Source organism: Primulina eburnea, chromosome 14 (genome assembly GCF_022965805.1).
Source record: "Primulina eburnea isolate SZY01 chromosome 14, ASM2296580v1, whole genome shotgun sequence".
NCBI classification, from domain to species: Eukaryota; Viridiplantae; Streptophyta; class Magnoliopsida; order Lamiales; family Gesneriaceae; genus Primulina; species Primulina eburnea.
The window spans coordinates 10,768,543-10,840,631 of NC_133114.1; the positions used below are offsets into that span (position 1 = coordinate 10,768,543).

Below are 72,089 nucleotides of genomic sequence, written 5' to 3' on the forward strand. Positions count from 1 at the left end.
TCTTCCTACTGAGTCACCTACTCGCATCGCTCACATTGCGCATCTAGATGAAATATCTAAATGCGTGCTTGCTAAAACTCCATCATCAGATGAAGAAATCTTTGATCTTGAATTTGAGATTGATTTGATAAAACGGAACATTGAAAGAATCTCAGAGATCATCAAACAGATGTCTTTTGACCATGCTGGTGAGGTCGACGCCACCAAATTCTTCCGAGATCGCATAACGAATAATGTCGTTAAAACAGAAGAATCGTTAGCTAAGCTTGAAGTTGAATCTGAAATCTTCAGGAAGAATGTCTTGGCCAGTCACGCCAACATAGTTCTTGGAAAATGCAATGTTCTACGAACAGTTGCTGATCATGAGTCATCTCTACATTCTATTTCGATTAAAATGGAGGCTACTGATTTGAAACTGGAATCCATTGACACCAAGATTGAGTCCCAATCTCAATCTATTCAGATCATGAATGATCGTGTTTCGAATCAAGTCTCTTTCTTGGAAATGATGAATGATAGTATTATCAGTCTGTCGGGCCGAATGGATTAAATGCTAACTCGCCTTGATGCCAAAAAGGGGGAAGCAGTAAGTTGAACAAAAGTAAGAACAAAGAAAGGTAGATTGGCAGGATATCATCAAGCAGAATCATCCCTTAGAAGCCAGGAACCTCAGGATGACGATGATGCACTTTTGAAAGATATTGAAACTATTGATTAATCTTTGAGATTTTTCTCCAAACTCAGATTTACTGTTTACTTACCTTTCAGTTTATAATTGCTATGTTTTATGATTTAACTGTTTTCTTCTTCATACTAACCTCTAGGTTTTGGCATCACCACAATTGGGGAAATTGATAGACTTAATTTAATTGCGGTGATGATAGTGAAAACAAGTAGATCTCGTTAAGTAAAAACAGAACACCGTATAAAAACAGAGTTCTCTTGTCGCCTCAACTAAGCAGTACTCTTCGAGTACTTATCAGTTTAGAAAAACAGAAGCAGAACTTGACTCACTGCTAGAAAGAGAACCTATCATTGATATATTAAATTTTACCGTTACTTTACCAAGTACGAGTATTAAATGTTTCATTAAAGCTGAACAAAGTCATTTAATACGCATTACCTATTTTATTATGTAACAAGACTGATTTTTTTATAGTTTTTTTTTTGCAGGAACCTTTTTAAGCAATAAAACTGTTTCTATCAGAAGTCAAAGAAGTCGTTTTGATTATAGACGTTGGATTCAAGTTATCTATATATATATGGATCAAAACCTTTTTAAAGAAAACAACGCTGAAACACATTATCTATACAACGTTACATTGAGAAACCGCGAACCAATCGTTATTTTCCAACCTCAACTTGCAGAAAAGCTGCACACGCTTCATAGATTACATATGATCTTTGGAGATCATTTTGTACTGCTGTTTCTTCACCTCTTCCAGTAAAACACCTTACGATAATTTTTGAAGAAGAGTTTGTAAACTGGAAAAGAGTCTTTTCCAGAACCTTGTTGTAGTAAATTATATTGTGTTGAGTTACTAAGATGTTCAGTAGGCAAATGATAAGTCCTGCTGAAGTGGGTGTGTACAAGTATTATACTGTAAAATCCAAAGTCTTTTAGTGATACCTTTTGGAAACAGTATAAGGGGAGACATAAAAGATTTTATCTTCGAACTTCCAGAAACAACTACTGTTCTACTGTGTACTGTTATTACTGTTTTTCACCTTACTCCATCAGATTGTTTCCGCACTTATTATTGTGATCTGCTGGATGTACTCTTGAACAAGAACAACTACAATCTCTAATAGGATTCTAGCACCCTTTGCAAAAACTATCGTCAAAGAAAAGAGTTTATTCACCCTCCTCTAAACTCTTCATCGATCTCCAACAAGTGGTATCAGAGCAGATTTCTCTTGTTCTGAAATATTTACAAACAGTTATGGAACATTTCAGCAAGGTTCCTATATTCTCAAAAGAAGACTTCGATGATTAGAAGATACGGATGCAAGCTCATCTTGCAGCCTGTGAGGACCTGGATGCTAATTCATTTTTTAATCATCGTTGGGAATAAGTGGATCAATTAAATAAACTCGGTCTAAATTTTTTTAAAAAAATACTAAATACGGAACATAAGATAATCAATTTTATATAAACATCAGGAGTAAAAGTACAAGTCTTGTACGAAATACATTCATATCAAACTAAGGTTCAACAACTATACATCAAGTGCTGAAACCAATTCTACTTCTGGGCCCGGATCTCCACGCTAATCTCGTTCTCTTATCCTCTTCTTGACCATGATCATGTCTCACCTGTTGTCATGCACACGTACAGACACAACAACAGCCGGATAACTTCGGTGAGAATATAATTTCCAGTATAAACCAAGTATACATGCATGTCATATAAACATATACAAAAGCATATAACAGTTATCGATAACATGTATCAAATCTGAAAACATGAAACGATATAAACTATAACTCAAACTCTTTGAATCTTAATCTCTGACTCGTCTCTGATCTATTCTAGGGATCTCGGTTCCCGGACGTTGGCACATTATATCGAATATCTGCAATAGGAGTCGATCTACTCCTAAGCACATCAATATAAACCAAACATCCACCGTCTTGGCACCTCTACCAATCAATCATTCTCGGATTTTCTATAAATCAATAGAATAAGCATACACAATCAATGAATTCAAATGTATTAAAACAATACAATAAAGTATGTGGTTTTGGGAAAATCAATTCGAATCTAACTTGAGGCGTATCTCCCGGTTTAACATTGATTTATACCTTTCTTTTTGTCGATCTGACGAAGTCTAAGTCTTAAATTCGAAGCTGTCAATACTCAATCTGACAATGACATTCGAAATATACTGTATCACTATTCCACTCAAACAAGACATCTCAATCTTATCAAATTCTGACGGCATAATGGTACAATTTCGAAATACCGGCAATACAATATCAATAGAATACAATCTCAATAACGCATAACCAATCAACAACACAATCTGATACCAAATCTGTATAATCTCAATCAAATCAAATCTGAAAAATCATAACAATTTCTTACTGTATCCGTTCTTCAATCCAGTTTCAATTATACGATAATAACAATCTCAGGAACAGATAATATCAATCATATCATGATTTCTTCAACATCATATTCTCGAATCATACCAAAACATAAGAAAACTTACGTCCTTGTGAAGCCTTTGTCGAGGGAAGAACGATATCACACTTGGATTTAAAATTAACGGTTGTATTTTAAACAATTCAAATTCTAATATATGAAAATTAAGAATTCTCTAGGGCTCTCGGTTCTTCCTTTTGCTGAATTGAAGATGAAGACTTTGTTATATATATATATATATATATATATATATATATATATATATATATATATATATATATTCAATGCATGAAGAGACACGTGGCTTCCTTTCCTTCAGCATGTCTCGCGCATATGCACGTCCCTCAATGGCACATATGCGCGAGACCTACTGGTCTCGAAACTTATACATTCATCAGCTCGCGCATATGCGCGCCATCTCCTTGTGCATATGTGCGAGAACTACTGTCTCGGCATACTGTAGCTCGCACATATGCGCACCTCGACTCCGCGCATATGCGCGAGACCTTCTGGTCTCGCACTTAGAACTTTTACATACTCGCGCATATGCCCGAGGTCTTCTGCCATGCTCGCGCATATGCGCGCCTTGCGCGAGACCTTCTGTCCTCGCACAAAAAATATCGCATGCCAACTCAAATCGTGCATCGGAGTGATCCTTCTATAATTACATCAGTTCAGATCAATCATCTCATATTAGCAGGATAAAAATATCGGGCATTACAATTCCCCCTCTCTAAAATCTGATTTCGTCCCCGAAATCACAGGCAATCAAATCAGATAAGGTAGGAAATATATAACAGAAACAAATAAGAAACTCACATCAGTGAAATAACTATAGGAATTTCTGTCTCATGTCTAATTCAGTTTCCCAAGTAGTTTCTTCAATGCCATGACGACTCCACTGAACTTTCACAAGCAGAATAGTCTTCGTCCTGAGATGTTTTTCTTTACGATCGAGAATTTGGATCGGCTTTCAAAATAACTCAGAGTCTCATCAAGTTCGGCCTCGTCTGGCTGAAGAATATGAGATGCATCAGGAAGATAGTTCTGCAATAAAGATACATGAAAAACATCATGTATTCCAGATAAAGAAGAAAGTAAAGAGAGTCGATATGCACGATCTCCTATCTTCTCCAGAATCTCATACGGCCCAATATAACGTGGAGACAACTTTCCTTTCTTGCCAAATCTGACGCCGCCTCTGAAAGGAGAAATATTCAAAAATACTCTGTCTCCTGCCTCAAATACCAACGGTCATCGTCGAACATTGGCATATTTGGCATGTCTATCCTGAGCTGTCTTCATTCTTTTCTAAATTAGCTTCACTTTCTCAGTCATATCTCGGATCATATCAGGTCCAATATCAGGTATCTCGGAGATATCATCCCAATAAAGAGGGGATCTTCACTTCTTGCCATACAACGCTTCACACGGAGCCAACTCTATACTCGTCTGATAGCTGTTGTTGTACGAAAACTCACAAAGTGGCAAAGAATCTTTCCAACTAGTGCCAAGATCTAGCACTGCAGCTCTAAGCATATCCTCCAATGTCTGGATAGTCTGCTCTGATTGTCTGTCAGTCTGAGGATGATATGCGGTACTGAAGTGCAGTTTCGTACCTAGAGCTTGTTGCAAACTGTGCCAAAGTTGCGAAGTAAACCAATGATCATGGTCTTATACAATCGTCTTCGGTACTCCATGCAATCTGGCCACTTCTCTGACATAAATCTCTGCCATCTGGTCATGTCTGTACGTCATCTTGTACGGAATAAAACATGCTGATTTGGTAAATCTGTCAATAATAACCCAAATCGCATAACAACCTCGGGAGGAACGTGGTAGCGCATAACAAACTCGGGAGGAACGTGGTAGCTTCGTCACAAAATCCATGGATATATGATCTCATTTCCACTTTGGAATGGATAAAATGTGCAACAGACCTCCTGGTTTTCTTTCTGCTTTCACATGTTGGCAATTCAGACATTTGGATACAAACTTGGTAATATCTGCATCTGTTTCCGCCAAAACTGTTTCTTCGAATCATTATACATTTATCTGCCACCACGATGAATACTGAATCGACTACTGTGCGCTTCTGACAATATATGTCGTTTCAAATCTGAAACATCTGGCACAACAAGATGATTATTCACATATAATACATAATTACAAACCTGATATTTTGATCGATGCCCTGATCTGACCATCGCAATCGATTTCTGCACATTCTGATCAACTTTCTGAGCTTCTTTAATTCTCAAAAGTAGCTCTGGTTCAACTTGAATGGCATATAATCTCAGAGACTTACAATCTGTTTCAAATACTAATCCAGACAAACAGCAATCTTCAATCAAATTTGAAACACCAATCGTCGATAAGGATAAAGAACATACCTTTCGACTCAGTGCATTGGCTGCTGCATTTGACTTCCCCGGATAATATTTGGTTTCACAATCAAAATCTTTCAATAAATCAAGCCATATTCGTTGCCTCATATTAAGTTCTCACTGTGAAAACAGATATTTCAGACTCTTGTGATCAGAATAGATTTCAAACTTCTCACCATAAAGGTAGTGTTACCAGATCTTCAAAGCAAATACGATGACAGCCAATTCAAGATCATGAATCGGGTAACGATTCTCATGTGGCTTTAATTGTCTTGAGGCATAAGCAATCACATGTCCTCGCTGCATCAAAACACAACCCAATCCTCTGTGAGAAGCAACACAATAAATAATAAAATCGCCAGTACTTGACGGAATAGCCAACACCAGAGCACTGGTTAATCTCTTCTTCAACTCTAGAAAACTGGATTCACACTCCTCTGACCAAAAAAACGGTGCATTATTCTGAGTCAACTGAGTAATCGGCGTAGCAATACTAGAGAAATCTTTAATGAACCGACGATAATAGCCTGCTAAACCCATAAAACTGCGTATCTCTGGCACTGATGTCGGTCTAGGCCAATTGATCACAACTTCAACTTTACTAGGATCGACAGAAATACCATCTCCAGATATAATGTGTTCCAAAAACACAATCTGTCTCAACTAAAATTCACATTTCGAAAGTTTGGCATATAATTTCTCAACCCTCAGAATATTCAACACAATTCTCAATTGTTCAGCATGATCATTCAAATTCTTTTAATAAATCAGAATATCATCAATAAAAATAATCACAAAATCATCAAGATATTTCTGAAATATGCGGTTCATCAAACCCATAAATACAGCTGGAGCATTCGTTAAACCAAACGGCATGACTATAAACTCATAATGGCCATACCTGGTTCTGAAAGTTGTCTTCGGTATATCAGAATCTCTGACTCTCAGCTGATGATATCTAGATCTCAGATCGATCTTGGAGTAAAAAGAAGAACCCTGTAACTGATCAAATAAATCATTGATACGAGGCAAATGTTACTTATTCTTTACCGTAGCCTTGTTCAGTTACCGATAGTCAATGCAGAGTCTCATTGAACCGTCTTTCTTTCTAACAAACAACACTGGAGCACCCCAAGGAGAAACACTCGGTCTGATGTAACCCTTGGCCAGTAAATCCTCCAACTGATCTTTCAATTCAATCGGTGTCATTCTGTATGGAGTTTTAGAAATAGGAACTGTACCTGGTATCAATTCAATACTGAAGTATATCTCTCTGTCTGGAGGAAAACCCGGAATCTCATCTGGGAAGACGTCAGCAAATTCTCATACCACTAGCAAATCTCCCAATGCAGGGCTCGATTTCAGTACATCTACTGAATACACAAGGAATCCTCTGCTCCTTTCTGTAATAATCGAGTCATGGATAACACAAATATCAAAAGAATTCGCGATCTGGAACCCTTACCGTAAAATTTCCAATCATCAGCCATTTCAGGTCTGAATCTCACAATTTTCTGGAAACAATCTACGGTAGCTCTATACTTGGTCAGCATATCAATACCGATAATGCAATCAAAATCAAACAACCCAAGTACAATATAGTCTAACTCAATCTCATGATCATCATACTACAGTACACAATGTTTAACAGAATTCACTGATATCAAACCTCTCTCCAAAGGTGAAGAGACAGATACTACAGAAGACAATGACTCAACAGGCAATGCATGTATCAATGCTGAATTGAAGATGAAGATTTGTTATATATATATATATATATATATATATATATATATATATACATATATAAAGAGACATGTGGCTTCCTTTCCTTCAGCATGTCTCGCACATATGCGCGTCCCTCAATGGCGCATATGCGCGAGACCTACTGGCCTCGACGCTTACACATTCATCAGCTCGCGCATATGCGCACCCTCTCCTCTTGCATATGCGCCAGACCTACTGTCTCGGCATACTGTAGCTTGCGCATATGCATGCCTCGTCTCCGCGCATATGCGCGAGACCTTCTGGTCTCACACTTAGAGATTTTACATACTCGCGCATATGCGCGCCATATCTCGCGCATATGCGCGAGGTCTTCTGCCATGCTCGCGCATATGCGCGCCTTGCACGAGACCTTCTGTCCTCGCACAAATAATATCGCATGCCAACTCAAATCGTGCCTCGGAGTGATCCTTCTATAATTGCATCAGTTCATATCAATCATCTCAGATTAGCAGGATAAAAATCTCGGGCATTACATAGCCCAAGATGATGACATGTGGTATGTCATCACAGATGGTCCATTAAAAATTTTAAAGCCTAATACAGCTGTTGCTGTTACTGATGGTGCGCCACAAATGGTTGAAAAACCAAGAAGCGAATGGACTGGAGAAGATAAGAAGAAAGCCAATCTTGATAATGTTGCGAAGGACATTCTTTATAAAACCCTCGATAAAAATACCTTCAGTAAAATCAAAATGTGTTCTACCGCTAAAGAGATTTGGGAGAAGCTCATCCAAATCTGTTAAGAAAATGAGCAGACGAAGGAAAATAAATTGTCTGTAGCGATGCAGAAGTTTGAAAATCTGAAAATGAAAGCTGGTGAAATTCTAAATGATTTTGATGAACGTTTCAGCAGCTTGGTTAATGAGCTAGCAGCTCTGGGTAAAGAGCATGGCAATAGAGAAATAGCACTCAAGGTGATGAGCGCTTTACCCAAGGAATGAGACGTTAAAACAATGGCTATGAGAGTCTCTAAAGATCTAAACAAGTTGGAGCTACATGACTTGTTCGCTGACTTGAAGACCTATGAGTTCGAATTGGAAGTAAGAAGCGGAGAAGAGCCCACAACAAATCTACCAACCAAGGCTCTTGCTGCTACTGCTTTTACTACTTCTACTGTTGCTGCTGTAGTTGTTCCACAAGCAGTACCTACTACCATCATTGAGAGCACTTCTTAAAAGACTGCTGAAAAGATCAGCAATGATGCTATGTGGATTCTTGTAGACTTTTTTGCAAGATTTTTATAGATTTTTGTGAATCTTTTTATAGGATTTTATAAATTTTGTACTTCATTATAACATTTATTTTTTATTAATTTCTTTGAACCAATAATTAATTGATATATATAACATATTCATTTTGAAATAATTTTTCAGTATTTATATTAATAAATAAATTTACTTATTTAAAAGGTAAATCATTTAATCTTTATATGTGTATATGTGGGTTTGTATGCATGTTTGTAATTGTTTTAAAATACATCAATTGATTAATCTATAACCTTATTTTTAAATTAAAAATATGCATGTAAAATAATAATATTTAGCATTGTGTGGATATAATTTTGTATAAAAATATCATAGCTTACATATTAATTGAAAATGATAAAAAGAATTAAAAATCATGGTTGTTGCAAAGTTAATCAATTATTAAGAATTAAGCGACATTTTTTGGGATCACTTTTTATTATTATTGAATATTACATTAATTTGTATAAATCATCAAATAAAAATTACAAAATCAATTCTAGAATTCAAAATTTTCTATGATATTAAAATAAAAAATTATTAAATGAACAACTAGTCAAAAAATGAAAATTTTGAAAAAGAATATGAAAATATATAGAGAGATACACTTCGAAAATTTGAGAAAGTGATAGAGATATATGAGAGGAGAGAAGATAAGAAAAGAGGTGATGTAAAACGAAAGAAAATAAATAACTTGTGTATGAGTTAGAAGTTTTAAAAATTTATCCAAATCTTTGTGTTGAAACAAATACAATTTTTGACAATTTATAGTTGTACATTAGGCTTTAATGTTTGTATGTTAATTAATTCCATGATATTATTAAAAATCTTGAAAATTTGAATACCTATAGACTTTTATAGAGTTTTTAAAAATCAATATTGAATATCACTTGACTTTTTAAAACTTATGTAAAAATCTTAATTAGATACGTATTGAGCTTTAAAATCTACAAAAAAATCATAAAAAATCAATAAATCACCTGTATTTAATCCCGTAATATAACTAATTTTATAGAGTTTTTAAAAATCAATATTGAATATCAATTGATTTTTTAAAACTTATGTAAAAATCTTAATTAGATACGTATTGAGCTTTAAAATCTACAAAAAAATTATAAAAAATCAATAAATCACCTGTATTGAACCCCGTGATATAACTACTTGAATCATGGGGAAGTTGGTGTTCAGTACCTATTTGACCCAAAACTTTCTTTCCGCTCCCTTCTCTTTATCAATTACCTAAATTACCCCTCAATCCTTATATTTAAATAATTGATTTTCTATTTAAATAATGGTCCATCATGCTTCCGAAAAATAAATTAAATCTTATACCTTTTTGACCGGAGTACCACCGGGTTATATCCACCGTTTTTTACGAACTGCTCATCACAGTCCAACCACACGATCGCAACCGATGGTTACCAACGCGGATTCCTTCAGCAGCACTTGGCACAACCCTAATTAGTTTCCTACCTTAGGGTGTACAATATAAAATAAAATTTTGAAAATATTACATGAGAGGGGCTAAGAGCAAAAGATCTCTTTATTCAAACACCAACATTTTATTAATACATAGTAACCAGAGGAGGAGAAACTTGTTTAGCTACTAATAGTAGCTGAACTTACTATACACATAAAATTGAAAGGAAAAATTACAAATGATTTGAAGAAAAATGAAGAGGTTGATCGATGTCTTCATCTTCCTTCTGCTTCTTTATTTATAGAAGGCTCCTTCGGATTTGAAACTTGGACTTCAAATCTTCATAAGACTTTACAGCTTGTTTGGGGACCATATAGTGGTTGAGTGGTCCCTTCTTGACCTGTCTTTTCTAGATTATTAATCTAGAAATTAACTTCTCATCTTCTTTTATCTCTCTAAGATACCATTGACGATGAGTATACAAGATATCTGCGGTAATTTCGTCTCCGTTGGACTAGCCATTTAAGAGCATCCGTCTGTTTTCTCTTATAATTGATCCTTCTTTTCAAGACTTTCAGATATACATGGTACATCTTTAAGTTTTGATTTCGTTGTGTTTAACTGGTTTCAATATGTCTTTATTTATAGATGAAAATTTCGAGACCAATTATTTGGATTTTATTCATTGGATTCCTTTAGTCTTTTTTAAAAGATATAGTATCCAATGTCCTTTTGTTTTTTACCACTCATTATTAGTGGTTTTCGTGTCATCTTCCACCTATTATTGGTGTTCCTTGTCCTTCCACTCACATGGTGGTCTTTTTTTAGTTAATGGGTTTGGTCACATGTTCCTTTTAACTTTGTCGAGGAATCTTTGGCTTTTGGTGTCCTCGAGGAAAACGTGAATGTGGTCTATCCCCACTTGTGCTTGTGTCGGTAAAGTGTTTCCGATCAGATCTCGGTTTGAATCCTTTACCGAATGCAGGTTCCTTCTGGTTTTGGCATTCTGGACAGATGTTTTCAGACCATCTTCCTACATGTGCCATGTTACAGAATTTCCGACGAGTTTCTTTACTTGCCGGCAGCTTTCTATTCCACAAAAGATTTCTCTTTTTCTCAAATAAATCTTCTGCAAAACTTGTTGTTTTTCCTATCATGGTATTTAATATGAATGATCCGTTCACTGAATGATTATAAAATTTGAACGGGAACTTGACTTTGTTCATCTAAGTGAGACAGACTCAAAAACCCCATGCTCTTCGTGTAGAGATGTCGTCTTCAGTAATTGAAGCAACCGGGGGTGTTTCTTCTGTTGGAGAATCCTTGATAAATTTTTGAATATTTGAATCTGGCCTCCTCAACTTGATGAAATGAAAGGCTTCATGAGAACCTTTCTCTGCTGGTTCTGGTGCTGCACTGAAAAAGTATAGTTCCAAAACATCTCCTCTGGACAAATAATCATTATTCGCCCAAGTCTCGTGAACAGCTTCCTGGATCTACTTTGGTAGACCTGAGATTTCCGGAAAGCTGGGTGATGGAGTATAAACTGAGGCAAGAGCCCCGAATTCATACCAAGTTTTGACCTCCTTGGGATATGAATTAGGTTTCATCCATACCCTAGGATATTTCCTTGAAACATCAACCTTATTGGTGGCTGGGTTAATGCCAATTCTTGTTTTTAATTTCTCCCAGTTCTGTTGATAAACCTGAAATGGAGAAATTGCAACTTCATTAATACCAACCTTAGATTTGCCTTTGTCAGTACGAGGCCTAAGGTTGATCTCTCCCTCTTCCATCCCCGAGGTGAAGGGTTGACTTGATGACTCAAGATAAGGATCAAGAGTCTCAATTTTTGTTTCAGCCGACTCATCTGGTGATGATCCCGACTTAACACTTGTGCAAGGGGTATTTGAATCCCCCGCTACAGGTATAGAGTCCTGTACTCGAAAACTCTCCATTTGAGAAACCAATGGCTTCTCAATGCCTTGGAGGATAGGCCTTTGCATTACAGACCATAACTGAGTATATGCCTGTAAACAACCTGTAGTTCGATCAGAGAAAATTCTCTTATCAGCTTGTTGTAGCCTTCCCGCAACTTCTGCGTTAACGGCCAACTTGTTGAACTCGGTTTGAAGCATTTCAAGGTGTTCCATCAAATGCCTCTGCATCTTGATAGTAGCATCAATGTCAATGCTGTCCATCTCTTGTTAAAAAATCTGCAAGAATATTCTCATGAGATTTTATTATCATAATATCACTAATATAATTCTGACATAGTGCTTGCCATCTTAATAATCTGGCTTTCTCGGGTTTAGATTCAATTATATTCCTTAAGAAAGCTTTCACCTGTGTATTATCAATTTTCAAAGTGAATTTCTTTGCAAGTAAGAATAATGGTCATTTTTCAAAAGCCTTTTTTACTGTATAAAATTCTTTCTCATTGATATGTCATCTGATGGCTTCTGCATCTGAGAATAACTCACTACAATATCTACATGGTTGTTCCCCCTCTGGTGTGAGCTTAGTAAGAACTGCTGCCCACCAATGATCACTGGCATCGGTATATAATACCAGATCATCTTCGTCTTGAGGAATAACCATTTTTGGAAGATTTTTACAAACTTTCTTTAAATGGATAAGTCATTCTGTGTGTTCTTTTGTCCATATAAATCTTGCATCTTTTTTCAATAATAGACTGAACACTTTCCTGTGTTTTGCTAGATTTTTAATAAACATTCCAGCAAAATTAACAACTCCTAGAAAACTTTGAAGTCGTTTCTTGTCTTTGAGACATTCTGGAAAATTCTGCACCTTTTCAACTACGTGGTCTTGCAGAATTATTCCTGACTCATCGATTTCAATTCCGAGGAATTCAATCTTTCTTGTTGCAATGACTGCTTTCTTTTCAGATAAAATCAGTCCTTCTTTTTTGCAAACATTAAAGAAAATCTCCAAATGCTTAACATGTTCATTCATATCTTTAGATGCTATTAAAACATCGTCGATGTAACAAACATAAACTTAAAATAATCTTTAAAAAGATTATCCATTTTTATTTGAAATATCTGGGGTGAATTAGCCAATCCCATTTGTATTACTTCCCAAATATAATGTCCTTGAGGTGTGGAGAAAGCTGTGAATTTCTTGCTTTCTTCCTGCATCCGAATCTGATAGAATCCAGACTTGCAATCAAATTTAGAGAATATCTTGGCATTGCGTATGCAACTAATTAGATGTTCTCTGCTTGGTATAAAATACCCATCAAACTCCAGAATCTTATTAATTTCTTGATAATTAATAACTAATATGGGTTTTCCTCGTTTAATCTCACCATGATTTCTTACCAGAAATCCTGGACTGCTATATGGTGACATACCTGCTTTGATTAAACCAATGTCCAAATGTTCCTTGCTTATAATCTGCATATCCCTTTGATCAATGATGTTCATTGGGATGGGTTTGCAACGGACAAATTCATACTCTTTGCCTTCCTTGATCTTAAGGCAAGCCTTGAGTTGATTTCTGTCCCACCATGCCAAGGGATCTTCATTATAATTTTCTTTGATCTTCTTCTTGACATCTTCCAATGATACCTTAGACTCGAACTCTACTTCATTTGTTTGTAGAGTTATCTTAAGGCATTCTATATCTTCTGGTTGGAGTTTTTTATCTGCTCTCAACTGGAGCATTGTTTCTCCAAACCGTCTTGAATCCTTCATTTTTGGGTTCAGAAGTTGTCCTGAATCACCACGCTTGCTGCAAAACTGGATTGACAATTTTCTGTAAAATGCCTCTCGTAGTCTCTGGACTATGATTTTGTGATCATAGGGTGTTGTGAACACTAATCGTCTAGTCTCATTTTCTTGAGTATATGACTTAAACATTTGTAGGAAATTATTTCCTAACAATATGTCAGTTCCTGTATCATGAAAATAAATTGGTGGTGTTTTTACCTTGTACCAAGGTGTTTTTTAGCACCGCCAATCATAATTTCAGTCATCTTAATCCCTTTACATAAGATTAAGATTCTTCTGGAAAAATCTCTTCCAGCAATCTTTGGTAGTTCTTCTTCCAAATTATTTAGAAAAACTCCTCGTTTTGCTGTACATATTCCAGCACCTGAATCAATATAAGCAGCAAAGTATTCTGCCTTATATTGTTCATACAACATTCCTACTAGAATGTATGTGGAAAATGGACTTGTGGTCATTTGATTTTCCACATTTATCCTCTGCCATAAACTCCATTCTATACTCTAGACGTTTCCAAGGTTTGTGTTCCTCAAGAAACTCTAGTCCAAGAATCAGTCGATCTGATTCTTTCCCTGAATTCCTTGAATGTGAACCTCCAATTCTCCGATATTAATCAGTCCTTGGTAAGTTCCTATCATCGGTCGTTCCAAATAGTATATTGAATTACAAGGAAATTGATTCCTTTGTTTTGTAATATCAAATACTATTTCTACTTCCTTCAACCTTCTGGGCATCTAAGTTTTCCCATTGTAGAAATTTTTTTTTGCTCCTGTTGGGTTTCTATGACAGGCGTTTTCCCCCACCTGTAACTTGTTATTCTATCTCCCTGAAAAGATAGTCTTCTTGATTCCAATCTAAGACTTTGATTCCTTTGTAGAATCGGTTTGTCTTGTATTTGGATATCTGTTTCCTGTATTAAAAGAAACTCGACTCGTTCTGGATAAATTGCTTGAGCAACTTTTCCGAATATCTCTGGTATTTCAATAAACTCGTTTCTAATAAACAATTCAGAATGATGTGTATTAGATAGAGCATATGAAATTTGATAGGTAATATAATAGGGTCTATTACCTTCTTTCATCAGCCTTTTTTCCTTGAAGTTCTGATGCAATGTCAAGGCTCGACTGAAATCTCGATCTGCCAGGTTGTAGGCTATCCTTGGATAGATTACTTCTACAATCTTTCCTTCACAGAGGTTTCCTGAGATTGTTCTCAGTACTGAATCTTGTAGATTCCCCATTCTTTTATCGCATATAGCAATATCAATAGGTGAATCTATTCTCTATTTGAAAGTAGTCTTTATCATAATCTGGATTGCTCCGATATGAATCCAGGACATGGTCCTTGCTACTTCTATCTTGAGTTTTTGTAATTCCTCCTTAATTTCTTCAGAAGGAATTAACTGCATCTCCATTCTATTTCCCATAAGTTCCATCGGGATTGCCATTTCCCTTCTAGAAACTTTATAGATTAGATGATGCTTTCTGTTTCTTAGGCCAAGACTTCCTAAGAATTTTTCTACCTGTCCTGCAGAGAAACCTTGATATCTCTGTAGAATCGGATTTTCTCTCACGATTCTTTGAACCATGTTATGAGATATTGTTGTCTGGCTGAAAAACCCAGACAGATCTTCATGTGTTTCGTGTCGAAACACCCCGTCTTCAGTCAGATTCCGATTCTGTTCCATCAGATTCTTCCTGATTTAAGGCTTCTTCTTCTTCATATATACTTTCATCTGAGGCGATGTCCTCAAATTGGTATACTTGAATAAGATCTTGGTAGTAAACTGCTTCTTCAATATCCGGGGTAGGATCAAAGCATTTAATACCTCTTTTTTCATTTTCTGGACAGTTGGTCGAGATATGACCTCTTGCTCCATATGTCCAGCAATTACAGTCCTTGAAACTTTCATTGGCCCGAGTATGAGCTCTTCTGAAAGTTTTCCTGGTAGGTGTTCTTCCTGTACTTCGAGATGAACTCGATGCTTGGGATGATATCCTACTTCTTGATGGTCCGCTTCTTTGTCCAGATTTATAAGATATGGCTTTCTGTCTAGACCATACAGTTCTTGGTTTCCAAAAACTTCTTCCACTTCGAGCATAAGGATGAGTTCTAAAACTTTTCCTTTTATGCCTCTGTGGTTTACTTCCAATAATTGTTGGAAGATCATTTTCCTTACAACACAAAGAAGTTCTTTTGTTGATACCCCTTAAGCGTTTGTAATTCTTTTGTAATGCTGCCATGTGACACCATTCTGCCAATTTTCCTTTAAGGAAAGAGGCTCTTCTTGCCAACGTATCTGGATTACCAGGTACGTATTCTCTTATAAGCATTTCTTTCCAAGGGCTTGGCATTTTTGCGAAGAAAAGCTGCATAGCTATATCTTCTTCGACTCCTGAATTCCATCTATATTTAGTGATTAACATAATGTATTCATCCACCAAACATATATCATGTAATTCCAGACTATACAGAGCTTGAGTGTATTTCTTCTTCTTCTCTGTATCTTGACTGTTGAAATAGTCTACTCCTATAAAATGTGCTTTAAATAGGGTAGCCATTTTTCCAGCGATCTCACTAAGAGATTCACCAGATAGGACTGACTCCTTCATGTCTAATGAAGTCATGTCCCAAGCAATTTTCACTGATCCCATAAGACTCATTTCCAAAAGTTTAACGAGTCCTTCTTTGTTGAGATCGAGTGTTCCTGCTGCAATTCTCATAGCAGATGTCCAATCGTCTATGCGTTCTTCTCTGTTTTTGAAGTCTAATACATCAAGGTTAAGCATAACCCCGTAAGGATGTATAGGATCCAAAACAGTTTTCCCATAGGGTGTTTGGTGCAAAGGAATTTGATTTCTCCTTGCCCTTGTCCCTGCTGGGTGTGATCCTCCACCAGTATGGAAATCAGATTGAGATTCTCTCATATTTACATTCTGAGATCCCACACTTTCCCTTGGTGGTTCTTGAGAAGATGACCATGTTATAGCAGGTGGTGTTTCACCTATTGCTGTGTTCATCTTTAGATCTACTACTTTGAGATTTGCGAAAGATTCCGCAAGCTCTTGTAGATCCTCTAAACCAATCCTTTCTAAAGTTGTCATCAGATTTATTTCTTTTCAGAGACAGACTTGATCAGATTGATCATCTTTTCTTCTTCAGCCAAATGTTTTGACACCACTCTGGCCTTCCCATGTTGATGTAAAAAAGTTCAGTACCAAAGGATGGTGGTAACCAACCTCCTGAAGTTCGTCTACTAGAACTGGGTTGTTGTTCCAGTTTCTGAATTCTTGTTTGAATATCTTTTAATATTCCAAGAATTTCTTCCTGGGTTTCAAGGATTTTCTCAACTCGTTGCGGTACAAAATATAGCATATTTCCATAATTTTGTACTGTCTTCTGAATTTCTCTAAGATCTGAAGAGAGCTTAGAGGAATCTGGAACTATCTCCAGAAACTTATTATTTTGAATCATAAGTTTACCTGAGATTTTACCTGAGAGTACAGTAGCTTCCCTTTCTGTTTCTGATAGTTAGATACACTTGTTTATATTCCAAAATATTGGAATATTCCTTGTAAATTAATTTTCTCGAATCGAAGTTCGGATTCATAATTTTTTCGAAATTCTCCTTCTCATACAATTAGTTACTAGTAATAATAAAATTTGTGTTTGAAATAAATTAACCTTAAACTCTGATACCATTTGAAAAGTGCGAGGATCAATTAAAATTTAAATAAGGATAAGGGTATTTTTGGGTTTTAAAATTGATTTTATCTCTACATACCAAACATAATTTAGTTTGGGACTGTCCACCAGTTTACCCTTAAATCATATCAGAAATGTAACAATATACCAGCCGTCGTACTACAGAAAATTTGGAGAAAGCTTCGCAAGTCATTCATTACTCGTTAATGGATGCTTGATGAGTTTGACTCATGTTGGTTGCCTTCGGCATCCTCTTCCGCCGCCACATGTCCCCGCCTCCACGGTTAAAAAATCTACTAGATCACATTAGTAGTGTACCTCAAAGTTCCCGGAGGTTTTTCTTCTTGGATGGGCTCAACCCGGAGGCTTAGCGGACCTCGGACGGAGATTCATCGGGGCCTAACTCTTCATCTGCTGTAGAAATTAAATCAGAAAAGTACTTAATTGCAAGGTTTTTGTTTTTGTTTAATTTTTCGTTTTTCGTTTTTGTGGATTCCCTAGCTTTGTGTCATTTCATAAGTAGTAATCGGGTTCTGGATAATACATTAGTATTCTTTTATTTAAATTTTCTTTGTGATGATAATGTTTTAATAGATAAGAATTAATTCCTTTGGTCAAACCTTGAATTTCTTCAATACGTGAATGAGCATAAAACAAGTAAAATTAGTAAATTCATGCTGTATTTGAAATTTGACTATTGGAAAGTTTGCTGGTGAAAGTAGATAGATTTTTAGTTCCTAAGGAATTTTTTAATCCGTGCTTCTTTTGTAGTCTCTGAAGGCATATTGCTTATTTTAATTTTTTTCCCTTTGTATACTTACAATGCTGTTTGCATTTGTATATTCCAGTATAATTTCCGGGCCAGCTCCCTTGAAAACTGCGTCAAGCACTTTGTTTCTCTAGCAAACGAGGGAAAGTATCTAAAGATTCGAGCCTTATATCATAAATTTGTGAAACATGAAGAAGCTCCCCCAATTTCTTCATTTTGTCACACCCTTTCGAGTTTAGTGATAATTTATGTGCTAACCATATCATTTTTTATATATTGAATATTGATGTCATATTATGTGAACAACACGAAGCTTGATTTGGCCTTGGAGTCTTTTAAAAGGGCTGGTAATTATGGGTTTAAGTTTTCGGTGCTTTCGTGTAATTCATTGCTAGGTATGTTGGTCAAGGAACGTCGAATAGGGAGCTTGGAATTTGTGTACAAGTAGATGATGAGGAGAATGATTGAGTTGAATTTGATCACATTTAACACAGTGATCAATGGATTATGCAAGGCGGGTAAGTTGTTCAAAGCGCGAGACATGGTGGAGGATATGAAGGTTCGGCAGTTAATACCAAATATGGTTATTTATAATACCTTGATTGATGGGTATTGTAAGAGGGGTGGGATGGGGAAATTGTATAAAGCCTATATGTTGTTTAAGGAGATGATAGAGAGTAATGTCCTCCCCAACGTGGTCACTTATAACACTCTCATTGACGGGTTTCGCAAGGATGGTAATGTGTTTTCGGGTATTAAAGTGTTTGAGGAACTGAAAGTACAAGGTTTGAAGCCAAGTGCTATAACATGTAATACTCTGATTAATGGATTGTGAATCGGTGGAAAAATTCATGAGGCAATGGCGACTGGCATTGAAAGAAGACATGGTAAAATCAGGTTTGGAGCCAAATATTGCAACATATAATGCAAAAACTAATGGGTTTGCTAAAAAAAAATGTTGAAGGAAACAAGATAATTCTTTGATGAGATTGTGAAGAAAAGGATTCTAGTCAATGCACTGATATATAATCCTCTGATTGATGCCTACTGCAAATCTGGTAAAGTGGAAGAAACATCATCTATATTCGATATAATGTTAGAGAGAATGTTATCTCCTAATGTTTCAACCTATAATAGCTTAATTGGTGGTTATTTTCATGGAGGAAATATTGAAGAAGCAAATAAGCGCATGTACGAAATGGAGCAAAATGACTTGAAAGCTGATATAGTCACCTTCAAAATAAGAATAAATGCAATGTGCAATACAGGACAAACCAAGAATGGAGTTAGGCTTCTCGATGAGATGTCTCAAAAAAGGTTGAACTCCGCTCATGTAACATACAATGCTTTGGTGGCTGGTTATTGTTGCCAAGGAAACCGTAGTGCAGCGTTGACTATGATGAAGAGAATGGTAAAAGAAAGAATGCGGCCAAATGTTGTGACATATAATGTGTTGATCAAGGATTACTATCGGAATGGCAAGTTGGAAGAAGCAAATATATTTCTTAATGAGATGTTGGAGAAAGGATTGGTTCCTAATCGGACAACCTATAATATTATTAAGGAGGAAATGGTAGAAAAGGATTCATTCCGAACATAGATGGACACCTTTATGATGACTTGGTTTGATCTTAATCTTGGTTAAGTAATTGGGAGTTCCCCAAGAAAAAGGCTTGCAACAATGAGGTTTGCCAGAAGCAGACTAGCACAAGGAGTTACCCTATCTTTCCTCATAGTAGCTCTTAGGATCAGTCAAGTTTTTGGCCATTAGTGTTCGTCACGTTTCTTTTTATCATCTGAAGTACTTTATTAACATGACATGTGGACATTGAGTTGACATCTGTACATTGAACTCCACCTTCCGTCATTCCGGTACATTCTACTTTACCTTTCTTTATTCTACCTATAGTTTACACTTGGACCCAATTAAATAGGTCGAATAAGTGTTTACTGGTTTATTCATTTAACTCACAGCCAGAGTAGCGAAGATAACAATTACATCAATGAGCTTCGTGTGCATACATACTGATATTCACTAAAAATATGGGGTTCGATTCTGGTAGATGACACTAGTCTGAATTCAGACCTCGGACCTACTCTGGGCTTGAAATCACAAAGGAGACAGCTGGAAGGGAGGGTGTCTCTGCGTAGCCCCTTCGACGCTCAAGTCAGGTACTAAGGATAAGAGTGAGAGAGCAGCTAAAGATGCTGCTGAAAGTCAATATAGTGAATGATTAAATTATGCTTTCAAACCTGATACTTATAGAAAAACATAATTTAAAATTCATCTTTTTCATCAAGATCAAGACCATCTTCTTCATTTGAAATTGCATAACTTTTGGCGTCGTTCTTTTCTTCACCTTCTTCATCAAAGTCAAAGTCATCCTCGTCTCCTATTGGCCTTTTCTCTCTAGACTTAGATGTGGCCGCCTTCGAGCTTCCTGGGTAGATGTGGTCGCCTTCGAGGCCTGCGTAGATGCAGGGGTCGCCTTCGAGACCCCTTTGGATTTCCTCAATGTATAAGGAGCTTCGTATACTCCAACAACATCTGCAACATCTTGCCAAGTCAAATCATCACCATCATGAACAAAGTCATAGTCTTCGTCCTCCGGTCTCCCTATCAACCATTCATTTCCATCATCTACTTCACTTAATATGATATGATCGATGGTATTACGACTATCGTATCTACGTCTCAGAGCTCTGTTGTCCTTGATAAACACCAAATAATTCAAGTGTTTTTGCTCCACTCTATCCCTTTTCTTGGAATAAAGTTGCATTTATTTTTATATGTTTATCAAGGCACGTGGCACGAGAACGAATTCCTAAAACTTAACATTAATAGAAAATAAAAATTGTAATATTATAAAAAGCTTATATGTTCAAACACACTCCAATTGCACTCTCAATTGGAGGAGCTACAAGTGAGACTGAGTATCTTTTGGGCAAGTCTTTGCAACTTTGGCGTCGAAGCTCCATATGAGTTCCACCATGCAGCTAGTTAATAACAATAGTTATATTAATATTTCTCATTGAATTTATTTCAAAAAATAAGGAAAAAACTTGTCCTTGAAACATATTTTCATACCTGGTGATACAACCTCTCTCATTTCGATTGCAACTTCCTTCCCAACAAGACCTTCGGCTTATTTGTATTTAAACAACTCTGTATGTATTTTTCTCTCCGTCTCAGGATCAAAAGTTAACCTAATGATTGCATTGTACAACATCGTAACTACTTCCTCATCTTGTTCTATCTCAGAATTTGAGTTCCTCATCTTGTTCTATCTCAGAATTTGAGTAAAAGAACTGAGGGATAAAGAACTAACCCGCTGGATGCAAATCTTGATGGAGTTGCAACTGCCACCTATTGTCAGTTATCTCAAAAACATATTTGTACCTATCCTCATTATTACCAAAGGCTTTTGCTTTTTATCCTTAGCCATATCCATTGCCTCATATATATAACTCATGGCAGGCTTCTTCTATATTGTCAGTTATCTCAAAAAACATCTTTCTACCTATCCTCATTATTACCAAAGACTTTTGCTATTTTCTCCTTAACCATATATCCATTGCCTCGTATATATAACACATGGCAGGCTTCTTCTTATAATGGGCCACCAACTTTCATAGCATAAATGATATAATTCCAAAACGAAGGCATCAATATAATTTTCTGTGCTTGCTTACCAGTCTGTTCCTTTGCAAATTTACTTTTACTCCAATTTTCTGAAGTAAACATCTTTATCCAATTTTGCTTATGATGCTTAAAGCTTCTCATTGTCAAGAAAGCGGTGGCAAAACGAGTTTTAGTTGGCTTGATAAGGTCTCTTTGGCCGGTTAACTCTCATCATGTTCAACAACATAGTTCGGTTGTAAGTATATCCGTTAAGACTAATTGACCGCTCAAGTGCCCTATTCAAATTTGGCATTTTGAATATGTCCTCAAACATCAAATCCAAACAATGTGCTGCTCACGGGGCCCAATACAAGTTTGGATATTTATCTATCAACTTCTTTCCTGTAAAACAAGAGAATGATAGGATAATTAATCAAACTAATTAACGAAAGTTAAAAGATGTAGTATGTTAGATTTTCTCACCGGCATAAACATTATTTGATGTACTGTCGGTGACCACTTGAACAATATTATTTACCCCAAATTTTTGCACAAACTTGTTAAGCAACTCAAACATTTTCTCACCAGTGTGAGAGTAGCTAGATGCATCAAATGATTTAATAAACATGCTGCTTTTTGGGGTATTCACCAAAAAATTGATAAGTGATCTCCTCTTTCTATCTCTCCACCCATCAACTATTAAAGTACAACCATTCTTTGCCATATCCTCTTCATTTTGTTTCAAAATCAGCTTTGTATGGTTGATCTCCTCCTTTAGAAGAGGTTCTCTCACTTTATGGTAACTAGGTGGTTTCATCTCGGGACCATATCATCCAATTGCCTCGATCATTGGCTTGAAGCTGTCATATTTGACCACATTGAATGCGATCCTGCATTATACATCCACTTTCCAATTTTTTGAACTACATCAGACCTTAACTTTTTCCGAACTTCATTAAATTGGGGTGCTTTACCACCTTGATTCTTTGCGTCTAGCTTAAAGAGAGCAATTATAAGACCCAATGACCATGGTTTTTTGGGCGGTAATATTGACGAGTTGACCGAGCAAGAAATAGATGTCGACTCCTTTCCACGAGAGGAGAGATCCCCGTGTGGATCAATATCATCTCCTTGCTCTTCTATGTCAAAAACATCATCAAAGTGGGGTATGTATTCCATGACAGTTTTTTGGGCCAACTTTTCTAAGTGATCTTTCATTTCTTGCGTAACACATGCTGGGGTTTTTGGACAAGGTTTTGTATTTTTAAATCCTCCAACAAGATTTTGTTTGAGCCTTGTTATCCATTCTTTGTAACATTTTTTCAAAATTGCATATAATAATCCATCAGAAATCTTGTCTGGGTTAATCATCCTCCCATAGTTCGATTCAATATCTTTTTTTCTTATAATTGTAGGTTTTCCATCTTTTAAACACTGAAAGTAAAAAAAAATTTAACCCCCCATGAAGCACATTGAAACAAATCCATCAGCAACATAATAGTTGTTTCAGCAACCAAAATTATTCAAGCTTGATAAAAACTGAAGACCACAATCATGGTTGGTTTATATGCACACAACAACAAAGCCCATTGAAACAAATCCAGCAGCAACATAATAGTTGTTTCAGCAACCAAAAATATTCAAGATTAATAAAAAATGAAAGAAATCCAGCAGCAATGTAATCTAGACAAAATTTTTGATGGAATATTATGCAACTTTTGCCAAAAAGTTACAAAGGGTGGGATAACAAGGCTCAAACAACATCTTGCTGGAGGATTTAAAAATTCAACACCTTGTCCAAAATCCCCAGCATGTGTTAAGCAAGAAATGAAAGATCACTTTGAAGAAAAGTTGGCCCAAAAAACTGTCATGGATTCCATACCTCGCTTTGTGATGTTTTTGACATAGAAGAGCAAGGAGATGATATTGATCCACACGGGGATCCATCATCTCGTGGAAAGCGGTCGACATCTATTCTTTCCTTGGTCAACTCGTCAATATTAATGCCTAAAAAACCATGGTCATTGGGTCCTATAAATGCTTTCTTTAAGCTAGACGCAAAGAATCAAGGTGGTAAAGCACCCCAATTTAATAAAGTTCAGAAAAAGTTGAGGTCTGATGCAGTTTAAAAATTTGTAAGGTGGATGTATGATGCAGGGATTGCATTCAATGCGGTCAAATATGACAGCTTGAAGCCAATGATCGAAGCAATTGGACAATATGGTCCTGGGATGAAACCACCTAGTTACCATGAGGTGAGAGAACTATTTTTAAAGGAGGAGATAAATCATACAAAGCTGATTTTGAAACAAAATGAAGAGGAGATGGTGAAGACTGGTTGTACTTTGATGGCTGATGGGTGGAGAGATAGAAAGGGGAGATCACTTATCAATTTCTTGGTGAATACCACAAAAGGCAGCATGTTTATTGAATCAGTTGTTGCATCTAACTACTCTCACACTAGTGAGAAGATGTTTTAGTTGTTTGACAAGTTTGTGCAAAAAGTTGGGGTGAATAATATTGTTCAAGTAGTCACCGATAGTGCATCAAATAATGTTAATGCGGGTTAGAAAATCTAAATATACTAATTTCCAACGTCTTTTAACTTTCGTTGATTAGTTTCATTAACTATGCTTTTATTCTCTTGTTTTTTACAAGAAAGAAGTTGATGGATAAATATCCAAACTTGTATTGGGCCCCGTGTGCAACACATTGTTTGGATTTGATGTTTGAGGACATATTCAAAATGCCAGATTTGAAGAGGGCACTTGAGCGGGCAATTAATGTTAACGGATATATTTAAACCGAACTATGTTGTTGAACATGATGAGAGAGTTCACGGTCCAAAGAGACCTTATCAGGCCAGCAAAAACTCGTTTTGCCACCGCTTTCTTGACTATGAGAAGCTTTCAACAGCATAAGCAACATTTGAGAAAGATGTTTACTTCAGAAAATTGGAGTAAAAGCAATTTGCGAAAGAACAGACTGATAAGCAAGCACATAAAATTATTTTGATGCATTCGTTTTGGAATTCTATCATTTATGCTATGAAAGTTGGTGGCCCATTATTGGAGGTACTTCGGTTGGTGGATGGGGAGAAGAAGCCTGCCATGGGTTATATATACGATGCAATGGATAGGGCTAAGGAGAAAATAGCAAAAGCCTTTGGTAATAACGAAGATAGGTACAAAGAGGTTTTTGAGATAATTGACAATACGTGGCAGTTCCAACTCCATCAAGATCTGCATGCAGCGGGTTATTTCTTGAACCCTCAGTTCTTTTACTCAAATTCTGAGATAGAACAAGATGAAGAATTAGTTACGAAGTTGTACTATGCAATCAGTAGGTTGACTTTTGATGCCGAGACGGAGAGAAAAATGCATACAGAGTTGTTAAAATACAAACAAGCCGAAGGTCTTTTTGGGAAGGAAGTTGCAATCGAAATGTGAAAGGTTGTATCACCAGGTATGAAAATATGTTACAAGGACATGTTTTTCCTTATTTTTTGAAATAAATTCAATGAGAAATATTAATATAACTATTGTTATTAACTAGCTGCATGGTGGAACTCATATGGAGCTTCGACACCAAAGTTGCGAAAACTTGCCCAAAAGATACTCAGTCTAACTTGTAGCTCCTTTGGTTGCGAGCGCAATTGGAGTGTGTTTGAACATGAAAGCTTTTATAATATTACAATTTTTATTTTCTATTACGGTGAAGTTTTAAAAATTTGTTCTTGTGCCACGTGCCTTGATAAACATATATAAATAAATGCAGCTTCATTCCAAGAAAAGGAATGGATTGGAGCAAAAACGGCTGAATGATTTGGTATTCATCAAATACATCAGAGTTCTGAGGCGTAGATACGATAGTCGTGATACCATCGATCCTATCATTTTGATTAAAGTGGATGATGGCAATGAATGGCTGCTAGGGAGATTGGAGGATGAAGAGCTTGACTTTGTTCATGATGGTGATGATTTGACTTGCCAAGATGTTGATGAAGCTCCTTATACATTGAGGAATCCAAAGGGGCCTCGAAGGCGACCCCTACATCTATGCAGGCCTCAAAAGCGCCCACATCTACACCTACAGGAAGCTCGAAGGCGGCCACATCTAAGTCTAAAGGGAAAAGGCCAATAAAAACATCTACTACACTTAATTTTATAGATGATGATGAATTTGACTTTGATGAAGAAAGTGAAGAAGAGAATGACGCCGAACGTTGTGCAATTCAAATGAAGAAAGATGTTTTCGATCTTGATGAAGAAGATGTAGATGAAGTTTAAATTATGTTTTTCTAGTTTTAGAATTAAGATTTTATATGCTTTGAACTTATATATTTGTTATTTAAGATAAGATAAGATTGAACGATTGAATTGATGTTAGTATATGTTATATATTATATATTTATATGCTTGTGGCGCTTTACTTTCAAATAGCTCTCGCTACGCGATTCGCTATGCGCTATAGCCACTGGCAACTTCTGCGCTTCGCGCGATTGATAACTATGACAATAGAAAGGTGGTACATGTTGATTTTAAAAATATGTACTCTTTTGTTCTAAAGAAGGAACCTATAGTACCTATTCCATTTTCTGCAAAGCAAGTGTTGGAGGACCAATTAAAGAAAAAGAAAAGAGAAGTGACTGAAAAAAAGAGAGAACAAAAAAGTGAGGTGGCCATAGGGAGGAAAAAGAGTGGAGAGAAAAAAGGGGAAAGTGGCCAAAAAAAATAAATATATGACCCAAAAGTGCAATCTGAAAAGGATCTTGCACACGCGTTATCCACTTGTGCTAATTATTTATAAGGAGGTTATCCTAAACATAAGTGATATCGCCGGACCACTTCCGAGCATTGTTGTCTCTTTTGTAGGATTTTGATGACGTGTTTCCGGAAAAGCTATTGCAAGGAATACCACCAACGAGAGGAATTGAACACCAAATTGATTTGGTGCCTGGAAATGCTTTGCCAAACCGACCAGCATACAGAAGCAACCCGGAAGAGTCTAAGGAACTTCAGCGACTTGTAAGTGAACTTTTACTTGGAGGATTTGTTCTTGAATTCCATTGGGGCAAGGAGCAAGAGAAGTCCTTTAATATCAGTAAGCAGATTAATGCTCGTCTACTTGTTATACCTGATTTTTTTAACACCTTTGAAATTAAATGTGATGCATCAGTTTTAGGTATTGGAGGAGTCTTGATGCAAGAAGGACGACCAGTTGCATATTTCAGTAAGAAGCTTAATTGAACAACGTTGAATTACCAAACCTACAACAAGGAGTGGTACGCATGAGGTTTCTTGAGACTTGGCAACACTGCCTTAGGCCCAAAGAGTTTGTAATCCATATGGACCATGAGTCTCTAAAGCATCTCAAGGGGCAGCAGAAGCTTAATAAGAGGCATGCGAAGTGGGTCACATTCATTGAGACGTTCCCTTAAGTGATCAAGTACAAATAAAGACAAGGAAAACGTGGCAGCCGATGCCCTATCACGGAGGTAAGAATTATTTTCCACTTTGGATTCGAGATGTTTAGAATTTGAGCATGTTAAGGACTTGTATGTAATAGATGATGATTTTAAAGAAGTCTTTCAGTTGTGCATGCGTGGATTATACGATAAATTTTACTTGAAGGATGGTTTATTGTTTAAATAACATAGACTGTGCATTCTTCAATCATCCATTCGAGAGTTGCTTGTCAGGGAAACACACGAGGGAGGTTTAACGGGGCATTTTGGTGTAGTTAAAACATTGAATGCGTTGCATGAACACTTTTATTGGCCTCATATGAAACGTGATGTTGAACTATTTGTGAGAAGTGCATAACATGTAAACAAGTAAAATCTAGGGCGCAACCACATGGTTTGTATACCTCACTTCCTATTCTTAATGATTGCTGGGTTGATATTTCATTAATTTTGTTTTGGGGTTACCTAGGATTAAGAAGGGGGGAGATTTATCTTGTGTTAGTTGATCGTTTTTCAAAGATGACTCATTTAATTGCATGTCATAGAACAAATGATGCTTCTAATGTGGTTGATTTGATTGTTAGACAGTATGGAATGCCTAGAAGTATTGTCTGTGACAGGGACATATGTTTCTTGAGCTCTTTTTGGAAACATTGTGGTGCAAATTGGTACTAAATTAATATTTTCTATTGCTTGTTATCTCCAAACAGATTGTTAAACTGAGGTTGTTAATAAGACTCAAGGCTCTTTGTTGCATACCATAATGAAGAAGAAATTGAAGAGTGGGGATGAATGTTTATCTTTTGTTGAGTTTGCCTATCAATGACAATGCTTACAGATTGGACTTATCAGGTGACTGCAAAGTAAGTTCTAATTTTAATGTTAATGACCTCTCTTTGTTTAATGTAGGTGATGATCAAGATTTGAGGACAAATATTTTTCAATAAGGAAATAATGATACGATCATGGACAATCAAGCACCAGAGAAGGCATGAGATCCGTTAGAGTTGCCAAAAAGACCAATCATGAGAGGAAGAAGCAAGAAATTGAAGTATTTCATGGGGTCATTGTGAGCAACCAAGAAGTGCCTACAAGGCATGCATGACAATCAATTTGGAGACCACCTCAACATTATTCAAGTGCAAATTGACCACGAAGACAACCGCCCCAGTGCATTTTCGAGCCGCCCCCGAGCAGCTTTGCAGCACACGAACTGCCGAGGCAGCAAGGTGCGGCTGGATCGCGCCACGACGTGAGCCAATTTGCATCAACGTGCGCATGAGACAGCTGCAGCCGCGTGCCCGCGCGTTTTGAGCACGCCCCCGCGTTTCGCGACGCAGAATTAAATCTGAACCCTAGTTCTTCGAGTGTCTTTGTTTTTACATATAAACGAGTTTTTTGGACGAAAGTACATGTTTATATTGAAGTTTTGGCTTTGCTCCACACTTTTGTGTGTTCTTCAAATTAAATTACTTTGTGGCGTTTGTCGATTGTTCTTCACGAGGGATGTCAAAGACGAGTTTTTTGAGAGTTCCCTTGAGATCGACTGTTTTTATATGTATTATTTGTTACCAAACATCATAGTTTAGGGGTGAATTACATGCTACTTGTTTCAAAGATTGTGATTAATTTCTACAAGAATCCTTTTGTTCATTGAATTGAGGGCACGACTATGTCCATGTTCGTGTTTGTTTTTCATACATAAGAATATTCATATCATCCACTTTGTGCTCTTTTTCCAAGTTCGATTTGTTTTTGTTGATTATTTTGGGGTATCCTATTAATAATTAACCAGAATTTGGCACTAATGCAGGTTAGATCGTTCAGAGATGATAATGCCAAAAAGATGAAGGGATGAATGTGTTTTTGAAGAGCAAGCATTCGGTCTTCTCTCAATCGAATGACCTCCCAAGACCATCTCAAACGAAGGTATATTCTTTTTATGCTTTAATTACATAAAGGAGAGGGGTAGTGCAACTAGCTGATATACAATGGGCACACATATTTATAGTTTTTTGAGATAATATTAATGTGCTGGTATACAATGTCCTTACACAGCCGCCTTCCCCATGGACATTTTGTTTAAAAGTCTTGTTGTATGAATTGGTTGCAAAACTTTCTTTTGATAGGTTATTTTCAATGGTTTCTTTGGGATGTTTAGGTAAATAGAATTGAAAACTATTTTTCTGTGTTTTAATGGTAAATGTGTGATGGTGCCTTTTGACTTGTGTTTGAATTTATTTATTTGTCATACTTGGGTGAGTATTATTATTATTTTTCGTTCAATTGGGTGTCAGATTTATCTAAACCTAATCTAACTTGGGTGATTATTATTGAGAATGTTGATTTGGTAAATGTGTAATGTTGATTTTTGGGTGACTAGAAAAAAAGTGCAAGGCGAAATGTGTTGAAAGTTGCGACATAAATTGTTAATTTTGCGATGGAAATATCAGATGCCATCATAAACAAGTGAGGAGGCGTTAGCGATGGAAGACAGATATGTAAAATCTGCGACCTAGTGTAATTGCCTGTTGTTATGTTGATTTTAGTTTAACTTGCTGTCGCTACCTATTGTGACATAATTTCCATCGCTATTTAATGATGGAACAATAATATCCATCATAAATCTTTTAGCAACCAAAAATTTCATGACCAGTCAAACTCCATGGTAATACTGTTGCCAAGCCAACCTATAGATGGGATGGGCCGTTGTTAACAGCGTGTTTCCTCAGTACTACTAACCTGTAACTTGTTTGTGAAAATCTACACTACCGATCATCTTTTGCTGCCAAGATCGATTTCTCAGCGCATAAAATTTTGTAGATATGAGAGTTGAGCATGACATATCTACTTGTGTAAGCATATGATGCGAATTGCTTATTAAGTCAAGCTGCACACTGTTAGAATATAAATGACCGACATTTCAAAATTGATTTGATATGACATTGCTCAAATATCGAATATAACAAATAGTTATCGAAAATACTTCATAAAAAGTTCAGAACGTAAACAATTAGAATCCTCAGCTTAATCCCATGCAATAGTAGCAGCATTACATTTGCATTAACAGAGACGAGCTCATTTTATCTTAAAACAAACAACAAAACAAAAACCCGACTGGGAAAAGGGTTAGTGATGCATAATATATATTCACAATTGGCCTATTAATATCCTATTCTCGTCCTAACATGAATCCTAACTTGATCAGAATGCAGAATCCAGAAAATCTCCATTAGCTGTGCTGAATGGATTCAGTGTGTAGTAATTCTCCATTGTAGCTATCATAGTTTTCTGGTTGGAATCTTGTTGAGGCACACACTCGATCATATTATTTAGGCCAACATTGCCCGAAATGGCACCATTTCCATGTGCATTCTGCATAATGTGATCATTGTCATTGATTTGGTATTTCATTTCCGTGTCCATCCAATTGCTGCTGTTGAAATTTGCATCTAACAAACCATAAGAAGTATGCAATGACGGTTCCAAATGATAATTTTGAGGATCCCATAGCAAATAGTTATCGATATTAATTAACTCCCTCGTGTTTGAGTGATGATTTTGAGAAGTAAAAGCTTCTTTGCCTTGAGCGACTAAATTCATATCTGACTGCCCTTGAATGCTACCATTTACCACATAAATTTCTGGCCCTTGATTCCAACTTGTTGGATTATGAGTAATGGGTAGATTAAGCTGATAAGTATCTGTAAACAAACATTTGATGAAATCAGGATTGGCCGAAAAAGAAGCAAGGCTATAGATACCATGACCGATCACCATCGATAAAGAAGAATCTTTCTAAATCACTTCGGGTTGTTAAGAGAAAAGTTCGGATATCAGAAGTTTAAAGGTTACTGATATGATAGATACCTGATACAGTTGAACTTTGATTTGATGTGATAAAAACTTCTTCTGTTGTTGCAGGATAGTTTCCATGGGGATGACATTGAGATTCATAACCACTGCAGTTCAAAGAAAAACCCGAGTTCTCATGTGCAGCTAGGTCGAAGAAAGGACTTCTTGAACTTGGGAATGGTTTCAGACTCAAAGCATAGAGTGATGGACTGTATCGCAAAAGATTCTCGTAATGTTTCTCGAAAATTCCGGGTGGGAATATTACCAAATGCCTCCTGCAGAGGAACAAACACATACCATAAGTCACATTGGGTGTGCTTTTGAATTCTTTGTTTAGTTAAATTATGCGATTAAATAATGAAGTAATGGTGGGATACCTGCAATTGGAAGCTTGATGGCCTCCTGTGAAATCAGATATCTGGTGCCAAAGTGTGTGCTTTTTTGGTTGAGGACTAGTTTCTCGATAAAACGAAGGTGGAATACTCAACTACACACACAATATTAGTCACATTAAGAAATGTAAGTTCATGTAATAAAAAGATAATGAAAAATATTTACATTAAAACGTGTATTATTTTTTTGTTATATGCGAAAACGAGTTGATTTTTACTTCAATCTCCAAAATCCCATAAGTACTGTTATCCGGCATAGAGGCCCTGATGGCTGTAATATGAGACCATTCGACTTCCATCTTGCTCTTCAATCCTCCTTCTAAAACCTCCCAAACAAGTTTACGTTTGGCATAGTAAATTTTGGCGGTCAAGTCTCCTACACGCCTGCTAAGCTTCTGTTCACATGCATTTGATGCATCTTAGATTTAGACATGAACATATAACAATTGCCAATTCATGTATAAATAATCCTAAATGTCTAAGAAGAAATTAGTTAATTTCATAAAGTAGAGGGACAATGGTACCTTCCAAGATCCAATCATTATTAGAGCTGCCTGAAAATTTGAAGCCTTCCGGTATCCCGAATCACTAGTTTGATCTATTTTAGGCTTGTTGCGGTTCGAGTTCTGATGATTGATCAACTGATCTTCTTGCTTCTTCCCATACATGTCATGAAGTAAGTCCAGAAAAGATTTTGATTTCTTTAGTTTCAAGCCAAGAGGACTCAACTGTGGACTACTCTCACACCATTCTTTCTGTATTAACAAAAAACAGAAAAAAAGTGCAGAAACTTTTATGAGACTTTGTAAAGATCACATGCAGATATTACTACGACGTACAAAGTTTGCATTTCTATCAGTTCGAGTCCCGAAACTCGATTTAATGTTAAATGAAAAAACTTTAGAAGAAATTCAAAATTTTCAAACTTTGATCTTTAATTGAAGCATAAAAAATCATCGAATATAAAACTTTGGTGCCATGCACAAAGCCCAAAATTTCCACGTCAAGAGATCTCTATGGATTGTGGACGGTAGATCAAAACACGTTTTAAAACATTCAGGATTATGGTTTCAGGTACATTTTCGCTTAAGTTTTTCAGTCAAATGCTTGATAATTTAACACGATAGATTATGTTATATGGGTTTTCCCAACACCTCATTCTAATGCAAAAAGGTTTGTTTTCAAGATTCGTTCAAATATATGCACATATTCAAGAAAACAATGGAAATTAGAAGAACCTGCAGATTCATGAACTCTGGTGAAAAATGATTGCTCCGAAGATTTCCTCCACACCATTCTTCTTTGTTATTTCCAAATATTATTCCATTGCTCTCACCCATTTTTGTATGAATAACACCTTTTTTTTTCTTGTTTTTTCTGAACTGAATTAAATTGGTTAAGCTTAAGCCTTTTTTCAGTACTGTCGAGAAGCACCTGTGTGTTATTGTATTTATAGGGTGGGATGAGGTTGGCGGCTTTTTGGGGGAAAAATAAATTAATGCAAGGTGACAGAAAGCGATACTTATTTTTCACAAATAAAATATATACACAATCAATCATTTAGTGGTTGTTCCAATATATATATATATATATATATATATATATATATATACATATATGATTTCTCCGCTGGTCGACATATATTATATTTAATCAACTGTTCATAACTTTCAAGAAATAATATTTTAATCAAATATAATATTCCACTCTTAATCATCATTTATATGAATATCAATTCAAGTATAAATTACTAATATTAGCCAAATAAGTTTTACATGATTTGATATTCACAGCAAAAAATTATATTATATTTGCCAAAGCAAAAGTATTTTTCACTTCAATTTTAGCGAGATATAAAAGATTATTAAATGTGAAGGGCATTTATATCATGTTATATGAATGATTTGGACTACAACTCATTAATTTTGATTGCCCGCTTGTAACTAATAATAAATAGAAAATCAAAACTACATTACATTTGGATGGAATGATTTGAATTTGAATGGATGATTTGAAATGAATCCATATTAATATAAATTTGTAATCCATCGCAACGACTCAAAAAATAAATATTCGAGATTTAAAATCATTTTTCAAGTGTATTTATCCTTACAAACCAATGAATTTGTTATTATGGATTTGAAATATATAACTTCAAATTCTAAAATTCAATTGCAACCTTATATTTGGACGTATTTTTATCATTATGGATCTATATTCAAGTATGAACCTCATATTTAGATCAGTATTCCAATTACATGGACAATTATTCCTCTCCAACAAATCACAGATATTTAACATCAAGTACACGCCAATTATTAACATGTACATATAATCACATTAACACAATAACATACTAATAAACCACAAACTCAATTGTTATAACGATCATCGAAATCGACATATTATATGATCTTTTGTTAATATAATTCTAAATAGAGAACTAAATATTTGTACAAAATATGAAAGAACTTTTCTTTGCCCACTATAGCTAGAGATATGTACAAATTAAATCCAACATGTTGAAACAATGTTACACAAATTAACTTATATAATGCCAATTGCCCATAATTTGTGGTTCATGACATACTCGTGTATAATATAATTGGCCACTCATTTTGATTAATTAAATGAATCTTATACTTCACTAGTGACATATAAAACTCAATAGTTTTACTTCAACTTGATTCTTGACATCAGCCAACCAAGTCGGATTCATCTCATATATATCCCACATTCATGAACAATGAAATTAATGACGTAATTATTTACCTATCTTACATCATATGAACCTAAAAAAGCCAAAATGTTTTTTCTTACAAAAAAACAAACACGTGAGGTTTTAGTCAACTTTTTATATATTTTTATGTCTATATATAATGTAATTTGATCCAATAAAAAGTATGGGGTCGTCACATATTTGACGATATATATTATAATTGTGAATAATCATTGCTTTTGCTTTCTTGATGATTGCTCATCTTACATGATATACACGAGAGGGACTGTTTCTTTCATTCTTGGATTCGTGGCACTTTCGTGAGCAAATATAAGAAAAACTTGTGCTAATAGTAATACGCTCACTTTTTCTATATATGGTGGCAGCGTGACAAGAATTTGGTCCCATGCATATACAACTTAGTTATCACCCCCAAATTACTAATCCAAGAAGATAAGATTTTGAATGTCCACAAGCTTAAATTTGGTAATTTTATGGTTAAAATATACTATATTTCAATCTCAAGTTGTCACATGACTAGAAATTAGTTCATCAGAAAATAAAAATTATACTTTTGCCTCTACATATTAAAGGCTCACAACCTATCAGATGTACATGAATCAAAATCTTAACCGAGTTTTTGTCGTTCTTGGAATATAATACCGCTGATTTATTGTCACAATGTAATCATAGTGGTTTTTCAATATCATCATACTATCTTGGCATCCAACAAAATCGAAGCAAGTGTACACAATGACCTCAAGTTTATCCATCCTCCGATATATGAGCATGTAATATTTTTTTCTCCGTAGGTACCGTAAAACTCTTCTGGCTGCTTTCCAATGTTCCACCCTTGGATTTTTTAAATATTGGGCCAACATTTCTTCACAAACGCAATATTTGGACGTGTAAAAACCCGGGCATACATTAGACTCTCCACTACATATGCATAGGGAATCTTTTGCAATTCTTTTTCATCAAAATCATTGTTGTTGAATTGTTTGAGACTAAACTTGTCTCCTTTAGCCACATGAGCATCTGTTTGTTTACACTTTTGCATCTCATGTCGCTTAAGAACTTTCTCGATATAGCCTTTATGCGATAATCCAAGAATACCTCGAGAGCGATCACGATATATCTGGATACCCAATATAAAATATGCATTACAAAGATCTTTCATCTCAAAATTCTTAAGTAGAAATATCTTGGTGTCACGCAATAGCTCTATAGCGTTGTTAGCGAGTAGGATGCCAACTGTCACAGGGGTTAAACAACGCAAAAGATTTTTGCTAACTTTGTTTTTCTCAACCCTTGTGCAGGTAGACTTCCACACTCAAGTCTATCACCCTCTTATATTTGATCACACTTGTGTTTGATTATATTTTCTGAATATAACTCACATAAGCCAATTAAGTAAGAATAATAGCAATGACAAACGAGATTACCAGGCAATCTGCCCAACCTTGTAATAACACAATAGTTCACAATACAGAAAAATAATCTTCCAATGGCTTGCACACAAAAAGGCTAAACACTTGTGTATCATGCCTTCGTGAAACTCATGCCAATGCATATAAACTAAATACAATGCAATATTCGAAAACCAACTGCTTGGGGCACCTGTCTTGTCTGACTGGTGACAGTTGTAATTGCCATGCTAACTGTCTGTCTGCATGATTAGTGTTTCTGCTTCTTGCATGCACATTGTCAATCTGCCACATATTATTGAATGCTGCTAAGTGTCAAAACTCGAATTACAACCATTCCAAACCTTCTGAACAAGATCCCCACATGTTCAACAACTAGTCTACATGAATTGACTTGACTTGCCCAACCAAGCTCAATATGCTAACATTATACTTCATCAAACACATCCACCCAATGTGTTGACTTATTTATACACTTAGCCAACTCAAATATGCCCAAGTTATGTAGAAAATAACTAAGTTTTAGGCATAAAAACTTTACTTCATGGCACTCTACATTCGTGCCATGAACTTAGCAATTTCATCTTCCAACTACCACAGATTAATGTTTTGGATCCAAGTAACATCTACCCCATAATCGCCCACCCACTAGACTAATTAATCAACTCTCCGCTGAGCTTATGATACACAATCATCAACCAAATTAATCTCAACACCAAATGAGATGATCACTTGATGAAATTTGAAATACAATTGTCGAGATATCTTCTTGAGTTCGTAGATGGTTTTTTTGAGTTTGCAAACCATATAATTTGAGTCATTGGAAACAAAATATTCTGACTGCACCATATAAATCGTTTCATCAATGTCAACATTGAGAAATGTAGTCTTTACATCCATCGGATGAAGCCCAAGATTGAAATGTGTCACTAAAGCCATTGTAATCCTTAAAAATTCTTTCGAAAAAATCGTTGAGAAAGTCTCTTTATAATCAATGTCTTTTTATGTGTAAATTTTTTAGCGATGAGATGAGTTTTATATCTTTCCAGATTACCTTTCGAATCTCTCTTGATTTTAAACACTCATTTACAACCAATGAGATTCACACCTTTTGGAAATGAGACAAGATCCCATACATCATAATTGTTCTTCATGGATTTTATCCTCCTCATTCATGACATCATTCTATTTTTGAGAGTTGGAACTTTCCATGTCTTGACGGGAGTTGATAGGACTTTCATCATTCCAATATCTGCCTCATGTTTTTACAGAAATAAAATGTAATAATCTGGAACTGCATTTCTCCTATCTCTAGTAGATCTTCTTATAGGCATAAGTTATGGAAGTGCTTGAGTTTGTTCCTATAGAATAATGGGAGGATCTCCAATATTTTCTTTCTGCATTGTGTCTTGGTCAAGGTGATGAATATGATTCTGATCAATGCCCAAGACAATTGTGAGAATATTTATATTCAAATACAATAATCCTAAGTGTATCTCTCCCCACAAACTTAGCATCCTAAAAGAACGAGGCATTTCTTGACTCAAAAATTGATTTATTTAGTATCCAATAAAAGAACAACTAACCATCCTTGAGTCCTGTTTCTTTTCATTAAACTTATAAGGCATTGCCTTTGATGGACAACCCCAAATATGCAAATGCTTAAGACTAGGAATTTTTCTTGTTCAAAGTTAATAAAGGGTTTTGATTGCTGCTTTAGTTGGAACCCCACGAAGGATATATGTTGCAGTCATTAGTAGCTCTCCCAGAGTGATTCTGACAGTGTAGAATGACTAATCATATTCCTAACCATGTCCTTAAATGTTCTGTTTCATCTTTCAGTAATACCATTCATAGTGAACGAAACCGGCATAGTGTACTATGAGTCGATACATCATTCATCTAGGAATCCGGCAAAAAGTCCTGGATATTGTTCACATGAACCATCATATTTACCATAGCATTCACCATTATGATCTAATCTTACATTTCTAATCAACTTAATCAAGTTGATTTTCAGCTTTAGCTTTATAACTTTTGAATACATCAAATGACTTTACATTTTCATGAATGAGATAAATGAAGTCATATCATGAAAAATTGCTTGTGAAATTTATAAAATGTGGTTGATCATTCCTTTAAGGCAAAGGAAATTGTTCACAAATATCAATATATATAATTTCTAAAACGCCTGAATTTATGTTGGCTTCAAATCTCCTTTTGTTGGTTTGATTTCTTTTTATACAATTAATATATTTATTAAAATTTGTGTAATCTAAAGGCTCGAAAATTTCATTTGACAATAACATCCTTATTCTCTTTTCAGATATGACCCAATCTCATGTGCCATAATGCAGCTGACTTCTCACTGACTAATTTTCTTTTAGTTTCTCTACTTTTTTTTAAAGATATTCATTAAATGAAACAATAATATCCATATAACAAAGATTATCGTATCCTGATAAAGACCCATAAATAAAACCAATTTTGAATCATGAAACAAATTGAATATTCCATTTCCAAAATAACAAGAAAAACTGGATTTTTCTAATGAAGAAATGGAAATCAAATTCTATCAAAAAGACGGTACAACAAATGTTTCAAAAGGATCCAAATAAATTCCACTATTTAACAATAATATAAATTTCTTATTACCTCAACTTCAACTTTGTTACCATCACCAACATAGATGAACCTTTCAGCATTACTTGGTTTTCGAAAATCCAGGTAACTCTGCATAGACACAGTGATATGAGTTGTTACACTAGAATCGACCCACCGAATGTATCTAGGCACTTAAGTTAAACTACTGTCAGAACAAACAATATTCAAAAGTATGCATTTCTTAGCACGCCAAGCGTGGTAATTAGTGCATAGCTTCTTCATATGCCCATAAATGCTATAGAAAAACAACACAAGCTTTGAGAATCTTTAAGATTATTCTGTTATTTTTTCGAAGGTTGTGTATCCGCAGCTTCCTTATCATTCTTTTTCTTTCATTTATCTTTGGATGTAGAGGCATAATGAATACTTTCAGTCTTATCTTACTTCAACATTTCATCTTCATGAATACAGTATGAGATGAGCTTATTCAAAGACCAAGTCTCTTTCCAAGTTATAGCTCTCCTTAAAATGATTTAACTGTGGAAGAAGAGATATCAAAACAAGATACACCACAAGTAATCAGAGAGGTCAAATTTCAGTTCTTTCAGCCTTAAGCTAGATAAGACATCTCCGTGATCTACTCCCTTATGTTGTTTTTGTTTATGCACCTCATTGAAATGAGGCTATCCAAGAGTGTACCAAGTTCAGACTTTTCACTATAAGCAAACCAATTTTCAAGGTCCTTAAGGAATTCCTTAGCCATAAAAATGTCACTAGACATTGTGCCCTTGAATGTTTCTGGAATGACTATCTTCATTATCATCATATCCATACGATTCAACATCTTCCACCTTTCGAACTCACTCTTTTCATCAGATGTACTTTTATCCGTAATGGCGGGATGAGAGTCAACCATTATCGTAAGGTCCATATCCATGACACCAAGAACTATTAGTCAATGCCACGATTTAAAGTTAGATCCATTTCACATAAGTATAGAATTAATGTTGGAAATAAAAAGAAGCAAAAGTCAAATCATAATATAGAAAAAAAACCACAATATATATGCTCAACACATTTTCATATAAAATAATCAATAAATTCAAATAACATATACCCTAGACAAAATATTAATTTGTAAATGACATCCTGACACAAAAATCAAACACTTATAGTGACTATCATGTAAAATAACAACCTTTCTTTGAGCTGATATGTTATTCACATGAAATACTAAATAAATATCACATGTTTACCACTACAAGTACATGTGTAATTATATTAAACATGACCTTCCTGTATGCCAATCAATATTCATACAGATTACATGTAAAGCCCCAGATTCGATGACCGTCCTCACTGTATCAAGACGGGTCTTTCCAGCGTGCTTATGTCCTCACTCACACGCACCCTAGGAAAATTCTCAGGATGTCACCCATCCCAAAATTGCCCCAAGTCAAGCACACTTAACTTTGGAGTTCTTATGTGATGAGCTACCGAAAAGAAGATGCACCTTCGTGATATGAGTAGTACCAATCAAATCTTTTAAGCCCTCTTCAACTGTACAGTCCATTACATTGAACTGTCTTGGAATCCCTCTCCTTCCGGTGTAAAAACGGTTCATTCATGTTCCCTCCACCTAGAAGCCTGCCAAGAGCCGCTCATTGTCCGTGCCACCTCATGGCACCGGCGATCACCCCCCGCCCTCTTCGACCCCGGGCCTCACATGCCCACCATCTTCCGCTTGGTTCGTCCCCGAACCACACAGTACTCGGAGAGGTCGGCTCTGATACAACTCTGTCACGCCCCGAGCCCGGGCCCGCACCTGCGTGACTTTACAAGTGGGCACTATAGCTACTACTTCGTATTCGTCCTCGCTTTACGAAAATGATTAACCCAAGTTGCTATAGAAGTCCATTGTAAGCCATTATAAACTAATTTTAAATCTTTGATTTTTTCGATGTGGGACATGGTATCACAATCACCCCTCCTTCAGAACGCGACGTCCTCGTCGCGGCCTGACCCCTTGATCCACTAGCACCGAGAATCTAGAGGTGGCTCCTACAGGTTCAAGAGGTGGCTCCCATCATGTAGCACTTTGCCCCGCAGGTCCAAGAGGTGGCTCCCATAAACGTAGCACTTTGCCCCGCATAGCACTTATTTCCCGGTGTTCCATGCCGGTGACCGGCTCTGATACCATTTTGTTAAGCCCCAGAGTCGACGACTGTCCTCACTGTATCAAGACGGGTCTTTCCAGTGTGCTTATGTCCTCACTCACACGCACCCTAGGAAAATTCCCAGGAGGTCACCCATCCCAAAATTGCCCCAATTCAAGCACGCTTAACTTTGGAGTTCTTATGTGATGAGCTACCGAAAAGAAGATGCACCTTCGTGATATGAGTAGTACCAATCAAATCTTTTAAGCCCTCTTCAACTGTACAGTCCATTACATTGAACATTACACATGCAAAATCTTTTGTATTTCAAAACAAATTAGCTTCCACAAAATAGGTCACTTTGGAGATATTTTGTTTCAACCTATCCATTTCAAAATATATGTAACCTTAACATTTTTTGAAAAATTGAAAACTTAAATTAAAATATTTTTTTTAAATAATCCAAATGTCGTGTGTGGGGGAGCCCTTAATCCACTCCCATGTGTGCCCCATCCTATTGGGGTTGCGCTGGGCACGCAAGCGTGCCCTGTCCTGACGGGCTGTTTCGTGGCATTTTGCCCTTTTCTTGAGTGCGCCTTGCGCGAATATGAAGCCTGAAGAATATTTTGGCGAAATTTTTACTTGTTTTCTGAACTTTTATTTATTTTTAATAAAAATATGGATGAAAAGCTTGAAAATATCATACAAAAAACGTAAAAATTTCGAACAAAAATTTCTTTTCTGAATCCTTAAAATTTTTTTTCAACCAAAATATTTCCAAATTTGAAGTCATATAAAAAGAACTTGCAAATAATTTTTTTCCCAAATCTTGAACAAAATAATATCCATAAACTTTAAACATTTATCCCAATGATTCAACATGAGTGACTCCAATACTAGTTGTTAGGAAAATTCCATATAACCACAGAATTCGTAATGTTAAATCATAAAGAATAATACCGTAAACTTTAGCGGAAGCGTACCTGAAGCCATAATTCTTGTTGCCTAAGAAAGAGTTATTGATTTTTCAGATCTACACGTTCTTTTCTTGAGACAATCTTTTAATTTTATATTCATTTATATTTTCTATAATGAAGATAATGAAGGTAGATAATAGAGAACATGATAACGAACCATCTAGGAACCTGACCAATATATATGTAATGTCTATTATTATCTGCTATTTTTCTGTTTTAGCTCATTATAAAAACAGAAATTATAATTTTGCCTCTATAAATTAAAGGCCCAAAACTTATCAGATACATTAAAGCATATTAAACAAAACTTTAACCGGTAACTTTAAGTTTTGGACTTCACTTTAATGGAAAACCACGATGCCTAATAATTCACATATAAGCTGTTGGGTTAAGCGTGCATGAGATAGAGTAATACTGGGATAAGTGACCTCCTGAAAAGTTCTCATGCATCAAGCTGCTAACGTTGTGATGCTTGATCAGGTTGTCTAAGTGGGCTGTAAGAAAGTGACACCAGATCTTAACAGGTAATACTGTTTCTGATGAGGACAGGGCAGATGGTAGGAAATGGTAAGAGTAATCTCTGAGGGATATGAGACAGCACCAGCAGATAAACACATACCTCACTGAATTCATAGGCCTATCAGCCCGACCCATTAGCACCAAATTAGGTGCACTCTGCGCTGTCACAAGTATAAAGAAATAAAGTTGCGCCTTGGCTAACAGTTATAGCTTTTGGCCTAGTGGTAACCGCTTGATTCTAACAATTGGTATCAGAGCGAGCTCATGTGTTCAAGTCTCCCAAGAAGCATATTTCTATATTTCTTGGGGAATGGAATGTTGGGTTGAGCATATATGAGTGAGAGTAGCACTGAGATAGGTTGACCTCCTAGGAAGTTCTCATACATAAAACTGTTGACATTGCGTCGTTTGATCTGGTTGTCTAAATGGACCGTAAAAGAGTGACACCAGATCCTAATGGATAATACCGGTTCTGTTGGGGACAAGGCCAACGATATGGAAAATGTAAGACTGATCTCTAAAGGATATAAGACAACACCAACAGATAGACACGTACTTCCTCGGACTCATGGGCCTAGAAGCCCGACCTATGAACACCAAATTAGGTACACTCTGCGTTGCCGCAAGTATAAGAAAATAAAGTTGCGTCTTAGCTAACAGTTATATCTTTTGGCCTAGTGGTAAGCGTATGATCCTAACATAAGCTAATATAATAAATTGACTCATCAATCTTCCACTTAGGCTATATGTCTAACTTTATAATTATATTTTATGACAATAACTTTATAGGCTAAAAAATGTTGTCATTTCGAGATGTATCAATAATGCAGACCATCAATCACATCAACGTAGGATCAAAGAAGTATTCACTAAGCTTAAGATAACTCGATTCATCAATAGTCACATATGCATACATAAGTAAATGACATGGATTATAAAGTGGATTTGTATCATGGAAATTTCATGCAATGACATCATAACATGCCGATTTCAGTTGGTCCTCCTTAAACTTTATTGAGATCAAACCTTAACTATAACCAGAGTGAGAATAAATTGAAATTTATTTCTAAAGAATATGACTTTACATAAATGTAACTGAAAATGCCTATAACTGGAAAACATTTAAAATGACAAACTCCCACTATAACTGAATATGCTCAATTGATATAACACTTACACGAGCAGTGTGCTCATGAAACGTATTGGGTGGTAGTCCCTTACTTATCAGACCTGCAATCACGGAGTTTGTATTTATATGCTCAATAGATAACTGACAACTTTGAATTATTTTTTTAACAGCCAAGAACTTGATGTCAATATATTCTAACTTTGTCGAGTTCATGATGTTATTGGAATATAATACCACGGATTTATTGTCGTTATTTAATCTTAGTAGTCTTTCAACACCATCAACAATGTGCAGTCTCGTGACAAAACTTGACAGTCATATTCCACTATTAGATGTATAATAACATGCTACAAAATTAGTTGTTATGATGAAAGAGTCTATCGATAGACTCTTTAATACTTTCCATGAAATGACACCTACAACAAGGAGATAAATATAGATGTAGATTTCATACTATCTTGTTTTACAGTCTTACATCCCATATTGCTTGAAAACTATCTCGATATAGCCTTTTTGCGATAATCCAAGAATACCTCGAGTTCCATCACGATGTATCTGAATATCCAATACAAAAGATGTATCCCATGATCTTTCATCTCAAAATTATTAGTTAGAAATATCTTGATGTCATGCAACAGCTTTATATCGTTGCTAGCGAGTAAGATGACATCAACATGTAAAACCAGAAAATATGCTTACTCCCACTAAGCTTATGGTACGCACAATCATCGACCAAATTCATCTCAAAACCAAATGAGATAATCACTTGATAAAATTTGAAATATCATTGTCGAGATTCCTGCTTGAGTTCATAGATGGATTTCTTGAGTTTGCAAACGATATTATTTGAGTCTTTGGACAAAACATTTTCTGGCTGCATCATATAAATTGTTTCATCAATGTCAACATTGAGAAATGTAGTCATTACATCTTCGAGATCGAATTGTCCCACCAAAGCCATTGTAATCCTTAAAAATTCTTTCGAAGAAATCAAGAGAAAATCTATTTATAATCGATGTATTTTTTTGTGTAAATCCTTTAGCGACAAGACAAGCTTTATATTTTTCCAAATTACCTTTTAAATCCTACTTGGTTTTAAATATCCAATTGCAACCAATGGGATTCGTACATTTAGGCAATGATACAAGTTTCCATATGTCATACTTGTTTGTTGGAATATTTCATGTTCGCAATCTTGATTTTGATGTTAACAAAACTTGTTATTTTGTTTCCAATAAATTTACCTAAGTGCGCAGAAAGCTACCGAGCCTAAACTGAAGCTATCGAGATGCAAACTGAAAGCGTCAACTGATTACCCAAACTGAACCATTTCAACTGATATATTAAACACCAGTTCAACTGATTGTCCAGCTGATAGGTAGTTCAGCAGAAGACCTTCAGAAGCCCGACCAGCTGATAAAGAGCACAACTGATAAAGAGCCTAGCTGACAAGTTCAAATAAAGTAGTGAAATCAGTTCAGCTGACGAGCTAACTGATTTCACCAAATCAGTTCTAGACCAGTTCAACTGACCAGTTCAGAATATCAGTTAGGAGTCTATCAGTTTGCGGAACACAACAAGATTATCTAAATGAAATCCAGCTGTACGCATTAAGGAAATCAATTGTCTAGTCAAAAGACAATAATGAACGTTGCAGCAGAGCTTAATGTCAAGACATTCTAGGATGGCTTCAGAAAGAACAAGACACAAATATCGAGGAAAAGATTCAAACTACAACGAACTTATTTGCTGAGTCTTGAAGAACAGTCATGAAGCCTCTATAAATACAAGATCAAGACCATCAACAAAAAAGTGTGAAAATCATAAGAAAAGAAGAAAGGAACTCTCGTTGTATACCAGCTTACAAGAAGCAACCCGCCCAGATTTGAGGGAACAATTCAACATATTATCAGCTTAGATTAGAAGCACAATTTCCTCAGTGTGTACAGAGAGTTAAGCTTATTGAATAGCTGAGTGAGTCTTGTACAAAGACAATAAACTTATGCATGTAGTCTTTAACACAAAGACGTTAAACAAGTATTGGCTGGAATGTGCTGCATTCAATTTAGGCTAGGAGTTCAGTTAGGCAGTAGCGTAAGTCCTAAGCTGAGTGGGTTTGAACAAGGTGTTGTATAAATCAAAGTCTTCTAGTGGAACCTATCCGAAGTGGTAGAAGGGATGACGTAGGAGCAATTGAAGTTTCCGAACATGTATAAATATATCTTGTGTACTTAACTGTATAACTATTGTTTTGAAATGGATTTGATCATTTCGAGCTGATATCAGTTCAGTTCTCAGCATAACTGAACTGTTACAAGCAAGAACTGATATCCCTCATTTCAGTTATTCAGTTCACACAAGTTAAAATGCTTTAAAATTAATCAGCTTTCTTAACGAAGGATTATTTCGAGTATTTTTCGCTTGGTTTAAAATCAATCTCGATCTAATTCATCGGTGTTTACATTCTTATAACACGAGCTATTGCAGCTCATTGATAATATCGTGTTGGAAGCACCATCGCAAGTGTTAGAACCAATGCATCATTGTCTTTCCTGGACTTTATCTCTTCATCCATGATATCATTCCTCTTTTGAGAGGTAGAACTTTCGTGCCTTGACAAGAGATTATAGGATCATCTTATATCATTCCAATGTCTGCCTCATGTCATGAAAAAATAAAATGTAATAATCTGGCACTGATTTTTTCTTATCTCTAGTGGATCTTCGGGATGACATAGGTCATGGAGATGCTTGAGTTTGTTCATATGGAATAATGGGAGGATCTCCAATATTGTCTTCTTGCATTGTGTATTGGTCAAGGTGAGGAATATGGTCCTCATCAATACACTAGAAACCTATTGGAATATTTATATATTCATCTTAAAAGAAAATATTCCCAAATCTCTTTCTCTCCGAAAACTTAGCATCCACAAAGAACAGAGCATTTTATGACTCAAAATTGAATTATTTATGGGATCATAAAACTTGTACTCCTTTGATCTTTCATAGTACCCAATAAAATAATAACTAGTAATCCTTGAGTCCAGTTTCTTTTCATTAGGTTTATAAGGTATTGCCTCAACTGAACAACTTCAAACGTGCAAATGCTTAAGACTAGGATGTTTTCCTGTTCAAAGTTCATAAGAGGTCCTGGTCGTTGCTTTAGTTGGAAATTGTGCTAAGGATATATTTTTCGGTATTTAGTGGCTCTCCCCAGAGTGATTCTGGGAAGGTGGAATGACTAATCATAATCCTCATCATGTCTTTAAGTGTTCTATTTCATCTTTCACCAGCACTAATCATAGTGGGCAAACCCGATATAATATATTGTGGGTTGATACCACATTTTTATAAGAATCTAGTATAAGGTTCTGGATGTTGTACACCTGAACCATCATATCTATCATAATATTCACTAATAAGATCATATTTAATATTTTTATTCTTGAAGTCAAGTTGTTGGGGATCGAGGAAGAGTTTAGAGGGGGGGGGGGGGGGTGCAATTTCTTATTTTCTTTCTCGGATAAAGAAGGTGCTAGAATCCTGTTAGAGATAGTAGCTGATCTTGTCGTGAATACTTCCAACAGATTACAATATTAAGTACGGAAACCACTATGTGAAAAATGACATTTTACTTCGCCAGGCGTTACTTCGGCAAAAATAAATTACGAAGTAATATATTACCAATAACTTCATTAATAACACAAGCGAAGTAAAATAATATATTTTACTTCGGATGTTTAAAAACACGGGCTTCACTGTATTTTTTTTATATATTTTACTTCGGCATATCAATTTTGATGAAGTAAAAAATAATGAAAATACGAACTGGTGAAGTTAAAAGATTAAAACATGCGACGGATTTTTTAAACCGTCGCCCAATTTTAAATCGGCGACGGTTTAATTTAACCCGTCGCTAATTTTAGCGACGGTCAAATAAAAACCGTCGCATATTTAAAACTAACGACTGTTTTTTAAAAACTGTCGCTATATTTAGCGACGGTTATTATTTGACCGTCGCTAAAAGTAGCGACAGGTTAAAGTCAACCGTCGCCGATTAAAAATTTGGCGACGGTTAAAAGAACACCGTCGTCATTTTCAAAAAAATTCCACCCCGGATATATTTCCCTCCATCTTAACCGTCGCCGATTTAAAATGTTGCGACGGTTTTTACTAAAACCGTCGCCATTTTCAAAAAAATTCAATCCCGCCTATTTTTCCCTCTATTTTCTTCCACCACTCTCTATAAATATATACAAATTCTCTCCAATTTCTTCCACTTCACTTCACAACAATTAAAATTTTTTCTCACCTACACAATTTTACAACTTCACAACACTTAAAATTTTTATCACTTACACGATTTTACAATTTCACAATACTTAAAATTTTTATTTCTTACACGATTTTACCAATTTACGATACTTAAAATTTTTATCTTTTACACGATTGTACCAATTCATAACACAGATTTATTAAATTTTTTATATTTTACCGCACCAATTCATAACACAGATTTATTAAATTTTTTTTTAATTTACCTAACATATTAGCGACGGAACTCATATGAACCCCGTCGCTAGGTAGCGACGGTTTTTGATATAAATTCCGTCACACACTAGCGACGGTATTTAACATTACTTCTGTCGCAAAATAGCGACGGTTTTGAACATGAATTCCGTCGCAAAATAGCGACGGTTTTGAACATGAATTCCGTCGCTAAATAATAATTAAGAGGAAGTTATATCATATACTACTTCATTATTCACTATAATCGATGAAGTAAAACACATTTATTACTTCGACACCGGTCCAATTCTGGACCGGTTTTTCTCCCAAAACCGGCCAAAAGACTTCGGTATTTTCAATACTACAACTTCGGGTATTATGCGAAGTAAAAGGTACATCTATTACTTCACGTCCATATACTTCGGCACTTAAGTACCCTATTACTTCCGATATTATCTGAAGTAAAAAGTGATTTTTGGCATAGTGAACAATCCGATGGAGTGAATGAAAATAGTAATATCAGTAGACAGCAGTTGTTTATGGAAGTTCGAAGATAAAGTCTTCTACGTCTCCCCTTCTTCTGTTTCCAGAAGGTATCACTAAAAGACTTTGGATTTTACAGTACAACTCTTGCACACACCCACTTCAGCAGGACTTACCCTTTGCCTACTGAAACTCTTAGTCACTTCAACACAGTTAAAATACGATACAACAAAGTTCTGAAAAGACTCTTTTCAGATTACAAACTCTTCTTGATAAAATATGAGTACTGTGAATAATTATGAAGAGTGTAAGAAAAAGTAGCACAAAATGATCTCAATAGATTAGATATCTGCTATGAAGCGTGTGATGCTTTTCTTTATGTTGAACTCGAAGATATCAAAGATTCGTGGTTTTCTTGTTTTGCGAAATACAATTGATTCTTGAGAAAGATTCAGCGTGTACTTCTATATGGGTTTGTTCCATATATATAGGTGACTGAGTTCAACTTCTATAATCAGAAAATTTATTCTGACTTCGGATAGAATCATCTTTATTACTGAAATAGGTTCCTGCAGAAAAGTTATAAAACAATCAGTCCTGTTTTATACTAAAATCGGCGAAGCGAATTAAATGACTTTCGTACAGTAATTAATGCTACAATTAATACTAGTACTAGGTGACCCTTAACGGTAACATTTAAGATTACTTCCGTTAGAAAACATATTTTTCTATTTTTGATATTCTATCCGTTCTACTGCTTCTGTTTTTGACACAGTGCTTTTCATATTTTCTACTGTTCTTAACAAATGCTGCTGGTTTTTATTTTCATCGCCACAATTAATTTAGGTCTATCAATTTCCCCCTTTGTGGTGATGCCAAAACCTGAACAATATAAAAGCATAAAAGCATTATAAAATAGATAACAATCAGAAGATAATATTAGTGAAATTAAAGAACAAAGATTGTCAATTATCAGTTCGAATATCCTGATCTTTTCTGGCTGATGATTCCGTATGGTCTCCTGTTCTTCTTTGTTCTGCTTCTGTTTGATTTCTTCCTCTTCTTTGTTCTACTTCCCCCTTTTTGGCATCAGCGGCAATAACACGATCAATGAAATCATCCATTCGTCTAGACAAGTTTTGAATGCCTTTAGTCAATATCTCCAGCTGTGGAGCCTGAGTAGATACTCGATCATTAAGAATGGTGAGAGATTGAGATTGAGAATCAATCTTGGCATCCATTAACTCCATAGTGGTGGAAACTGAGCGAATAAGGTCATCATTCTGAGTGAGTCGGTCAAGTATGTCAGATTGAGCGAGCGAGAGGTGACTAGAACTTCTGGATATAGCTTGTCGAAAAACAATGATTTCAGCATGCATTTTATGCATAGATTCCGCCATTTTAAATATTTCCTTGGACATACGGTCTCGGAAGAACTGAGCACCACTGATTTCTATGAAATTTTCAATAGATAATCGCTTGACTATATCAGAAAGATTATGGAGCTCCTTTTGTAGAACATCAATCTGAAATTCTAAATTAAATGGTTCCGATTCTGGTGATGGAGTTCGTGCAATCAAGCGTTGCCTTATCTTGGCAAGTCTGGTATCGGTGTCAGTTGTTACAGGATTGGCGACAACCAATGCAGTAGAGTTTTGAAATTCTGTAGGAGGAATAGCATTCGTTGGATCAGTAGAGTGGCCAGGTTCAGCAGAGCTTGCATCTGGAACAGTAGTAACAAGTGGTTCTGCAGTAGTGTTCTTAGGAACAATTTCTTCAACATGAGCAATAGATGCAGGAACCATATTTTCTTCAGATGGAACAACTTCAGTAGTTCCAAATGGTTTTTCCGCAGACACAGGTTCAGATTGCTGTTTCAAAAGAGCTTCCATTTCTGCTTGATGTTCAGCAGAAAAGTTCTGTAGATTTGGCAATAAAGAAGATGGGGCAGCATCTCAGTCTGGTATGGGTTGGTCTGCTGTTGGAGAAGATGATTGATCTAAAGCAGTATCTAGATCGGTTTCTGGAGCAGTAGAGAGCGTAGGAACGATTGATTCAATGACTTTTTCCACCGAAGCTAGTTCACGCACAGATAGGAGAGATGAGGATTGAATAGGCTTCTTTGGTGATGCAGAGTACTGAGGGCATGAGCTTTTGGTGAAGCTGGAGTCCGTTCCTCAACTGTCTGAATCTCGGATGGATTTTTATTTTGCAAAGACAAGCCAAAACCGAGGCTTCTTCGTTGGTGTGCTCTGAAATCGAGGGAGAATGAAGTTGTGGGGTTGACGGCTTGTATGCCTTTTACGTTTAGGTTAATTAGTGATTTAAGTGATTATTATATAATAATCATATAGTTAATGAGCCTAAATTGATTAAATAAAAAGATTAACAAGATGATTAAGCCCAATACTTAAAAGTAGGCCCATTAGGTTTTAACGCACTCCCGTAAAATAATCCATGTTGAAAAGGTTTCGAAAGTAATAGCCGAACCCTTAAAAAGTCCTCCGATTTGATAAATTTTGCGTACTGTTAAAAATAAAATCCTGCATGTAAAAATACTCAAATAAAATCTCATTTTTTCAGAAATACCCTTCAAACACCTTAACTTACTTTATAAAAATAAATCGCTCAATAAAATAATTTTCCTGAAAATTTTCCGGTCTCCGATCTTCGTTCGAATGTGAAATGGATCTAGAAATCCTAATGCATGAATTTCATGATTTAAATCATATCGTGCATGAATTATGTATAAAATGCATAAAAATAATTAAACACATAATTAATGAAATAAACATGCATTTACTGTTTTAAAACAATTTAATAAAATACCAAACAAATTTATTAAGTTGCATGCATGTGGTTCCCGTGGACTTTCAAATTTTCGGGAATGGGCTCTCCAAAGGCTTGTTCTTGAGCAAGAAGTTGCTCGCTCATCTGTCTCAATCTTTCAGTCAGAACATGAATAACATGTTTATTTTGATCAGCAGTAGGAATTGTAGGAACAAAATTGGATTCGAGAGTTTTCAGAACAGATTCTAACTTCTGACATTTTAGCTGTTCAAAGATCTAGCCTCGTCTACGCATGGCTTCAATCACATTTTCAGTTTTGGCAAGCTTAAAAGCTTTCCTTTCAATGTTCATCATTTTCGCATAAGAGCCTTTCTTCTTGAAGTATGAGAAAGAATGAAAAACTGGAACTTTGTGCCATTCATCAAAGAAACTTATGTCGTCACTAGCAGAACTTTCTATTTCTGCTAAGTAAAGATCAACACCAGCTGTCACAAATGTCTTGGGTCCAAGAGATTGTGGTTCTTCAGTCAGTTTTTCTTTCCCTTTAGCAGATGATGAGACAGGCAATACGGGTCCAAAAGCAGAAGACCCTGTAGTTGATTCTCGAATAACAATTCCAGACACAGGTCTGAAAGTTGAAGCAGTAGATGTCGTTGGAACAGAGATAGCAGTTGGTAGTGAAATAGAAGCAATGGGTCGTGCAGAAGAAACAACTTCTGGAAACACTTGCCTTATCGGAACACTATCTAATTCAGAGATTGCTGATGTCTTCTTGATCCGAAGAACAGTTCGAGCTTTCTTTTTGATGGGAGTAGGGGGCAGAGATGGTTGAATGGGAGCAGCAGACTCCTCGGACACTGTCTTGTCAGAATCAGTAGAGATAACCACTCTCTCTCTTTTAATCTTCTTTTGAAATCCTTGATCCTTAGAAATAGTGTCTCCAATCTCCCTTTTTAAAGCAACAAATTCAGCCACAGTTGGATTGGGCCTTAAAGCAAGTACATTGTCAGCGTCAATTATTGTCACAGAAGCAGCATCCTGTTCACTTGTAAAGGCAAAATCAGCATCTTTTAGCATTGTGCTGATCTGAACAGCTAATCCAGAGCTTTTCCTTGTAACCATATCTTTCATCATTCGAAACAAGAAACGACTCCAATCCATTTTAATTCTTGAAGTGATGGCAATCATCACTTGGACTTTCTTCTTTGTCAGTTTATCAAACGTGCCAGCTTTGACCAATAAGGCCTTTGCCACAATGTCAGCAAGCACTTGATACTCTATTTTGAGAAGCTTCTTGAAGCAAGATGGAGACAGTTCGTCTCCAGAAGCTGAGAAGGTGCTGAGAAGCAGTAGACATCTCTTGCTTAGAAATATCGGAGAGTTCAGAAATACCTGAACATGAGAGGAAAAAGGTTGATCCCAATAATGAGGCATCAATGGAGATGGATGCGTCTCCTTGATAATGAATGATCTTTCCTTCTTGAATAGTTGCCCTAGCATAGAAATCCAGAAGAGCAGTTTTGTAAATCGCTGCAGGTGCTTCCAAGAATTTTCGGAGTCCTGATTTTTCTAGGGCTTGGAACATTTTGACAAGATTCTCATCTTTGATATTGAGAACTGAAGTAAAGTTGACTTGATAGGCATTAAGAGTATATGCTCCGGCCATTTCTGTAAAAATGAATCAGATATATTTTGCAGTAGAGAAGAAATATTTAAGAGAAAGCAGTAGCTGAGTAGCAAAAGTTTTGAAGCAGTAACGGTGACAAGTAAGAAACTGATATATTAGAAGAATGTACAGCCGTCAATGTAAACAAAAGGACACGTGTCAATATGTTTACAGTTGAGTATTTTGAAATGATGGCTAGATCATGTTAGACTGACCTTTGATTTAAAAAATTTTGAATCTCAGCGAAAAGAGCGGGCTGTCCAAGAAGTTACTTTTGAAATAATCAGAAGAGAAGTTGTCATTTTATGATAACGTCTACTGAAAGTTTTTAAAGTACTGAAATAATTAAGCACTTTGATAAAACCAGTAGACTTGTTGTTTTATCAAAAGGACATACATTCTCTCTGTTTTCGGAAAAGGTACGAAAATCTTAGTCTGACTAAGATACTGTTCCCCCTCGATAAATGCAATCAATAAATGCAGAGATGTGATATCTGAGGACAAGAGGGATGAATCTTGGTATTCGTGTAACCAAATTGCCGCCTTTTCAGCTTCCTGAGACTCTATATAAGTGCCTACAAGTTCACAAACTAATTCATTTAAGATTTATTTTATCAAACCAATACACATGATAGGTGCAAGTGATCTCTCGGAGTCTTCTCCAGAGTCAGAATCAGCAGAGGAATTCCAAAGGCAATTTTCAGTCTCTCGTAAGCAGATGTTTGAAGATATCTTTTTCAAATACATTAGTGCTGAAAAGACCCAAGCTTGCCAGAGTCTTATAAGACCCAAGCTTGCCGGAATCTTTTCGAAGAAGACCATCCTTTTCCTGCTGAAGTACTTTGCAACAAGAAAAGTACTTCAAGCTGCTGATATCAACAAATGTAGTAGATAAACTCGATGTAAAGCTTCTGGTTAAAGAATATTTTGACATCTTTTGTTTATCTACTGCTTTCATTGAATAATAAAATAGTTTGAGGAAGAAGAGCATAGTCTGGTAAATCAGAAGACGTTTCGGTTGACTTGAGACTTTTTCACTTCTTCATCGTGTAATGTACCGAAATGGTTCCTTAATAAAATTTCAGTTGAAGTACTTGATGTTTCTTTATTAATTTTTTTTGCAAATAACTCAATGTCAACTGAATAATATATAACTGATAAATAAATAAAATAATTCAGAAGGGAATTTGTCGTCTTATGATAGCTTCTACTGGAAGAAAGAAAAGAATGCCTTGTTTTATCGAAAAGACAAATCACCTTCTGCATCTGACATAAAATCAATTATAATCAGAATAAATTTCCTCCTAAATTAATGAAATTATTAAATGATAATTCTTGGTAATTGAACCGTCGATAGCTTGACACAGAACGCTTCACATTTCCTACTGCAGTCATGATTACCTCGATCTTTGGTACCTGGTTTGTCATCTATAAATACAAGAATAGAGGTTAGCCATATAGTCACTTTTAAACAGAAAGAATATGGCAAGAAAGAATAGTCCTGATTTGGCCGAGGTGTTCATGAAGGAAGTGATAACTGCAAGGAAGAAGGCAATTGAAGACAAGGTGCTGGAAAAGGCACTTGCTACCTGGACTAAGGTCCAGGAGCTTCAGTCCGCCTTTGAAGGTGGGCTGGTGTCTTCTTCCAAGGAGCTGTTAGCAATGAAGAAGTACTATCGACGTCTTCATAGTGCTGATAGTGCAGACGTCTTCTCTGAGGATGGCGTCTACCTCCTCATGCTCTTAAAGGAGCAGAGGACTCTGAAAAAGATTGCTTTTTCAGAGGAGTTTCTGTGTACCTCTACCGGAGAGCTATCCACTTAGTTGGCAATATGGAGAGCGTACGTTAAAAAAGAAATAAAGAATATACGCCCTCGATTTTATCATTAATGAAATTATTATATTCTGTTTACTGATTGTCTCTTTCGCTTAGATTTTATTGTCTGCAAACTAAAACTGATCAATCACAAGAGAAGACTAAATCACAATACATCAATGGAATGAAGATAACAAACAATTAATTTAAGTCTATCAATCCAAGTGTATTTCGAAAATAAGAAAACGTATTCTCAGGCAGAGGTTTCGTAAAGATATCTGCTGTTTGTTGATCAGTAGGAACATATTCCAGACGAATGTCCTTCTTCTGCACTTGATCTCTGATGAAATGATTTCTGATATCTATGTGCTTCGTTCTGGAATGAAGTACTGGATTTTGTGTGATTGCAATGGCACTGGTATTATCACAGAAGATAGGTGATTCGGAGGCCTGAATTCTGTAGTCTTTTAATTGTTGTTGCATCTATAGTATTTGAGAACAGCAGCTTCCAGCAACCAGATATTCTGCTTCTGCTGTAGATGTGGCTATAGAAGTCTGCTTTTTACTAAACCAGGAGATCAGCCTATCACCAAGAAATTGACAGAAACCACTTGTGCTTTTCCTGTCTAATTTACAACTTGCATAATTTGCATCTGAATATCCAGTAAGATTGAACGATGAATCATTGGGATACCATAAGCCGACATTTTGAGTTCCTTTCAAGTACTTCAAAATACGTTTAACAACAATATAATGAGATTTTTTAGGGTTAGATTGAAATCTAGTACTAATACAAACAGCAAACATAATATATGGTCTACTGGCAGTAAGATATAACAATGAGCCAATAAGACCACGATACTGAGTTACCTCTACTGGAATTCCACTTTCATCTTTATCAAGCTTGGTAGATGAGCTAATTGGAGTGGAAGCAGCAGAGCATGCTTCCATACCAAACTTTTTCAGAAGCTCCTTAGTATACTTGGCTTAATTTATGAAAATTCCAGTATCAAGTTGTTTGATCTGTAATCCTAGGAAGAATGTTAATTCTCCCATCATGCTCATTTCGAATTGATCCTGCATCAACTTAGCAAACTTTGCACATAATTTGGGGTTAGTTGACCCAAAAATAATATCATCAACGTAAATCTGTACTAATAGGATATGTTTATTCTTGACTAGAGTGAACAGAGTTTTGTCTACTGTCCCAATTGTAAAATCATGATTGACAAGAAATTGTGATAGAGTATCATACCACGTTCTAGGAGCTTGTTTTAGACCATACAAGGCTTTGTGTAATTTGAATACATGATGAGGTTATAAATGATCAATAAAACCTGGAGGTTGTTCGACGTAGACCTCTTCTTGTAGTAGACCATTTAGAAAAGCACTCTTTACATCCATTTGATAGACTTTGAAAATTTTAAAAGCAGCACAGGCCAAAAATATTCTGATAGCTTCGAGCCTTGCTACTGGTGCGTAGGTTTTATCATATTCTATTCCTTCTTTTTGTCTAAAACCTTGAGCCACCAGTCTTGCTTTATTTCTGATCACTGTGCCTTATTCGTTTAGTTTGTTTCTGAATACCCACCGGGTTCCAATGACAGCTTGGTGAGATGGTCTAGGTACTAGAAACCAAACTTCGTTTCTTTTGAATTGATTCAGCTCTTCTTGCATAGCTTCAATCCAACTAGGATCCAGAAGGGCTTCTTCAATTTTCTTTCATTCATCCTGAGAAATGAAAGCAGCATGCATATATTCATTAATCATTTGCCTTCTGTTTCTCAAAGGCGCTGCTGGATTTCCAATAACCAAAGAGGGAGGATGAGATTTTCTCCAAATAAAAGGGTTTAAAGGGATTTCTTCCTGATTTTATATATTTGGATTGATCTCTACTGAACCAGTAGCATGTTTTGGATTATCAGCTGCTGGTACTGGTATGTCTAATATTTGTACTTCTGGTTCTGCTAATGGAATGTCTGGTTCTGGATTTTGAACATCTTTTATACTAGCTTCTGCATCATCTTCACTATCCAGTTCCAAGTGAATTTTGTCTAACCTGTTAGTCAAATTTGACATATTAGATATTTCAGGAGCACTGATGTCCTCGTCAAAGACAACATGAACTGATTCTTCAACAGTAAGAGTTCTATTATTGAAGATTCTGAAGGCTTTGCTCACAGCAGAGTAACCAAGGAATAGTCCAGCATCTGATTTTGAATCAAATGCAGTTAAATAGTTTTTGCCATTATTGAGCACAAAGCATTTGCAGCCGAAAACATGAAAATTAGATATATTAGGCTTAATCCCTTTCCATATCTCATAAGGAGTCTGGTTATGCCTTTTGTTGATCATTGTTCTATTTTGCGTATAGCATGCAGTGTTGATTGCTTCTGCCCAGAAGCGCTGAGAAATGTCAGCATCTGTTAGCATTGTTCTAGCAGCTTCTTTAAGGGTTCTGTTTCTCCTCTCAGCTACTCCGTTTTGTTGAGGCGTTCTGGCAGCTGAGCATTCATGATGAATCCCCTGTTCATCTAAGTACAACTCAAGAAATCTGTTAGTGAACTCAGTACCCCGATCACTTCTGATTTTAATGATAGAAAATGATTTTTCATTTTGAATCTTTTTTAGAAGCTTGATCAGGAGGCTACTAGTTTGATCTTTTCTAGCAAGAAATATTACCCAAGTAAATCTAGAAAAATCATCAATAACAAGAAGGGTATATTTCATTCCCCCTAAGCTCATGATAGGGATTGGACCAAATAAGTCCATATGCAGCAATTCCAAACATCTTGAAGTTGATTTGCTACCTTTGTTCGCTGGATCTTATCTGTTTCCCAAGCTGACAAGTAGAACGAACATGATTCTTAACAAAATTAATGTCAGGCAAACCATCGACTATATTATGCTTTTTGAGATTTTTGATAGATTTGAAATTCAGATGATTCAACCTTTTGTGCCAGAGCCAATGTTTATCACTAAGAGAGGCAACTAAACATGTAGGAGCATTAACATGATCTAAGTTCCAAGAAACTCTGTAGGTGTTTCCCTCTCTCTTTCCAGTTAATACATTAGACTCAGCAGAATTTTTAACATGCATGTGTGCTTCTGAAAAACTACAGAATAACCATTATCACACAGTTGACTAATGCTGATTAAATTATAACAAAGATTCTCAACCAGTAGTACGTCATTGATAGTTATGTTACCATGGATAATCTTACCCTTACCCACGGTTTTACCTTTTGAGTTGTCCCCAAAAATTATCTTTGGTCCAGTACAGCTCATTACTTCTGAAAGTAGATTTTTCTGTCCAGTCATGTGTCTGGAACATCTACTGTCCAGATACCATGTGGAGCTGCTTACTTTAGCTTTCTTTACTTGTTCCTGCAAACACAAATTTTAGTATCTGGTACCCAATCTACTTGTGTCCAACCTTATTAGTCCCTTAGGAACCCACATTTGTACAATTTTTGGTGATTTTGTACTTCGGGTATCCATAAAGGTATGTGCAGCAGACGGTCTATTATTTTCTATTCATCTCAGAATGTTGTTCTTCCCTTCTGTTCCTGTTATATAGCCTGTATCTCTTCTGAACAGGTCTAGAATTATAGTACTGGTAGTTTTTAACCTTCATAGGGGGTTGTCTTCCTAAGTTGAGTCCTCTAATGGATCCAGAACTTTGGTCAACTCTTCCCTTAGGTTCAATATAACCAAGACCATAATTCTTTCTTCTGTTCGTCTGATTTACATTTCTTTCAACTTGAACAGTTCTGATTCAGATGACTCAGAGCTGGAATCCCCCCATTTAGATTTTCTTTCTTCAGCAATCATCATTTTGCGGTCTTTTCTGAAATTTTTGTCATTCCTTTTGTACTCTTTCTTCTTCTGGTCATCTTTCATGGGCTTTGGACAGTCAGCAATAAAGTGACCAATCTTTCCACATTTGAAGCATGCCATATCACCAGATGGTGAATCTTTCTTGAAGTTGCGATTAGGGTTTTGGTAGGCTCGGTGATTTTTTCTCATAAATCTAGAGAACTTTTTCACAAATAAGGACATAGCTTCATTGCTGATTTTTTCAGCAGTCTTTTCAGAAGTACTTTCAGTAAGGGTAACAGGTACTGCTTGTGAAATGACTGCAACAGCGGCAATAGAAGTAATAGCAGTAGTAGCAGCAAGGGCCTTGGTTGGCAGATTTGTTGAGGGCTCTTCTCCACCTCTTACTTCTAGTTCGAACTCATAGGTTTTTAAGTCAGCAAAAAAGTCATGTAATTCCAACTTGTTTAGATCTTTAGAGACTCTCATAGCCATTGTTTTAACGTCCCATTCTCTGGGTAATGCTCTCATTTTTTGAGCGCTATTTCTCGATTGCCGTGCTCTTTGCCCAGAGCTGCTAGCTCATTGAGTAGGCTACTAAAACATTCATCAAACTCATTTAGAGTTTCACCAGCCTTCATCTTTAAATTCTCAAAACTTCTGCATTGCTACAGACAGTTTATTTTCTTTTATTTGCTCATTTCCTTCACATATCTGAATGAGCTTTTCCCAGATTTCTTTAGCATTAGAACACATCTTGATTTTGCTGAATGTGTTCTTATCAAGAGTTTTGTAAAGAATGACCTTCGCGACATTATCAAGATTGGATTTCTTCTTATCTTCGCCAGTCCATTCGTTTCATGTCTTTTCAACCATTTGAGGTGCACCCTCAGTAACAGCAATAGCTGTATTTGGCTTTAAGATCTTTAATGGTCCGTCTGTGATGACATACCATGTAACGCCCCAAAAATTTAAAGGTCCACGCGAACCACATGCATTTGATTTATTAAATTCTCTTGTATTTTAATTAATTGTTTTAATTACATAAATTAATTATGTTGTGCATATTTGCATGTTTAAATTATATTTTTCTACATGGTTGCATTAAAATGTATTTTAAAGGTTATTCGAGTTGCGACCGAGGAACGGAGACCGAGGCCTGAAAAATAGAAAATGTTTTTAATTATTTAAATTAAGGGTGATGCTTTTTATTATTTTTGAAATTATGGGGTTTTGAGCTGATTTTATACGCCGGGACAGTAAATTTTATCGGTGTTGGTTTTTCAACAAAAATACGAACTTCTTGGCAACCCGGCTATTAAATTTACAAACTTATTTAAGCAAAATTATTTTTAATATTTTAATTAAGCATTAATGGGCCTAATTAATATCTTAATGGGCATAAAGTTTAATTAGTGATTTATTTAGTATTTAAAACAACAAAAACCCTTTCCCCCACCCACATAACTCACGCCACACAATCAGAAAGATTCAGAACTCTTCCTATGCGCACACCACACACACGAAACAGCACACAAAAAAATCAGAGAAGGTTTCAAAGGGATTTTCGAAGGGTTCTATGGTGGGCAAGCCTTGGTTTGATCCGTTCTTTGTCGCCAACGTATTTCCGTGCGTATATAACGCAAAGGCACGCCATAATTCTTCTTTTAGTCATCTATCACACCATAGTATATATTTAATTGAGTTTTGAAAGAAAAACAAGTTGCACCCTTGAATATTTTCGTTCATGCATCTTCATGAATTTTTTTAAAAGCTTGATTGTGTTCCAAAACATGATTTATATGTGCTAGAAGGGGCTGCAATGATTAGGATATGTTATAGGAATGTTTTACACGAGTCTAAGGGGGTCTTAGAACCACACAACACGCCACAAACAATAATAGAAACAAGTCGGGACCGAAATCGGAACGTATTGATCATGGGGATCGGTTTAAGGGATTATCGATGCATGGCCTAGCTTGGGTCATAGTTGGGTCTCGGTTAGGGGCTGGGAAGGAGTCCTAGCCATGCTAGGACTCATAGCCAAGGGCTGGGAAGGAGTCCTAGCAAGCTAGGACTCCACCCGTGAGTTTTAGGGGGAAGCATGCGCAGGGTTGCAGGTTTGTGCAGGGAGGAGATGGCTCGTCCTGGGGGCTTTGAGCTGGGCTAGGTCGAGTCATAAGGATCCTAAGGAGAGCCTAGATGGGTTGGTGCAAGGTCTGGTATGGTTTGGTTCAGGGAAAGGCATGAGCGAAACTTGTAAACATGAGAGGGGCATGGGTCACGTGTTGCTGCCTTCTGATCCAGGTGGCTCACACGAGAGTTCCAGGGGCTGGGTTGTAAGGCCCGAAAAATTAATCCGGTTAATCTGAAAAGATTTGGAAATGATTATTATAATCATGGATGATAATTGATATGATTATAAGCGGAACGGATCAAATCGGGAGAGCCGGAAAAGAATTCGCATTTTGTGTGAAGAGTAGGATTGGCGCACATGCGCGACTTGCATGCGCGCACATGCACGGAACATCCAGTAGCATCGGCGTACATGCGCAAGATAAGGCGTGCATATGCGCGACCCGTCCAGAATGATCGGCGCATATGCGCGACATAAATGGCGCACATGCGCGGGTTTGGCAGAATGATTGGCGCATATGCGCGGAATGATCGGCGCATATGCGCGAGAAGAAAAAATGCTAGTTTTTATAACTGGCGCATATGCGCGACATTGTTCGCGCATATGCGCGCAACGTGCAGAACATGCACAATGCCACTTGCCCTTGTATCATGGAACGTGTATATATATATATATATATATATATATATATATATATATATATATATATATATACCTACATGCAAAGTCATCAGAAAAAAAGAAGGAAGAAAGGAAACGAAGGGAGAAGCTCCAAATTCTTCCGAGGGAGGAATTGAATATCACGTGAAATCCGTTCGTCTGAATTGTAATCCGACTTCAGTACTGTATTCCTATAACCGACAGCTACAACTGGACGTAAGTTTTGTTACGTTTGGACATGATTCGAAATTATGATATTGTCAGAATTGAATATGAATCAGATATGATGTTTCTGTTATGGTAGACATTGTATAATTGAAGTCGGGTTAAAGAACAGATTGTTTCTGTAATTGTTATGATTTTTGGAGTTGATTTGACTGAGATTCGATATCAGATTTGTGTTATCATTGAGATTAGGAGTTATACCGGTATTGATTATGAATTCTTGTATTATATCTGTGATGTTGAGATTGACGGGGTATCAAGATTGTATTGTTATGCTGTCGAAACATCATTAGATTAATATTGATCAGATTCAGTATTGATTGGGATTGATCAGATTCAGTAATGATTTCGTCATTGATATGAATTAGATTATACCTTGTTCAGATATTGATAAGATTATATAACAATTTGAGTATTGATCAGAATAGGTATTGAACTGAGATATATACTGATATTGTATCTATGTGATTGTCATTGCCAGATCAGGTATGGACAGATTAGAATACGAGACTTCGTCTTTATCAGATCGCGAAAAGAAAGGTATAAATTGATGTTTATTGGGAGATCGACTTGAGTTAGATTCTACTCGATTTTACCTAAACCACATACATGTATTGTATTGTTTTTATACCTTTATGTTTTAATGATTATGTTTATTCTACTGAGATAGGAAGTAGAAAGCAGAGATCTATTGAATAAGAGTCACTGACAGAGGGGCCAGACTATGACAGAGACGTCACTGACCCATTGCACATTGTCAGACTAGGCATAGTCTTGGTAGATACTCCAAGACACCGGACGTTTGGTCGTATCGATGTGATTATGAGTAGAGTTGCTCTTATCATAGATATTCGATACAGCGAGGGCCAAGTCCGTAAATAGGAACGTATCAATTTCAACCACCGCGAATGTAAGAGATAGGTGAGAGATTTGTTACATTCCTATTCACCGGGATCCCTAGATTAAAATGAGAGATGAGTCGAGTCTTAGATATTGAGACAAGATTTGAATTACAGACTTGTATTGATTTATGTTTCGTAGATTACGATTCATGTTTTCTGTACAGACTGGTATTGATACATGTTGTTTGATTATGATACATGTGATAAGATATAATGCATGCTTTTATGTTAATTCAGTTAATCGCATGTATACATTGTTTATATTGAGATTTATTCTCACCGGAGTTATCCGGCTGTTGTCTTGTTTGTATTTGTGCATGACAACAGGTGGGACAAGATCGTGGTCGAGAAGATGATGAGAGATCGAGATTAGAGTGGTGATGCCAGACTCTGATATAGATAGGTTTCATTACTTGATTATAGTAGTTGAGCCTTAGTTGAACTAGATGAATGTTGTATAAGATTTTTATTATTATACTGATTTGTATAATAGCATGATTCCATTATCTTCCGCATTGGCATTTTAAAAAGAAAAATTTTTAGACCCTGTTTATCCTAATGGATAATTAAATCCCAAAGATGATTAAGAGGATGATTAGCGTCAGGGTCCCCACAACAGGTGGTATCAGAGCTATAGATCATTTAGACTGAGATAGAAGATAATGAGCGGGGTAGATTGAGTTTTTCTTTCCTTGCATGTGATTGCTAGCATGAGATTTATTATAATGTTGATCTACATTGTGTGTGCTAGCATGAGTTATTGCTTTCCTTATTACATGTTGTATTGCTATCTGAGTTGATTACAGCATGTATTGATCGAGACTGAATCAGAACCGATTCTGGATCAGAGATATATGATCAGAGGAGGGCTGAGACAGATTGTATAGATTGGGTACTAACCTGTTTGATAATCAGATATACCGCCTCGAAGAATTCCAGAAAGAGGTAGTACTTCGACTAGCCAGATGGGTGTGTCAGAAATTTGGATAGAAACAGAGTTGGAGAAGTTTCAGTCATTTCAACCGCCGATTCTGAAGGGTACGGAGATGCCAGTCGACTGTGAGAATTGCTTAGAAGACATAGAAATGCTATTTGAATTTCTTGGTTTCACCGATGATTGTAGGATTACGCTGATTAAGAACCAGCTACAAGAAATTGCAAAGAGTTGGTGGCGAATAACTAAAGAAGCTTTGGAACAACGTAGTTCATTAATTACGTGGAAAATTTTTAAGGTTGAATTCTATCAAAGATTTTTCCCCTTATCATACAGACAAGACAAAAGTGCAGAGTTTTCAGATTTGAGACAGGGTCACTTGAGTATTGATGAGTATTTGGCTCAGTTCTGTACGTTGCTACGTTTTGTCCCTCATGTGGCTAGAAATGATGAAGCTATATCTGATCAGTTCATTCGGGTATTAAATCCGGAGATACGTGAATTGGTGAATGTAAAACGACCGATTAATTTTGCCGATACATTAAACAGAGCCAAAAGAGCAGAAACGATTTTAATGGGACAAAAAGGAGCATCATGTGATCTTCCAGCATCGACTTCACAACAACTGCATTCCAGAGTTGATATTGGCAGTAGCAGTGGTGAAAAGACAATACAATTGAAAATTTGGAAGAAACAGTTTAAGGAATTAGGAGGTGGACCGAGTAGTTCATCTAGCTCCATTGTTTCCAGTTCAAGATATACAGGAGTATATTGCAGAACTTGCGGAGGAAGACATTCCACCGAGCAATGCCAAGGAGTGACTGGGAGATGCAATATCTGCCGACAGACGGGATACTTTGCTAGAGTTTGTCCCCAAAGAGGTTCCCGAAGATTTCAGGGAGCAGAATTATCTGGTGGTAGTGACCGAGGAACAGACCCAAGAGGCACTTGATGATATAGTGGCAGGTATTGTTCTTTTATGAATATATGGCATAAGTATTGAGATATACTAATGCATTCCCTACGATTATTTTGACTGAGTTGCATCGGTATATGCTGTACCTGTTGGGTCTGTATTTACTGTAGTATTGATGTCCTTACCTTTTGGAAAAGAAAAATTGATATCAGAGATTTTTGTGCAATATTGTATACTACAGTAAGATGATAATGAGATTGAATTAGATTATGATGTACTTGTGTTTTCTGATTTGACTGCATTATTGATATTAATATGCTGAACAAGTACAGAATTATTATAGACTCCTTTCAAGAGAGTATAAGATTCAGACCCGATATAGTTGATGAGTAAAGATTTTACGGTGAGGATTCTAGATTTAGAATTCCTTTAATAATTTTGTTGTTTATAACTCGATTGATACAGAAAGGAACATATGGTATCCTTATGTATTCAGTAGACATACTGAAATCGAGCCTAGCATTGGAAGATTTGCCAATGATATACGAATTGGCTGATGTTTGCCTAGATAAAATTTCAGATTGTTTTATATTAGAAAGATAGATTTCAGAATTGAATTGAGATCAGGTACTGTTTGTTGTTTTAGAATTCAGTACAGAAGAATATTGAATGTACAGAATGATACAAATGAATTGAAAGAAATGAAAGATCAGTAAAAGAGTACCGACCAGGAGTTACATCTTATTTAGTGTTTCTCCTTGGCATGTTTCAGTATGTTCAGAGATATTCTGATGATTTATGCTTATTATATCTATGATATTCTGATATACTTGCAGTATCTGATTGATTGAATCGAATATAGAACTGTGATTATTTTATACAGAAAATTATTCAGATATGAATCCTGCTTGAAACAGATTGTATTCAGAATATACGATATCTGAAGTTAGTATACTAATTGAATTTGACACAGTTGAGATTGTGATCAGTGGCTGAGAATGATACCGATATCAGAAAGATCAGAAATGTCAGAATGTCAGAAACTTATTTTTGGTCTGAATTAACAGATTATCATATACGATTGTTGTTTTGTGTCTGCCTGAGTATTGTTATATTTCTACAGCCGTATTTGATACAGATCATTGTGAACCGTTGAGATTATATACGGTTCAATCCGAATCAGAGTTGAATTCGAGAATTTCAGTGATTTAGAAAAGTGATCAAAATGTTCAAAACTAGATTTCGATAATCAGAGCAGAGCATCGATCAGAGTGACAGATATGGGATTCGTACTGTATGAGAATGAGTATTTTGTGTTGTCAAATGTTTCAGAATTGTACAACAGAATTTGATATCGATAGTCAGAACCGAATACCAGATAGTATCAGAAATACAGAGTAGTAGATTCAGTATTCGTTCTGAATTCGTACTGATATGTCTGCATTGTCAACAAATGAAGACAGAAAGATAGAGATCAGAAGATTTATTACAGAATTTGTATATTTTGATTTGACACGGGGAGTATATTTCGATGAATTTCGTAATAAGATCACTATAATACTTTCCAGATTATGATATGACATGATTGTAATTGACAGATTGTTCAATCTATATCTACCAGTTTGTACCAGATAACGTACAAACATGACCAAGTGACACAGATCGATGTCAGAGAAGTGGTCAGAGTAATCAGAATGCCACGGTAGATTATATCAGATTGTGATTTTACGTGATTTTGTACTTGTGGCAGAACATACCATGAACTTATTCCTATATTATCCACTGACTGACAGATACCCAGAGTGTACTATCCAGATATTGGAAGATAATTGTGGAGCTGTTGTAATGCCCGGAAATTTAATCCTAGTAATCTGTAATTATTGATTTATAATTTGATATGATTACGAAAGGGTTAATCGGGACACGAAATAAGATTTTATAAGAAGGGCAAAATTGTTGGACAGAACTGGTGGCGCCCGAGCGGTAAGGAATGACCGCCCGAGCGCCAAAGTCCAACAGCAATTCGTCTCGGGCAGAGGAAGTGGCGCCCGGGCGGTAGTTGTTGACCGCCCGAGCGCCAAGCATGTTGAATCGAGGCAGAACCTCCCGCGCCCGGGCGGTAAGTTTTACCCGCCCGAGCGCCGAGCTCGCGCCCGAGCGGTAGATTTCCACCGCTCGAGCGCGAGACGTGTTGCGCGTAGAGTTCGCCATTTGCCCTAATGCATGTGCGAGATATATATATATATAGAAACATGCAAAGCTTTCCTCAGAAATCAGAATCGAGAGAAGAGGGTCGAGGAAAGTTGTTGAAAATCCTTACGCCTTTTCTGAGAAATCCGTCCGTCTGATTTTGATTCCGACTTCGGTATCGAGTTCCTAGCGACGTAGGCTACAACTTGACGTAAGTTTTGCTACGTTTTGACATGCTTTGAAATTATGCTGTTGTCAGAATTGAATGGAATTCATATATGATGTTCTTGACATGTTAGACATCATAGAATCGAAGTCAGATTTAGAAACGGGCTGATTGTGGAATTATTATGAATTGTTAGGGTATATTGATTTATACCGGACCGATTTGAATTGTGATGAGATTACGGATTGTATTGGATATGGGTTATGAATTGTAACTATTATCTGGTGATGTCGTATTGACGGGGATACTGAAATTGTACCGTCATATCGTTGATTTTGAATTAAATCCAAATTGATCAGATTGTTATTGATTTGGACGGTATATTGACATAAGATTATTGATGCTGTCATTATCAGACAGATTGTGAGTTCAGGACATCGACTGAGCCAGAAACCGACGAAAGAAAGGTATAAGTCAATGTGGTATTGGGAGATGGACTTGAGTCGGTTTAGACTTGGGTTTCCCTAAATCACATACTTTACTTTATTGCATTGATATTTGCATTGATTTGACTGATGTACTTGTTCTCTTGACTATAGATAGCAGGTATCAGATGAGTTATCTTGTGACAGAAGTTCCTGATAGTGGTGGAATCGCCACGGGAACATTGCACGATGTCTCAAGATAATGATATTAGCGATAGAGCTACAGTCCATGACGGTTAGGTCAGGACACCGAATGTTTGGTTATGTCGAGTAGAGGGAATGGGAATTTTCCTATTACGGAATTCGATATAGGAATACCAGGATATTGGTTATATCGAGTAATAGAATTACGGTTCCTCCTCTTACGGAATTCGATATAGGAATACCACATCTGGAAACCGGGATCCCTAGACTAGGATTGAGTCTAGTCTTAAATGTTGTAGCTGCGAGTATCGTCGATTATTGCTTATGTGTCGGATTATGATACATATTCATGTTACCTGATTACATGCTTTACATTTGTTTATATGATTGCATGTTTCATTGATTTATACTGGGATTTATTCTCACCGGAGTTATCCGGCTGTTGTCTTGTCTGTATGTGTACATGACAACAGGTGGGACAGGATCAGGGTCCAGGAGATGAGGAGTGATCGTGATTAGAGTGGAGGCTCCGGACTTGGACTAGATATAGGGTTGGACACTTGACATTAGTTGTTTAAACCTTAGTTTAATTTGAATGTATGCAGTACAGGACTTGTATTGTATTTTATATACTGTGATGTATATATGCGTTATGTCACCACGTTCCGCATTTGGAAAAAAAAAAATTAGACCCTGTTTTATAATTGATTAATTAGTCCCAATCATGATTAAGAACTTGATTAGCGTCCGGGTCCCCACAGCTGTAGTGCTGGATGCTAGCACTAGTTAATAGGGCATATTGTCACTATATGAATTAGTATATAGTGATAGCTATCAAACGAGTATTGAGATAGCTACAGATGACATTGTACAGTGAGTACTACAGATTCTTTTGGTATAAGAATAATATCTCGGAGATACCTGAGATAGGATCTGATACGATCAGAGATGTGACAAAGAAAATGTAGCTAGCTAATTCAGAAAAGAATGAAGATGGCTCAGATCAGACAGACTTAATATGCCAACGTTGGATGGTGACGATTGCTATTCGAGGCTGAAGATTTAATATATCCTTGAATGGGATAAACAGACTTGATAACAGCTGATGGAAAAGATTTGTTATGAGCTGTAATCTGGTATATACGGATGTTGTATAGCCAGTATTGCGAGATTGATTTTGTCAGAGCTATTTTGAAAGGTATTATGATATTATACTTTTGATTTCGTATTCCAAATTGGAATCAGAGATCCGTAAAAGAAAAATATTTCAGAACGAAGATTATTCTCTTGTTGAAAACGCAATAGGATTGTTAGAATCTCCAAGGAACTATTTGAAAGACAGAACCTGATATAAGATTGAGATTTCAGAAAAGATTTATTGAGATGAGTTTGTGATTTAAACTCTGTATACATTTCTTCTGATATATCTGAGTTGATTACATGCGAGTTCGAGGACGAACTCTAATCTAAGAGGGGGAGAAATGTAAGGCCCGAGTTCGAGGACAATGCCACTTGCCCTTGTATCATGGAACATGTATATATATATATACCTACATGCAAAGTCATCAGAAAAAAAGAAGGAAGAAAGGAAACGAAGGGAGAAGCTCCAAATTCTTCCGAGGGAGAAATTGAATATCACGTGAAATCCGTCCGTCTGAATTGTAATCCAACTTCAATACTGTGTTCCTATCAACGACAACTACAACTGGACGTAAGTTTTGTTACGTTTAGACATGATTGGAAATTATGATATTGTCAGAATTGAATATGAATCAGATATGATGTTTCTGCTATAGTAGACATTGTATAATTGAAGTCATGTTAAAGAACAGATTGTTTCTGTAATTGTTATGATTTTTGGAGTTGATTTGACTGAGATTCGATATCAGATTTGTGTTATCATTGAGATTAGGAGTTATACCAGTATTGATTATGAATTCTTGTATTATATCTGTGATGTTGAGATTGACGGGGTATCAAGATTGTATTGTTATGCTGTCGAAATATCATTAGATTAATATTGATCAGATTCAGTATTGATTGGGATTGATCAGATTCAGTAATGATTTTGATTGTATCGTGATATCATTGATATGAATTAGATTATACCCTTTTCAGATATAGATAAGATTATATAACGATTTGAGTATTGATCAGAATAGGTCTTGAACTGAGATATATACTGATATTGTATCTATGTGATTGTCATTGCCAGATCAGGTATGGACAGATTAGAATACGAGACTTCGTCTTTATCAGATCGCGAAGAGAAAGGTATAAATTGATGTTTATTGGGAGATCGACTTGAGTTAGATTCTACTCGAGTTTTCCTAAACCACATACCTGTATGGTATTGTTTTTATACCTTTATGTTTTAATGATTATGTTTATTCTACTGAGATAGGAAGTAGAAAGCAGAGAGCTATTGAATAAGAGTCATTGACAGAGGGCCAGACTATGACAGAGACGTCACTGACCCATTGCACATTGTCAGACTAGGCATAGTCTTGGTAGATAATCCAAGACACCGGACGTTTGGTCGTATCGATGTGATTATGAGTAGAGTCGCTCTTATCATAGATATTCGATACAGCGAGGGCCAAGTCCGTAAATAGGAACGTATCAATTTCAACCACCGCGAATGTAAGAGATAGGTGGGAGATTTGTTACATTCCTATTCACCGAGATCCCTAGATCAAAATGAGAGATGAGTCGAGTCTTAGATATTGAGACAAGATTTGAATTACAGACTTGTATTGATTTATGTTTCGTAGATTACGATTCATGTTTTCTGTACAGACTGGTATTGATACATGTTGTTTGATTATGCTACATGTGATAAGATATAATGCATGCTTTTATGTTAATTCAGTTAATCACATGTATACATTGTTTATACTGGGATTTATTCTCACCGGAGTTATACGGCTGTTGTCTTGTTTGTATGTGTGCATGACAACAGGTGGGACAAGATCGGGGTCGAGAAGATGATGAGAGATCGAGATTAGAGTGGTGATGCCGGACTTGGATATAGATATGTTTCATTACTTGATTATAGTAGTTGAGCCTTAGTTGAACTAGATGAATGTTGTACAAGATATGTATTATTATACTGATTTGTATAATAGCATGATTCCATTATCTTCCGCATTGACATTTTAAAAAGAAAAATTTTTAGACCATGTTTATCTTAATGGATAATAAAATCTCAAATATGATTAAGAGGATGATTAGCATCCGGGTCCCCACATGGGTTGGTGTGGGCTTGGTTTAGGCGTGGTCTAGGGAAGGTCAGGGACGTGTGGGCTTGGTGGTGGCTCGGCTGGGAGAGTCCTAGTTGGGTTAGGAGTCCTAGACATACAAGGAAGCGCACACACAACACAGCAGAATATTGAGTTGAGTTTCAAGCAAGTTTTGGTCAAGCTAGGGCTTGTTTTACGGACTGGGCTTGCATAGTAAGGTCCTAAGATGGGTTGGCTAGGTTTTGGCTCGATTTGGCTCGGACGTTGCTCGAGTAAATTGGGAGATGGCTCGGTGTGTTCGTCGGTGTGTAAAAAACGAAAATTTAGGAACTAAAATTGAATCCATGGGTCCACGGGGGTGGCTCATGACTTGGAATGATAGAATAAATCATAAAAAGGGTATGTTTAAAATTTGGGATCAAAATAATGAGTTTTGGATTTGTTCGGAATTTAATCGCCGCACGAAACGTCAATTAACGAGTTAATTGAAAAGCCTAGTTTTAAGCCTTATAAAATTATGAAAAATTAGGGTTAAGCTTAAATAATTTTTAGAAGCCTAAGTTTTTAATTTAGGAATTTTATATTAAAGTTTGGGATTTTTCGGGATTAAAACACCGTTAAAACGATTAAGTAAAGATAATTGAAAAAGTCTAAGTTTTAAGCCAAATAAAATTATGAAAAAATTCATGTAGGCTTAAATAATTATTTTGGACATGTCAGAGTCATGATATCACGAAAAAAAAGTCGAAATCGTAAAATGTCGAGTCTAGGGATAAAACGATCTTTTTACACCTAGAAATTAGTAAAAGTCATGGCAGTGCCTTAAATGCTATTTTTATGAAAATATGATTATTTTTAAATGTTTATGAATTGCTCATGATTGAATTATGATTTTTAAATGTCTAAGGGATTTTTATGATTTAAAGAAGACATTTAAAATACATGTTGCATGCTTGGTTTCAAAAATGAAAAATGTTATGTTATCCATGATTTTTATAAAGTGATGTGAATGAAATACGTTGAAGGAAGTGAAGTGATTGTGACTAGTTCGTTAATAATGGCGATGTCGTGATGGTGATGGTCCCAGTGGGAGCCCGACGATCGTGTTTCCATTATTACGAACATGAGGTTATGAGGATATGAGGTTTGAGGTAAGAATGAGAATATCGTGAGGGGAGAAGGCCCCATAGGGAGCCCATTCATGGGAGAAGGCCCCCGAGGGAGCCCCGACAATCGTATTTCTATTCGATAATGCTTGGCCAGGGCCCAGTTGACCGGTGAGAGTGTTGCTGGTGTCTCCCGCCGTCCAGTACTGTGGTTACATGTAGATGGATCCATCGAATTTTGAGGATTGAGGAAAGTCACAATTAACGATCTGAATTCAACAAAGGAAAAAAGAAAAATGTTTATGTCATGTCATGTTGAGGAAAAAAGGAAAAAAGGTTGAGGTTTATGAAATGCATGTCATGAAAATGTTTATGCTTAAAGTTTATGCATCATGAAAATATTTATGAAAATGGTCATGTTTGAGGTTTATGCATCTTCATGAAAACGATATTTTAAGTACAACTATTTTTCACCGTTATATGTTGACTGTATTACGTATTACTCGTTATAAAGATTATGGTGTATTGAGTCTTTAGACTCACTATGTGTGATGGATGCAGGTGGTAATGAGGGAGGTCTTGATGGGTGATACTACTGGACTGAAGGTGCACACAACCCGAGGACCAGCGCTACATTTTCCGCATTATGCTTTATGATTTAAGTTAAAGATTTTTAAGACTATTTATTTATGCTTTTTGAGAGATTTTTTGAGAGGTTTAGTATGAGCTATTCTTTTCAAATTATTGCTTTTTAAGTTTGGTAAAACAGTAGACGATTTACTTTCAAGACTATTTCACTTGATTTTTACAATGCTAGAGT

General features: G+C 36.1%; 1 protein-coding gene and 1 pseudogene across 1 annotated transcript; one reads left to right on the forward strand and one right to left on the reverse strand.

Annotated features, from left to right (window-relative positions):
* Window positions 1-8,105: 8,105 nt before the first annotated feature.
* On the forward strand, window positions 8,106-28,747 carry LOC140811162 (uncharacterized; annotated as a pseudogene).
* A 507-nt stretch (window positions 28,748-29,254) lies between these two features.
* On the reverse strand, window positions 29,255-32,956 carry LOC140811421 (uncharacterized). The gene is made up of 6 exons (XM_073169274.1): window positions 32,788-32,956; window positions 32,074-32,304; window positions 31,768-31,944; window positions 31,535-31,644; window positions 31,173-31,432; window positions 29,255-31,006 (listed from the first exon to the last, which is right to left on the reverse strand). Exons 1-6 carry the CDS (start codon window positions 32,887-32,889, stop codon window positions 30,507-30,509), a joined length of 1,380 nt encoding a protein of 459 aa, XP_073025375.1. The 5' UTR covers window positions 32,890-32,956; the 3' UTR covers window positions 29,255-30,506.
* Between the last annotated feature and the right edge of the window lie 39,133 nt (window positions 32,957-72,089).

Excerpts from the sequence above, each read along its gene's own strand:
- LOC140811421 (XM_073169274.1), bottom strand. The coding sequence starts at position 32,889 with ATGGGTGAGAGCAATGGAATAATATTTGGAAATAACAAAGAAGAATGG. Across the intron at positions 31,433-31,534 it reads CATCAAGCTTCCAATTGCAG|GAGGCATTTGGTAATATTCC; the intron begins GTATCCCACCAT and ends GTTCCTCTGCAG. Across the intron at positions 31,007-31,172 it reads TCAAAGTTCAACTGTATCAG|ATACTTATCAGCTTAATCTA; the intron begins GTATCTATCATA and ends GTTTGTTTACAG.